This window comes from Ixodes scapularis, unplaced genomic scaffold (assembly GCF_016920785.2).
Source record: "Ixodes scapularis isolate PalLabHiFi unplaced genomic scaffold, ASM1692078v2 PGA_scaffold0__279_contigs__length_252992795, whole genome shotgun sequence".
NCBI lineage: Eukaryota > Metazoa > Arthropoda > Arachnida > Ixodida > Ixodidae > Ixodes > Ixodes scapularis.
The window spans coordinates 223,119,664-223,191,520 of NW_024609835.1; the positions used below are offsets into that span (position 1 = coordinate 223,119,664).

The 71,857-nt window shown below is 45.8% G+C and overlaps 2 protein-coding genes across 2 annotated transcripts; both read left to right on the forward strand.

Moving 5' to 3' along the window:
• Positions 1 to 725: 725 nt before the first annotated feature.
• LOC8027331 (alpha-tocopherol transfer protein-like) lies at positions 726 to 46,189 on the forward strand. The gene is made up of 6 exons (XM_042290889.1): positions 726 to 852; positions 35,929 to 36,096; positions 36,925 to 37,176; positions 42,786 to 42,979; positions 43,510 to 43,620; positions 44,742 to 46,189. Exons 2-6 carry the CDS (start codon positions 35,946 to 35,948, stop codon positions 44,922 to 44,924), a joined length of 891 nt encoding a protein of 296 aa, XP_042146823.1. The 5' UTR covers positions 726 to 852; positions 35,929 to 35,945; the 3' UTR covers positions 44,925 to 46,189.
• On the forward strand, positions 19,045 to 24,879 carry LOC120836200 (alpha-tocopherol transfer protein-like). The gene is made up of 6 exons (XM_042294170.1): positions 19,045 to 19,050; positions 19,350 to 19,485; positions 20,206 to 20,457; positions 21,008 to 21,201; positions 24,498 to 24,608; positions 24,673 to 24,879. The coding sequence occupies exons 1-6, from the start codon at positions 19,045 to 19,047 to the stop codon at positions 24,877 to 24,879; spliced, it is 906 nt and encodes a 301-aa protein (XP_042150104.1).
• Positions 46,190 to 71,857: the final 25,668 nt, after the last annotated feature.

Here is a 71,857-nt window from a genome sequence, read left to right on the forward strand (position 1 = left end):
TAAACATTTGCCGAGCATAGCCCCCCTGAGCACTGTACATAACGAAACTGTTAGCTTCGGCTGGCAGTAAGGCTGTCGGTGTTTCCCGGCGAGCATTAATTTGGGTTAAACACGACCATTCGTTGCTAAAAAAGCTCTAAATTAGACATCCGAGCTCCCGCAAAAAAAATTCCAACATTTCACTCCAGAACAGGTACATTATTTTCTCACTAACTCGTGGAAGGGACATGGGAAAGGTGTTGATGAGCAAAAAAAAAGGGCTAATAAAAGCAAAATTCATGCCCTTCATGACGTATCATTGGACAGTCAGGTAATCACTATAAGTAAGCGAATAAATTAGAAATACCCGGTATTAAATAACATGCACGGGCAAGCAAGTCAAGGATAATAATGTAAAAGACAAAGAATTCATGTGTGCTACATTGTCAGTATTTCGTTTCGTCCTCAACACGTTCCGGTATCCAGAGCTTGGAGACACGCGACATGCTATCAAAAGTAATCCACTTATCGGCTTTGCCGCCGATAGATGGAGCGCGTTTTTAACCAGCGCCGTATGTCCTTTGGTGTGTGGAGCCATGGCGCTTCTGTTATCCTCAATCACAATGCGAGCAATGCGGTACGTCTAGTTGCCTCTGACGTACCGTCCTTATCAAAACGGAACAAAAAAAAAAAACGAAAAAAAAAACGAGGGCGATGCATCGAGTAAATTGTTTTGCTTCTGAATGCCTCGTCGGTCGGCGGTTGGCTCGCTGCCCTCTCACGTTAATCCGTCGCCAAGTTGCGACGCAAAAGCAGTCGGAAGGGACTCTCTGCGTCGCTCAGATATTTGCGCTTGGGAACTTTGGATAACTGGTAAGTTTTCGTCGAATTTTTGTTTTGTTTTGAAAAACGTATGCTGCCTGCATTTTGGAATGGATATCACGTTCGGGGTGATGAATTCTGAGTGAACAACAGAAAGCCAGGAATAAAAAAAAAAAAAAATATATATATATATATATATATATAGAACTACGTTTAATGCTACAAGGTAAACATCATAAGTAATGTCAGTGCCTATTTCGACGTTCACCATCAAAATATCTTAAACGTATTTCAACGTCCGTGACGTCATATCCGTGAAATGCCAAGAAAGCGGCTTTATTATTTCGACGTCCTCCGTCAACGCTGCCGTCGCAGTGGTAGCCATTCCGTGGTTTCATGTTTCGTTGGTTTCGTGTATCGCGGTATGTTTAGTGTTGATGGTGTTGTCGGTATTGTGTCAACGTGTTGATGGAGTCATGTGTTGCGTGCCTAAAAAGTTTCGGTTGTTTCGGTGCTAGTTGTGAGCCGAAATTCACGCAGCGTGTGTGTGGGAATAGCTCAACCGTTGATCCTGCCGGATGTGACACCCGGCGGTGACGTTCTGAGCTCTCGCGTCATTTCGGCACTAGTCTGACTAATATTTTAAACCTACAACAAAGGCGACTTTGATGTATTTCTTTGTCTTTCCTGCGCGTAAAAAATGGAAGTGCGTACACCACGTAACACTGAGAAATTTGGCACGTGTTTTGTGCCTCGATGTCGTGAGAGCGAGTTTTCGTATGGTTGCAGTCTCGCTTTGCATCTGGCTCCCTCCCTGTTTTTTATTAAAGGCCAATGTACACTTCGAATTTTCCACTTTCACCCGCCTTTTCACTTTTCATCTTGCCCCAACATGCAACCCTTCGCAGCTTAGGAGAGGAAAGCGCAAAATGATTATTTTCCCTGCAGAAAACCGAGGTTGGTACGTCGGCCTTTAAGCGTGTCTTCTGGATTACCATTGACTAAAATATATTAGTACTTCTTTCGGTGATGATTGTTGGGCGAGTTCATGTTGAATTTGAGGATGCGCACTAGCACTCGAAGACAAGGCCAAAAGGCGGACAGTACCCTGCTCACAGTCCTGCCCACTTCAGCTCCTTTTGTCCTTGTCTTCAAGCGTTACCACGTATTCTAAACTTCTTTCAGTACGTAGTTGTCTTGCGAAATAAAACATACTTGAAGGGTTGTGTTGATATGCCTGAAATATGTGTAAGGTAAGCGTAGTAAATATCAAGAACAATTCAACTGACAGTTGGTTAATCAAATAAGGCAAGCGGATTGACTCGGACGCGGCACGAGTTATGCTTGGGTGGGCGAATCCTTGACATATCCCTGTCAATTGAACAAAATACAGGTGATTATTTATCTTTACCCGACATCCCGATTGCAGCGTTTGGAACAATGTGACATTCAGGCTGGCATACCATCAAAAGCCTCAAACCCGACAGCTGCCGTAGATTCAATGACATCGCCTCATGCCCTTTGGCTCGTGTGGGAATGGAAGTCCCGTTATCCTCAGTATTCTGACCTTCGTTGCTATTGTTGTTACCTTGGGATTTGTCATATCAACACGACAAGAAACGGGGCAACGCTCTCGATATACTTGTCGGTCGCTAAGCGCTTCTAAATATCGGTCGTCGCGCTGATATCTCACGTAACGTTCATCGCGAGATCACGCTGCAAGAAACGACACAAAGCAGCGCTGCGCACATTGTGAATGCTAGAGTGCTGCAGTAAACATCATTGGTAAAAGTCCCGTAAGTCACTTTCTTTATTTCTTGAGAACCAACATATAATACATCTCTTTCAAAATTAACTGTTTACGAAATGGCGAAACCTCGCGTTAAAACCATCACGGAGCCATGGTTTTCAGAACGAGAACTTAATACTGTAGTAACAAGAAATTAAAGATACACTGCAAGAAATAATTTTGCAATAAAAGAAAAAAAGGCTTGAAAAAAGAGTAGGTAAACTGGTGAGTTTGTTGATGTATACTTATTTGAAAAAAAAAGCGGAGACGACGGGCGAAGAAGGGGACAAACATGTCTCGAACTGTGTCGCTGGTATTTATCTCGCCATTTTCTTGGCAGCTCTCCTGCCACAAGTTATCTGTTTTCTTGTCTTTCTGTTGGTGTAATTTCCCGTTAAAAAATCATCTTTTCGGTTCCCGGTAAAAAATCACCGAATTTCTGTTACCCCGCCTATTACAAGAACAGTTTCAGGTCTTCTATTAGAGTTTTTGTTAGAAAAGAGCGGGATTATTGTTCTTCAAGTTAGTGCAAAGACAGTTTCTGTTTTCAGAAATAACAAAGATTTGTAAGAATAACGAGTTTTGATTTTAAAAATTTGTGAACAAAACATTTTTCGCTTTTTTTTTTTCAGGTTGCGAGAAAAGTTTTACAGCGAACTGTTTCGCTTGAATTTATTTACCTAGCTATTCATGCTCTAAACACACGGAAACGCCGGAACACACGATACAGACTCCCACATACACACAAATAACAGTAAAGCGACGGGCAAACCAATACCGCCCTTCATGTACTCATACTACGTTCATCCGATTGCTATATATGGCAGATTTATTTTCGATTTCCACTTCGCCGGTGACTGCTACATTTGGCACATAAACACGTGTAGGCTGACCAAATATTACTCCTAATTAAACTTTCTTTGAAATTTTAACAGTGAACAGTTTATATATCTTAATCCAGCGCCCAGCGCATTAATAAAAGCCATAGGATATCAATTCACTGAAACCGATATTTGAATTTTATTATTAATCTCATGGATTATGTTAAACACGTAGAATTCACGCTGATCTCTTTCAAGGCTGTAAAAATTCAAGACTGAAAAAAATTTTAGTTAATTATGCAATTAACGTGACGATTATTCTCCATTCTAACGTCCACCAAGCTCAAAAAAAAAAAAAAAAAACAGGGCAGAGATGGCATTCATGTAATCGATAGAACCTCTTTTATAAACACATGTTCGATTTAATCAAAATGTCCCAGTATTGCCGTAAATAACACGGACTTCGGGAGAATTCCAATGGACTACGAATAAGCCACAAGGTGAGAAATTATTTTGAAAACTTTTTGTATCTGTAGAACATTGCAAACCGCGAACGCTAAAATGTTTGTCATCTGAACTTCCTTTTTTTATTCGGAGAATGTTAGGTCTGGGCATTTCCGTCGCTTATGAAACTCCTCTCTAATCCCTTGGGAAACTTAAAAATATCACGAAACGTGGTCGTTTCAAACATTGGGCAGTTCATACGGTTCTATCGCTGCTGCCGCCGCGAACACGGAGGAGATCTCGTCTATTTTTCACACGCCACCAGACGGCGTTGCACGTAAATTGGTGAAATGGAGGAACGGGAGCAAGTTCCTTGCCTTCCGTTGGCGACAGGGAGCAAAATAGGTTTGTCTTTCATGTTACCTCCCCCGTTTTTTAGAGTGTAGTTGTAGTTGTTGCCGATGTTGTAGTTGGCGTAGTGGGGTGCAGGGTGTCCGTTGTGGATGTTGACAAATACTTGAAAAAGATCACCCGCCGCCCAAGGGATACGAACCTGGGTTCGCTGCGTGCGGAGTGCCGTTACCACAGAGCTATGCCACAGCGTCAACAACCCGTTTTATACTTAGGTTTTTTTTTATATACTGCGTTCATCCATAAGCTGAGCCTGCAGTCAAAGCTACAAGCGCGAGCTAACCCGTGCTCGTAGCTTTGAGACGTGCATTTCTAGCGCGAGTACTCGATTGTGGAATAACTTCTTTCAAAGCGGCGATCTCGTGCTCTCGTGCTTGTGCCATTGGCTGCAGTCTCAGCTTAAGGGTGAACGAAGTATAGTAGCCAATGCGCACTGCACGCGCTCTCTGAAAAAAGAAAACGGAAACAAGTTGTTATAGTATAGCTACGTATAGCAATGTGAATGCCAAGAGCTCGTGCTGGGAGACACGTTTTCACGCGCTCCGGAACAAGATAGAAATAAATCGTTAGGAACAAAATGGTCAGATATCCATTTTGTTCCGTACGGTGTTCGGGCACCCTACGTTCCATGAACGTGACGCGGATGACCAACGACTTCGCCGTGACGTGTCGCAGCTATCGCAGTTAAGGCCGGTTCTCACACGCAGCGAAGCGCTGATGTAGCGCTCCTCACGTGCCATCAGCTACTTATCGTATGCCATGAGCAACAGTTTTGACGGTGCGATACAAAGCTGGTGAACGCTGCCGTCAGCACGCGCTTAGCGCGAGGTTAGCGCTATGCTTGTAGCGCTCCGCTGCATGTGTGAACGGGCCCTTACTGTACTATAGAGGCTTTGCAGCAGCTGTGCATGGACGCCGCCATAACTGACCTTCAGTTTTTGTTTCCTCTTATTTCGTTTATTTCACTTCATCATTACCATAGCAGGCCAGCTTATTGCCATATTAGATTCAACTGTGTCCTTTTCTAAAGCATCCGCCTTTGTAGAGGATCGTCAAGTATACCGTTTCAGTTGCTCGGCATCTCGGTAAGACAAGAGAAGGTCAGCAATGGCGGCTGTAATTTGGCGCGTGTGTAAAGCGTCTATAGATCGACACAGGGCTGCCCAATTTTTGTGTACCATCGGTTCGAATGAAATGCGAACGGCGGAGCGCGTGGCCGTCGACAGATGCTGCGCCTCTTGGAGGCCTCTGGAAACTGATAAAACTGCGGGGTGGAGAAGTAGAGTACTGCGAGGGTGTGCGTCCTAGTTTGATATGTTTGGCCCTCGAACAGCACAACCCAAGCTCCGGCGCTGTGCCGGTGGTGCGCTGGAAGTTCCATCACAGCAGAGCCGTATATTGAGAGAGTTTGGTTAATAGCAGGGGCCGGCGTGAGCCGGGATGGAGCGGCGAAAGCGTCGCCGCCGCCAGCGCCGCATATTCCCCTCGTAATGAACTTGCGCAATAAGAATGAGCTGGGATGACCTTAAAAGCGCGGCGCAGGTTTTTTAATATATTTGGATGAGGTTAAAAGAACATGAATGTACATTTGCAAAAGGTTGGGGAAAAATGAGAGGTCCAAGTTGCTGAGAGCGTTTACTGAGCCTGGAAAGGTGACATTGACGAGAAAAATTGCCTGAAACATGAGCCCGGACTGCGATTGTGGGTTGCGCGTTCAGGGTTTGGGTCAAACCTCCTACAGAACTCATCCGCAGTTTATACCGCCCACTTCCACGCGGCAGTGGCAGCGCCGCGGCCGCGGCCGCGAGTGCCAGCAAAAGAGGTATTGGGTGCGTTCTGAATGTCGCCACGACAACAACGTCACGTACGTTGCCCTTTCGGTTACGAACAGTCGAAGATTGCAACTCTAGCGTGCTTAAATAAAATGCTTGCATTCATCCTTACCTAGAAATTGTGATTGAAGGTTATATGTTAAGCTCATTGCCTCCGCTAAGGGAATATTTGTGGCTCGTGGTTGGTCACAAGAGCTGTCAATCATCGCGCCCTAGTTCATTGAAACAATTTCGGCCAGTGACGTGCCCTTTTTTTCGCCCTGTTCTTACCAATTAATGACCAAACTCTCTTCATATACGGCTCTGCATCACAGTCACTTTCGTTAACTCGACAAGAGCCACGCAAGGAAGCTCGCCTCTCGCAGCAGGAGCAAGCTGCTTGCGCGCGCGTCTGTGTAAGTTTGAGCGTTTCTCCTATTAATGCGAAAGCATTAAAAGGAGAGTGGGAGGGGGTGCAACGATTTTATGATTAAAATAATTTGCATCTCTTCATTTTTACGTTGTTTATCGTGTCCCAGAGGATAGAGAAACCATCTCCTTCATTAAAAAAATGTCGCGATTTCGCTGCATAATTGCAAAGCAAAAGTGTAGCTTTTTCCCCCACTTGTAGCCGCAAGTGACAGCCGAAGGAACTACGGCGAGAAGATTACGTGACCTCACTCGGCTCTCAGAGGGCAACTTCCACAAATTTTTGACCAAAGTCCGGAAATCGTTGCACCCCCCCCCCCCCCTTTAACTGTCGCATGGAGTGAACCGATGTCATCAGCTTTGAAGCCGCGCCAAACGACACCTTTCCCTGTCCAGAAGCCAGGTCTGTCGTCTATAGCGGAAATCTGATGGATTGGATCCCATTGGCTGGCGCGCGTCATAGTTTCAAGGAACGAGGCTCCCATTGGCTTTCGTGCGGCGTAGTTCCAAAAACCACCACAAGAGAAGCGCTCTCTATGACGGCGCAGCGCACGCAGCTGCCCGGCGAGGTGCGGCGGTGCGGGCCTGGCCGCAGAGCCCGCTCGGGCAAACTCCGTAGAGGTTGCACGGCTGAGCTAAGCGCTGCGCGGCCACTTCACGAGAGCGCGCGCTCGACCGTCGGCCGCCACCTCGGCAGTACCTAAACATGCACGTCCATGCCACTACGCCGCAGGCGAACTAAGGGAGCGGAAGAACGACGTTCATGCTTTCGCACTCATAATTCATAAGAAGTGCTTAGGTCAAACATTTTTTTAACACGCGTTTTGATTTTTTTTGTGACCAGTATAGCAGAAACTGTGCGATATTCGAGACAGAAGAACAAGAGGACACCCAGGACGGCTGCTGTAGCGTAAGGGAAGTCAATTAGTCGGACGAATTTTATATATCAGCTTCCAGCGCCGACATTCACCAATATGCAGGTCCCCCAGCTCCATCATTAACCAAACATTTTAATTAAATTCAGTAACTTTATCATTGGCGACTTTTAGCAAACTTTTAGCACCGCTACCGTGTTCCGCGTACCACACTACAGGAGCCTTTGAAGCATGCTTTTAAGCATGCTTTTAAGCGCGCGCCCCGCGGTAACGTTATCCCCCAGGCGCAGGCTTGAAAGCATGATTCAAAGGCTCCGATAGTGCGGTACGCGAAACACGGAAACGGTTTACTAAAATTCCCTACTGAAAAGCCACATTTGGCAAGCAGCCAGGGTCTTATTCAGCACGCCCATGAAATGATCACCCCGTGTGTAAGAAACGTGGAATAGAAGGTAAAGCAGTTCGCTCGTGCATGGAAAACCTGTGGAGCTTGATTGTGGTCAGTTATCGGAACCATGTAGATGTCCTCGTGAAGGACGGACCTCCGAATTCAACAACGGGCCCTTTGCTTTCTGTGTTTCCTTACTTTACGCAAGGAAAGAAAATTACTTCACTTAAGGAAATGCGTCACTGCGTTTTAGAAACCCACTTCTTTTCTTATGTAAGGAGGAGACTAGTACCACTAAATAAGCTACGTCTCAGAGTAACGAAACTTACCATCTACTGGCTTCAAATCATGGTTGCCAGCTATCGATGCTTTATCTGAAAGCATAGGAAACGCGTTTCCGTCTTCCACGAATGTTTGAACAGTTCGCGACAGAACAAAGCTATATTGCATAAGCTTCCTAACACCGAATTTAATGCTGAGGAAGTCGCACTCTTCATTAATGGTGACCGGCAGTCGCATCTTTTCTGCACAAGCACCAGGATGACGGCGAGGCGGAGGCGAGAGAGCATGGCTCCTGAAAAGTAACTCGTTTTAAAAAAAAATGTGTATTAAAAACATTCATAAAAAAAAGCTGTGCAACTTAGGAAAGAACGTGACGCTGTAGTCATGCTCCACGGACGCGCGCGCAAGCAGCAGCCTGTCCCGGCTCAGCTCCTGCTGCAAGCGGCGAGCTTTTTCGGGTGGCTCGTGCCGAGCCAACGTAAGTGGCTGCGATCGAACTTCCAGCGCACCACCGGCCCCAAACGGCGCAGCGTGGAAGCTTGGGTTGTGCTGTTCGAGGGTGAAACACATCTGGGTAGGACGCACACCCTCGCAACGCCCTGCTCTCTTCCCCGCAGCTTCTTCAGTTTCCGGAGGCCTCCAGGGCCGGTTTTCTCGAAGCGACGGTAAACCCATTTTGGTAAACAACGGTGCCTAGGAAGGGAAAAGTACCTAGGTACTGTAATAAACGGCTGGATATAGAACAACAATAATTCTTTTTGATGATGATGATGATGATGATGATGAGGCTGTTCCCTTTAGATCGGGCGGGCTCGAACAATATTCATGCCCAAGCCTGGGGGCATTTGCGTGTTATTGCCCCCTAAAGGTAGATCTTTCTCCACCAGTCTTCTAATCGTCTCTTTGTTGCCTCGACAGACGGCCTATGTGGGCCACTGGAGGCCGTAGTCTCATTCGAGGCAGGCCTGTCCGCTGGTGCGGCTGGCCTAACCTCACTGGTTTGGTGTCCTTCTCTAGTAGCCGTGAAGCCCAATACTTCGGCAAGCTCCAGAGGGCTTTGAAGGTCACGGTCGTTGTCTCGTGACTGGGATGGCCGGAGTCCTGCGCATTCCAGTACAATGTGTGCTACTGTTTCGTCGTGGGCCCCGCACACCCGGCACACGCTCGTGGTCACAGTAGAATCGAAGTGACGTCTGTAAGACAGAGTCCTTAGTGCCCCGGCTCGTGCCTCAAATAGCAAACGACTACCCAGGCTATTATCGTATAGCCTAGCCTCCGAGCCGATGGTCCTCTTGTTTGCAACATACACATCGAGCGTAGTCTTCAATTGGGCATCTTTGAGCCACTGCTGTGTTTCCTGGTCGCGAACCTTTTTCCGGACCTCTCTCTCCCATTCCCTGGCCGACGACGCTTGGACAGGGTCCGCAAAAAAACCGTACTTGCTTTCGAGCTGGTATAGGCGTTTCTGCCAGCGGGTCTGCAGCCCAGTCAGTTGAGTGTACCTGAACAGCCTTTTGGCCCACCGGCAGGTGTCCATATGTCGGAGACGTCCGTCGTAGGCGATTTTGCTGGTAGCTTCACGGGCTTCAAAAGAGGACCATCCCAAATCACCCTGGACAGCCTCATTTGCTACTGTACCATGACAGCCTAGCGCTTGACGCCCGACCTCCCTCTGCCTACGTTCTATGTTAGCTCGGATATCTCCAGGGACACACACCACAGCGTTAGCAAAAGTCAATCCTGGTACCACCACCGCCTTCCACAGCTCCCGGGTCACAACGAATCTATTGCAACTCCAGAGATTCCGTCTGCGCAGACTGCTGGTTCCTCTGATGGCTGCTTGGCGGAGATGGGCGTGATGCTCTTGCAAGTAGTCCTCTGTATTTGTGAGTGTAATGCCCAAGTACCTGTACGAGTTCATTACAGGTACACAGTCCACCCCGAGTCGAAGACTGCCAAATGTTGGATCTTGTGGACCTGCAAACAGCACCGCTGCTGACTTGTTAGTGTTGAATTTCAATCCAAGTTCCGTTGCAACCTCGGTACAGATATCTAGGAGTTTCTGTATGTCGCAGACTGATGCCGCGGTCAGTACTACATCGTCTGCGTAGGTAAGTCCGGGTAGAACCCATTCGACGGTCAGACCATCTTCTAAGTGAGCCAACGAGAAGCCCAGTCCAGATCGGATCAGTTGCGTTTCGAGTCCGGTTACGTAAAGCATGTACAATAGTGGAGAGAGTGGGCACCCCTGGCGTAAGCCTCTTGTCACCAGCACTTCCTCAGAGTTAGCCTCACCTAACTTTGTCCTAACCGTGTTGCCACTGTATAGGCGGTGGATGAGGGTGACCCACTCTGGTCGCATGTCAAGATGTTGTAGTCGACATATCAACTGGGCATGTGGCACACTATCATAGGCCTTGGCGACGTCCAGAAAACAACATATTAGGGTCCTCTGCTCCTTGCGGGCAACCTCAATACATTGTGTTAGCGTAAACAGATGATCTTCCAACCGGCGACCTCGTCGAAAACCTCCTTGAAGTTCCGTAAGCAAGCCTCCTTCCTCTGCCCATGCAGTCATGTGCTCCTTCAGAATATGTACGAAAGTTCTATATATCGTGCTGGTCACAGTCAGTGGTCTGTAGTTGCAGAGGTAACGCTGGTCACAACCTTTTTTTGGAACAAGAACGACTTTGCCTCTCCTCCAGTCTCCAGGAACTTCTTCTATTCCAGAGGCAATGTTGTTAAAAATTCCTGCCAGCTGATCCCTTGAACCTTTCCCTAGTGCTTTGAGGACGCTTGCCGGAATCTCGTCCAGTCCTTGGGCGGCGTTACTTTTTAGGTGAGCCAAAGCGCGTATGATTGACACCCTGCCGATTTCTCCACCGTCGACATCAACCGAAGTACCATCCGGATTTTGATGTGGTAAGATGTCCTGAGGTGTTGGTGCTCCCGGGGACGAAAATATCTTCACTAGGTGGTCTGTAAGGCTATGCCCAAGTTTGTCTGCTGTCATCCTTTTGTTCTCGTCGAGTATAGCCAGCCTCTGATCTCTCCCGTCCAGGGTTCCAAGGTATCTCCAGAACTTTCTAGGCGCATCTCTCCCGCTTGAGCTAATGTCTCTCATTGTTTGCAAGTCAGCCTGAGACATTTTCTCCTGGACAAGTTGCTTTGCGGCTTGCTTTTGCGCCTGGTACATCTGCCATTTTGCTTCGACTTCGTCTCTGGTCCCCATGTGAAGGGCCATACGGTGTTCTCTGTTCAGTTCTTTCCGTACTCGGATGGCAGCTTGAACCTCCGCGTCCCACCAGCGCTTTCTCCGCCTTCGCCCATTTCGGGCCTTCGTGGAGTGTTGCTGGATGATTTGCTTCAGTTCTTCTACGTACCCCATGTAGTCAGCAGCACTTTTCCTCGTGGAGCTGTTTTCAAATTCCTCCACAACTCTTTCAACTGCACTTGAAGATAGCGTGAGACATTTTGTTGGATGGAGCTTTCGTCTTGTTGTTATCCACGTTGCTTTCGAGAATATTAGCTTAATTCGGTTATGGTCGCTTCCGATGCTGTGTTCACCAGCCTCGTCTATGTGAACTTGAACAATATAACGAGCAAGTTTATGTGACACTACTGCGTAATCAATGCATGTTTTGCTTGCGCGAGCATTCCAAGTAAATTGACCCTCACATGAACTTCTTAGATTAACTACTTCCAAGGCGAGATCTTCACTCATCTGCAGCAGTAGCCGTCCATTTTCATCTTCCCAGCCATCCAGTTCGTGCAGATGTCCATTGAAGTCCCCCATGATCAGTAGTTCTTTCGTATCAGCCAGGGCCCTAGCATAATTCATCACGCATGTTATTAACATTTGGTTCTCCTCTCGGCGGGCAGCTCCCACCGACAGGTACAGTACGCAAACGGCGACCGGAATACCGAGTATCGCTCCTGTTACCCAGATGTGATCCCAGCACTCTCCTGGCTCCTTGTGCCATACGGATGAGCTACGCCACACCACTCCCACTCCTCCACCTCGACGCGTCCCCTCCAGTCGGTTGCGTCCAGCCCAGTACCAGCTTTCCGAAGTCGGTGGTTCTTCGAGATCCCGAAGGTGCGTCTCAGCTACTCCGAAGAGGGTCATGTCTTCTCCCTCCAACTCGCGGTAGAGCTCTTCCCATTTCTGCTACCGTCGCGCTCCGTGGAGGTTGAGAAATCCCACCGCTTCTGTGGTTTTCTTACTGCATCTACGTCGCCTTCGTCTTTTTCTATCCCGTTCGCCGCTTGTCTTCACCACCTTGCCTGTGAGCCTTCTCACTGACGGTGCCATTGGTCCAGGTAGCTCAGTTGTTGCCTTACAATATCTGCCACCATACTGCGCAGGTCTTGTGGATGAGGCAGAAGAGGCTGGCATAGTGGAGCAACACGCGCAGGTGTCGGGAATGACGGAGATTGCAAGCAATGGGTCGGGGGCCCTCCATTTGGTAGCATCTTGTGCTGGTGGAGTGACCTCGTTTCGGGAGGCCACTCCGGTGATACATGGTCGTATGGTGGCGCACGTGTGGTTATCCACTGTTGCAACCCTGGAGCTTCTCTCGCCGAACGCAGTTGCATCTCCGGGTCTACAGTGTGCGATTGCTGTGGGAGCCCACACACCGGGGGTCGGTTCACTGGAACAGAGTAGCGCGGCGGTTGTCCCAGCTGCGCCGGTTCCAGATATGACACCGAAGTATTCGGTTCCTTTGTCCTGGAGGGCAGCATGACTGTGAGAGACGCTGGATGGTTCTTTGCGGGCACCTGTTCTTCGGAGCCTCTGTGATATAAATGGCGTGACGGCTTGATCAGGCGGGAAGCAGTCATCCGGTGTCCCCCTGGGAGATGATCCCTGAAGCCTGGAGGAGGTTTCTTCCACTTCTGACTGGTTCTCCAATGATAGTCGCGCATGTCCGAAAGCTTTCTTTTCTGTCTTTCTTTTCCGCCAGCGCTTTTTCCGGCTCCTCTGTCTAAAAAACGACTTGCGACTGAGGCTAGTTGCTGGGCCACTAGTTGGGCTCCTATCCTCCCGTAGTGTACGCCATCTGTGTCCATGGTATTTTGATCATCTGTATTTCGTCCTAAATCCACGTATCGTGCGTGTATCTTCTTACATAGACTTTTGAGTTTGGCGTTGAGCAGCATCGTCACCGCATGCACTTCCTTTCCTTTAGTCACGACTTCTGGGACCGAACAAATAGTGAGTGCCGATTTACGTGAACTCCATCTTTTTTGGAGACATTCCACCACATCCTCTGGTTTGTCTCCCCTGAGCAGATTGTTAATCCCCACATGTAAGATGTACATGCGAGGTATCCTACGGGCATGTTCCTCGTATTCGTCGATCATTGCATGGACTCGTTCAACTGTTGCCTTTCTGTGGAGCAGTATCTCCACACAGCTCCTGTTGTTTACCTCAGACTGGAAGAGGTCAGCAAACCGCGCCACATTACTGTCTCCAGCGACCAGGACTTCCCGTGTCACACCTTGGGGAGGTCTCTGGGGAGGACTCATCAGTCGTGGCGTTCCCTTAGTAGTCTCGTAACATCCTGCTGGTCGAGACCGCTTGGATACGCCTCCACTTGCGTCCATATTTCTGATAGCATCTGGGTCTTTTGCGTCGTGAAGTTCATCCGCGTCTTTGTCAGTCCCTATGTCGCTGCTGCCAACTATTCTTTCGGCGTCTGGTTTTAAAGAAGTATCCAACGCTTGCGGTTTGTTGACACCTTCATGGCTATCAAGATATTCCTGGGATGCCCTATTAAATGTAATCCTGTTGTCCAGCTGGCCATGGACATCTACATCCAGACACGCACGTGATTCGCACGACTGCTCCTTCGACATCGATGGCAGTGTCTCGTTGCTAGTAGAAGGCATTACTTCTTGTGATTCAGCCGCCATGCCTCGAAAGGTGCCATTTCGTGTCGTAAGTTCCTTCAGCTGTGTCTCTATTGTTGTTATCCTTCGGTGCAGCTGTTTTAGAGCGCTGCCATCCGTTTCTGTTCGTAGGAGACGCTCAGCGAAGCCGTTTAGCCGCACCCCCAGTTCCTCCAGCGTTTTCTGCTGCGTCTGGCACAGCTGTTCTAGCATTGCGCAGCCCTTGCAGGAGATATTAGTCAGAGGTTCTTGCGGCTTAGTACTTGGACTGTTGATCAGTTCTATAACATGCTGTAGAGCCTGCACATTGATCTCTTCATCTGGCCGGCACAGGGTCCTCGTGGCTGTCCGCCGTTCTGAAGACAAAAGCGATCCGTCCTGGATCTCACCAGGGGTAGGCAGTGACTCCGGGGGTGTCAGAAAGATTCCCTCGATGTCACTGACCCTTGCGGCACCCTCCTTATCTTCGGTAAGAGAACGTAGGTGCCCCTCCGGCATCAGCACATCGGCGCTCAGCTCCCCGTCGCTTTCCAGTGGTGGTTCTTCACACTGTGCATTTCTCAGCAGATTGCCAGGTACTTCCGCAGCGGCTTGTAGTCGATCTAGTAGTTCGCTCTTAGATCCAACGGTTGAAAGTCCCCTAGCTTTTAGCTCCCGTTTAAGATCCATGACCTTCATCTTCTTCTATTGATTGGGCAATAAGATGCGCCATCTATCGGTGAAACAAGCCAATCATTTTGTTTATCCTCTTTTTCCGCTGGTTGTTATCGATCTAGTATGGTATTTTAAGTCAAAATATAGTAATGTTATTCGTGAAGACCAATTTATTTGCTTCCGATGGTACGAAGAAATTTTAGCTACTATGCTAGAGTTTTTCGACGAATATGCGAAAATGTAAAAACATTTCCTTCAATATGTTTCGCCATAAACAACGCATATAACTTTCCCGTGTTCCTTCCAGACTGGCAACGCCGGTGCTGTAGTCTCGTTTTTGTTCCTTGCGACGCGCGTCTCTGCGACTCCTGCTGATCTCAACTGTTTGCCCTGTCTTCCGTTTGCCCAACCGATCCACCGGTGACGAGAAGCTAAGCTTCTCGTTACCGTTGAATTGCTGGCCACCGGGAATATGTAGAAACCTCAATGCTGTCGGCATACTGTCGGCACACTGTGAGCAAAAAAAAAAAAACAGTACAATGTCTCAGCTGTTCACCCGGAACGAAGACTTTATTGAGGATAAACCCCTTTCTCCGTAAAGTAATCACTGCTCACGAGTTGGCGGGCATAGTGTAACAAATTAAACGTCTCATTATAAATATATACCAACACTCGTTCGCAAAACATTTTTTTTTTTACTCACCATAAAAACACTTGCAAGGCTTATGTACCGTCATATGTCTTGGATCCCGGACTGCTGAAGAGTGATGCGTTCGCGGAATGCTGCCGTCGGTTAGTTTAGTAGTCCCTCTGAACTATCGCTTTGCTTGACGTGCTAGTAGGTTGATGGTGAGTCATTAATATAACAGCCGGATCGAAATGAATGCTCAGCATCATTCAAGCAGCACCATTAGCCCTCATTAAGCGACGCCGCGGCCATTTTGCTTCTAGGTACTGCTCCTCCCTCGGCGCCCCTGCTCTTCCAGTCACGCGACCTAGAATTCCCCCTTCTAGGGACAATAGCTAACTTCAAACCACGGTTCGCGTTCGCTCGAAGCTGGTTAACTAACCGCGGTTAACCGGATTTCCCTACGAGGGGGAATTTCGGGTCACGTGACCGGCAGAGTGACGACGGCGGGGAAACATGGCGGTGCCCCGGTGAGTGAGCGCCGCTCGCTTTGGAACTAATACGTCGTAGTAGCTGCAGTAGCGGGCGAGTTAGTCAGCAATGAATGCTGCAGGAGGTTTTCGCGTTGCCTTACCTCACTTAAAACGCAAAACATGAGCAATGACCTCGCCGCATTTTTTAGATAGACTTTCGACTCTGGCCATTCCTAAGCCTAAATGAACGCGATAGTTTTCGGCATGGCAACGTCTTTGGAAAGTGGATTGCCTTGACTCAATCGGCCGGGTATTGATAGCACACAAAAGCAGAGAGCGTTCCCATGGACCTTTTGCTAAATTTAAAAGGTTACACGCGCTGCACCTGCTAGCGTCTGCAGTAATAACTGTTCTGAAGCAAAACGCCTAAAACAAATTTTGCCGTGCACGCGCGTTCGTCAAAGATTTATTATGATTATTTACTTCAAATCTTTTATAAGTGGAAGGCCAGCGCGCGGATCGTAGAATTACTCTTCCAGCGTTCTTCTCGATGTTCGGGTAATCATTACCCGAACATCGAGAAGAACGCTGGAAGTGTTCTTCTCGATGTTCGGACCTGTTAGTAAGTTACTAATAGGTCAATTTTCAGTGGAGCCGAGTTACAGGTTTTTCAATTTATGACGGTGTTATATTCATTTCCTACATGCTGGTCAACCACGCTGTCGGTGTACCGCCTTTGTACCGTCCGCCTTTCACTGCTCACTTCTTCCTCATCGTTTCTAGGACTCAACTTCGTCGTCCTCTCTCGAACTCGGAAGGAAATTTCAACGAGGCTTTTCTTCACTTCATACAGTCAAATATTTAGAAAATTTCCAAACGAGGGTTATTACGTTTTACCTTGCCGATTATTTGTACCACGAGCAATAAAAATTGTTTCAGAAGCTCAAATGTATGCCGCGCTGCGTCGCGAAAACCAGGCAGCGCGCATTTTTTGGGTCCTCCCCTTTAGGGAACCTTTCCACGGAAGCCACGTATATTCGCTACAGCCAGTAGGTGACACCAGCTACCACCCCATAATAAAACATGGAGCCATCGCTCATCCAGCCCTCGTCAAACTTGGCTAGGTACTTGTAGGTACCTAGTAGGGAAGGGCTTAACCGCGGTTAAAGTTAACCAGCTTCGAGCAAACGGGCCCAGGTGGTGAAGCATGCGTGGACGGCAACGCGCTCCGCTGTTCGCATTTCATTCGAACCACATAGTACCATGGCTTGCGAAAAAAAAAGAGAATCATTCATAATATCATTTCTTTTAGCTGTGACTTCGTTTACTGATTTAATGATCATCAGTTTTCTGGAATGATAAAAGTTGTGTATTTTTGAAGTAATCTGACTTCGTTCTCCTCGATTATTCACAAAAGTGATTAATATGCGGAGAAAACAGAAGCTCTATTTTCTTACAGAGAACAGGACGTTTTGTAGAGTGTTTATTTCCGGGAAAAACAAAAGACGTTTTTTAGTGTCATCAAACTTTGTTCTTTTACTGGTAATTCAAGTATCTTTAAACTGTTCATTTACCAAAAACTTGTGTTCTTGAAGTATAACATAAGCTGTTTTTTAACCGATAAGCTTGTCCGTATTTTTATCTAACAGAAGCACTTCCTTATTTTGACCGAAATTTTCCGGATATTTTCGGTTATATTACAATCACCTTTTACAGTGTACGCAGCACATGTGAGTTACAGTTAGTGGTGTCGTTCGTTCTGGAGCATATCCTTGTTGTTCAAAGTGATGACACTTTTAAAGACCTGCAATGGTTCCTTCGTACGTTGCTTTCATTCCACGTGCGTGTTGCCAAGTGATGCCTCTCGGTGCCCTGTTTATTGCGTGTAACCTTGCTGCTGAATGTACGGTGGAGCAGAAGGGTTCCCCCAAAAGTGAAGGTGAATAGTAATTAATCGGAGCACACTGGATGGCACATGTACGAGGTTGAAACACTCGTGTCTCTTATTCATACTACTCTTCGTATACGTATACTTAGTGTATGACGCTGTCCATGGCTCTGTCCCGAGCGCAATGGTTTATCTATACCCGCTGATACGGTGAAAACGGCAGTGCGTCCCTTTCGAATTACCGCCCTCCAGCACGCGCTCGTTTCCTTTCCTACAGTCGGTGACGCGTTTAGTTATGTGAATATCCTTACGTGTTCTAATGTTCTAAAGATGTCCTGTGGTCCTTAATACGACATTCGTGCCGCTTGGGTTCAACTCTGCTTTGTATGCGCATGCACGCTCGAGGATCTCCAGACGCCGAACCATTATCATGGGTAGGATGCTCGCGCTGGAAGTGGGACAGACAAAGATCCTCCCTGCGATTCTCATCCTAGGAGTCACTATACTGGTAGAAACCAAGAGAGATGAGGATCCGAGAGAGCGCGGTGGACGTGAGAACGTCAATCAGTGGTTGGAATGATTACTAGGTTGCAAATCTATAACTGGGGGGCCTGTGTCTTTATTCCCACTTCGAACGTGTTCGGACGGTGCCTCCGTTCGGCATTCGGTGTGCGCGTTCAAATGCATTCGAAGAGGGAGCAGGGACAATGACAGCTATAGCTTTGCGGCTACCCACTAGTCATTTCAACCAGAGCTCGGTACTCTGTCACTCCTGCGCGCTCTCATGTCCTCATCATTTTCGAATTCTATCCGTAGAGCATTTCGTTTAGAAAAGAGCGCGTGCCAACCAAACTTGCGATCAAAACAGGATCGCGCAAGCATCTTTGTCAGCGTCGCAACTTAGCAATGGAAGGTAGCCTTCCAAATTGGCGCGCGCGGCGCACCTTGTGTTGAACTTGTGTGCCAGTCCTTGCTGAATAAACCCTTCCGAAGAATCTCACAAGGCCGCTCCTCATCAGCCCCACATTGCACCGCGCGGTGGGGGTAATTGTGGGGTCGTTCGGACGCACGCGCGGGCCGTCTCGTACACTCCGTACCGTAGCCTCCTCTGTACTCACAAAGCTTGGCAGTACGACGACGGAGCCATAGAGTGCCAGGTCGCAAATTTGGAGCGCGAGGATATGGTAGCACAGAGCACCAAAGAGCCATTTCTCGGAGAACCTGGACGTCAGCGCACAGCTTTTCGAGCGGCGAGAACCCGAAACACACTTTCGGGTTCTCGCGTCTCGCCGCAGCATCTCGCGGCAGTGGCGAGACGCTGCCTTTCGGCGTCTCGCCGCAGCGGGGTGCCATTCACATGACTCTCCTCTCATCAGTTGTCCGCCGCTCCATCTTTTCCTTTTCGGCGGCCGCTTCTCGTGGGGATCTGCCAGGCTTTGTCAGTATATAGGGGCTATGTCCGTACATCTTAGAATTGACGTCATTCCTTCTTTCTCCCCCTTGCGACTTCAGAGCCCACATAAGACAGTCAACAAATCACAAATTTGATATGTACCCTGTTGTGCTATCGTCCTCCTTTTTTGAGTTCTGAAATCACAGAAACATAAACAAACTCGTGCCACTGCAATTATTCATGGCTACTCCAGGTGCCGTGGATCGCATTGCCGTAGTGCGTGTTAAGACTGTTGGTGGCATCACGTATTTCCGGAGAGGCGTAATGTAGCTGAGGCGTAGACACTTGCGTTTGACTTCACTTTCAGAAGCGACCAAGCAGCCTGCCCAATTTCATTATGGACAGAATGTCCTCCGACTTGAAGCTCGCAGCTCAGCGAGAGCTTGGTGAAACACTGCAAGTCAGGAGGAACGCCGTGGAACAACTGCGAAAACGTCTCGCCGGTAAATAAATAAAAAGATGACAACTGAGTACATTTTTTTTTAAAGAGATGTAAATAACTTGCACGGTCGATTCAGCAGGATTGCAGATTTGGTTTAAACTTTGACCAGTTTTACACAATAAACATTTTGATCAGTATCAGGAACATGTGGGATGAAAAAATGGGCTGAAGTACGAGAAAAGCAAGCAACTAAAGACCGAAACGTTCGTGGTATAAAGCAATTCTTGAAAATATACAAGAACTATAATGTGGACGACTTAATTCTCGAAAGAACCTAGCTTTAGCGACTTGATTAATGTCGATAGCATAGATTATTCGGATATATGCCTGATGGTAACGAATCTGTAGCACACCACAAATGCATAGAATAACTCGAGGCAGGGCAGCGGCCTTCCGAAAGCGTGCTTTGAGAACGGCTGATGCTGTGTGCCGATTTAGCCCTTGCCACAGAATTGGCGTTCGCCAGCGAATTTTTATAACTTTGCGTTTGCGTGACTGCAGTGCCGCTGGTCGCTCTTGCGCCGGCCGGGCAATCATTCGTCTTTACTAAACTTTTTCAGTGCCGACTGTACACTCTAGCACCAAAATGACCGCGATCAAAGGCCGAACATGCAAACGTCTATAGATCGCTAATGTTGCTGTTCTTTGCTTAGTGACCCATGAATTTACCAGTAGACTACGATTCTCCCAAACGACACTGCATTAGTTACGTTCGTTACAGAGGAACCGGAACTGCAGTGCCCCCTGGACGAAGAGTTTCTGGTGAAGTTCCTGCGTGGCCGCAAGTACCACGTGAAAGAAGCGTTCGAGAACATCCGGAAGTACTTCCGCGTCCGGATGGACCACGCGGACATCTTCGATAACCTACTGCCATCACGCATCATGTTTGATACGATATTCCACCAGAAAAAGCTGGTGACTATTCTCAAGAAACCTGATTCTCTGGGAAGGCGGATTCTCTTAGTAAAGTTTGGTAAGTCTTGTGCTCTAAGGAACAAGTTTTCTGTGTTGAATTAGTATCAGAGGGGAAGGGCGTCTACCTAATTAAAGAGATAAGGACACAACAGTTAAACAAATCCATCACTCTTGATATGAATGTTCATAGGTTACTTAGCGTATTTACTCGAGTAATAGCCGCACTGTTTATGAAGAAAACCTGAGGGTTCGCTTTTCCGCGGAGCACGCGGATTGCTAATCACCGCGATCGACAGCATGATTCCAGCTGTTTACAGGTCAGAGATAACGTCTTCACGCAAAGATACCATCTGTAAAAATTGAATTTGTATGAAGACTCGTGTTTTTGATCTAGTTATTCGCTATGTTATTTATGCGGAACGCGATGATTGGCTGTATATGTGCTTTGCGGGAACGTAGACGCAAGGGCCTTGTTTATAGGTACTGCGGATATTACTCGAGTAAATACGGTAGTACACACGCGAAGTTTTTATGTTTTCTCATTTTTAGCAATTGATCTTCTTTTAACTTTGTTATTTATCAACTATATCTCACTTCAATGTTTTTAGGTGCCTGGGACCCGGAAGTTTGTCCGCTGACCGAGTACTTCAGAGCAGGCATGGTTGTGCTAGAATGCGGCCTGCTGAATCAGATGGCCCAAATTGCAGGCGTCGTGGGCGTGGCAGATCTGGATGGGCTCAAGATTTCTCACCTCCTGTACTTCACACCATCGGAAATCAGAAAGCTAATCAAGCTAGTTCAGGTATACTTCAAGATTTAGGTTTTTGGAGGGATTCTAATGGCGAATTCCACTCGTCGTTTTGGCACGCTCCGAGATCGACGTTCTTTGAAGCGCGCGTCCGCCACAGGGCGTTCGGGATCAACCCGGATTTTTTTTCCCTCGTCGTTTTGGAGCGGCGCCAACTCCAGACCTTGATTCGGGTCGCCCAAATCTCCTCCTGCCTATACACGTTTGCAAGTTCGGTCTCATGGCGCCGCCATCTTGCTCACTGGGGTGGGCCTGGGCACGGCCATAATCCAATTACGACGACTTAGCAAGGCTTCGTAATCGGATTATAATTCGTCCAAGCGCACCCCAGCCAGGCAAGATGACAGCGCCCTGAAGCCGGAGGTGCAAACGTGTTAACACGTTTGCACACACGTTTGCACCTCCGGCTTCAGGGCGCTGCCATCTTGCCTGGCTGGGGTGCGCTTGGACGAATTATAATCCGATTACGAAGCCTTGCTAAGTCGTCGTAATTGGATTATGGCCGTGCCCAGGCCCACCCCAGTGAGCAAGATGGCGGCGCCATGAGACCGAACTTGCAAACGTAGTAATAAGCCTCGACGTCCTAGAAAAGAATACGCATCACCCCGTCCGGCGATGTCGTCTTCGTTTACATCGTTAGGACTGGTACTTTATGAGCGTTTGCGGCCTCAACCATAGCACATTTGTTTTCTCTAGCTCTCTTTGTGCTCTCGGTCAAAGTGCTACTGCTGTGTATTGATTCCATAGGAGTGTTCGAAAAGTACGGATGCTCATGTTTCCCCCCTATAGAAATGGGTTGGTTTGTGCTTGCATTCCTGATCGCTTTCTTCGCCTCTCTCCCCTTGAAATCATAAATGGCTGTTCCATCAACACTATTAAAGTATCTATATTTGTAGCGTAAGAATCTTGCCAATTTCATCCTGGTCGTACAGTCAGTCGTATAGGCATTACTGGCGTAGCATAGCCCCTCTGCCTTCAGCCCTGCGAGGCTTATTAAAAAACAAAAACAAAAAAATATAAAAAAATTGAAATAAGGTTTTTGTTTTTTAAACAAAGAATTCCGTCTGGTTGTTTTTCGGAAAATACAGCGCCCTCATGAGGCAGGAATCAGTGTTCTACAAGATACTCGACAAAGCATTTAAGATAAATTACTAAATACCTGCCTCATAGAGTATTTAGTGTACTACTCAAGTTAGTTTCACTTTAAAATATCTTGACTAGAGTACAAATACTTCGAATTGTGATTCAATTATTTTCCAAGATACTTCCACATTCTGCAATCCGTATTCACTTCAGTGGCACCGGAATGTTCTAAACAACCAAAATATTATTTTTGTTTGATTTTACCTGTAGTTACCTGTGTTGTCACCTATTATCCCAGTGCTGAAAATCACATCTTACAGTGATTTTATAGTGCGCACTTGTGACGCGTCGTTTTATTAATCGCGGTACAGTCGGTATATTTCCCGAATCCTTGTTAAAGAAATTTAGGATGAATTACGCAAAAGAATTAGTACATAACTACGAGGTCTCATGGAGGATACAGGCTGAACCTTCCTAAAGTCGCTTACCTAAACACTGCATTTAGAGACGACTAAACTTCAAAACCTAAGGGACAAAGGGTCACGGAGAATCACTGTTGTCTTTCTCGCGGTTGTCGATATGTCGATTCCCCTATTTCTTCTCCATACTTAGCTTACTAACCTTTTGAAGCCTGTTTTAAAAGGCGTGCAACTTTAGGAGGACTCTGCGTTTTGAGCACTCATCCTCCTCGTAGCTTGTTTTCTGCCTTGATACAATCCCTGTCTTCATGAAAGGCATGCTGAACCAAAGTTTTAAGCTCGCATATCAAGTGGCTACTGATTTTTCCACGAGCCACCAGACGCCGGTCACACGCAATGAAATTCACGTCAGTATCCGCCCAAATTGACGTCAGTGTCCTCCGAAATTGACGTCAGCATCCTGGGAAATTCACGTCAATATCCTACGATATAGACGTCAGTGAAACGTGTGGCCCAGTGCATCACATAATTACGAAACCTTGCTTCCTAAGTGGAGCGAGTGCCCGCGCACGCTTGAGCATGCACATGTTCACGGATCATCACCAAAACCTATTCAACGGGCGATTTTTTTAAGATTGTCTATTTTCGAAAAATGTTCTCAAAGATAGAAAAAATTGCATTTATGATAATAAGTACAAGCTACCGAGAACTGTAATTACCAAAAGTATTTGTAATACGATATCTTAAATAGTGCATTTAATATAGGCAAAAATCTTGCAGGAATAGTTGACAGCAACGCTCAAGTGGCTGTCCGGCTACAGGTCGCACTGTACTTACCGGTTGTTCCGTCATCATCCGGGGCCCGGCCATCACGAACCGCTCCCGGAGGAGAGGTCGCCTTTCACGGGCAGATTCGGAGGCGCAGCGGCACCGCGCGGATCGCTTGCTGCGTCGTGATTCAGGCCATTGTTCCAAAACGACACGTGAAATTCGCAATAAAATAATACACTGTACGAAATCCGGAGCATCTTCTCTCCCGCATAGCGCTTGAAAGCTCCTATTTTTGCAATCTACGGAGAGAGGTGTGCACGGTGAGCCACTGACCATGGTGAAACGTGGCGCCGAGTGCCACAGCGCAGGCGTTTCCGTTTCACTTCGCATCTGAAGGCAGACGACGCCACAAACCGAGAGAGCCAATCAAGCAACGCCAAAAGTGCATCATCATGGCGCTCATCGTCTTGAGCGCTTGCTATCATGACGACTTAGCACAATCATGCCATGATTCTGCAATTTTTTTTTTCTGCGTGATTGATCTGGCCGGTTAGTAAACTCAAAAAGACAACCCCTTGATTCTATTGAACCGTGGCGTCGACTGCGGTCACATTTAATGTGAAACGGAGTATAAATGTGGTACATATTAAAACATTGTTTATAACTATGTTTTTCTTGGCAGTTTTAAGACATGCATAATTAAAGCCATAACTTTATTTTTTACTTTTTTTATATTATTTTACAACAGGCATGTGAAGGCCTAGCGTTTATCATCGCTTCGGGGATAAAAACGTGAGAAATATTTTTAAACAAATAAATTAAAATCTGACTGAGAAAACGATTGCGGGTTCCACTCATTTCTCTCTTCAAGGCGAGGGTTCATAATCGTTTGAGCAAACCAAAGTTCCGTGCATGCAATAAAAGGAAGAAAGTTTACTAGAGAGTCTCAACCGACACTTGCAGCTTAACCGGAACTTGTAAAACAATTTAAAAATACCGTTACCATCTGGATTGCAGGAATGCTACCCATTGCGGTTGAAGGGTGTCTACGTTGTAAACAACCCTGCACTCTTTGAGCTCTTGTTCGCTGTGGCGAAGTTGTTTCTCAAACCCAAGCTTCTGAAAAGGGTAAGGAATGTCGCAGCCCAGCACTTCCACCGTCACTAAATCTTGGGTCGTCATTTTCTTTCAGTTTCGGTTCATTGGACGCGACTACGAGAAGCTCCATGAACTTATCCCTCGTGACCGACTACCCGAGGAGTACGGTGGTACCCTGGACCCCTTCGACTACGAAGATTACGAGAGAAGCTTGCGAAGTCAGGAGAACTATTTTGTGGAGCTTGGTAGATACGGCTACAAGCACAGGCATTCGCAAAATGAATCGAGAGATTCTGCGTGAAGTCATCGTCAGATTATTGTAGTATGAGAACGCCTGAACGGTTATTGTTCATAGAAGAAGAAACAAATCTATTTTCAGCAAATAAATATGTCCTGATGTCTTTCCGTCCCGCCAATCAAAGTGCGTATCAAAATGAAGGTGACAGATATCCATGATGAGAAGACTCCTTGATTCGAGCGCCACGCGTCTATCGCGTACTTTGCTCGCTTTCCAGCCCGAATAATTTCTGCTTGCTGGTTGGTGCCTAGAACTTGCACGGTGAGCTGTGGATCTGTAGACACTGCAAATGCCGATAGCGCACTATATTTGCAGAACGGGGTAAAATATTTTCTAAACATTTAGCAAAAGGCACTTCCGGGCGCGGTGCATTAGCGACACCTTACCAACAAACGATTCTGCAAAAGACCACCGAGTTCTCCTGTATCACGTGATATGTGAGGTTTTATTGCCCTTTTCCCGAGTTCGCGAGAAGGGGGCCAGCTGGTGCGGTGCCAGCTTTGGCAGACGACTGGACGTCCCAGAAACATCGACGTTGCCAGAACGCTGCGCAGTTCCTTTATGAGAGAAAATGAAGCCTGGTTTCTCGGCCCGGATAAATATATTACACACTGCAGAGAGCTAAAACTCGGTTGTAATACTAGGTCATGGATGTGAATAGTATTTATGAATGTTTGAAAACATTACACGGACCAAAAAAAAAAATAAAACATAGAAACTAAATTGTCTAACGGTCCGACGTGTTCTTGGGAAAGCTTGGACTGGTGGGCAAGTTGGTAATTGACATTAATATTAAAAATAGCGCAAAAAAAGACGGGACGAAAAGACGAAGAAGCACACAGGACACGCGCTTCTTGGTCCCAATAATCGTGAAAGAAATGGCTTTGCGGACGACTTTGACATATAAACTCGTGAGTAAGGAGGAAAGCAAACCTTATCTTAAAAGGCAATTCCGGTCAAAAATGAAACCAATAGAAATGACTGGTATCGCTTTAGTGGCACAAAATGTGATCTCAGTCGAAATACCGTATTTTCCGGGCTATAGTCCGCGGACTATACATATTTAAAAGTTGAAATTTTAGGTTGTGTGGACTATCTACGTGTGCGGACTATGCAGGAATGTTGTGTTTTGAAATCGTTCATTATGATCAGACGTGACGGATTCTGTGAAGTAAAGAGTATGTTAATGATGATTTACGTATATACAAGCTTCTTTCTGAGCTAAGAAAGCAGACATTTGTCTAGGTGTGCCATGTGTATGAGAAACATTTCGAGTCAACTAAACACCAGGTGCCGACTATGCGGACTATCTAAACAAAAACTTTTATTTTTTTTTACCTCGAATTTGCTTCTGCGGACCAGGTACTGGGTGCGAACTATAGCCCGGAAAATACGGTATTACGTCAAAGTGAAGCCGCGTACCCCAGTAACACCGATTTTGAAGGTGCGACAAGCTGCCCGTTAGCGGGCGGCAGGTGAGTTAACTTTTAGTGAAGGAACACTGGCGAAGTACCCTTGTTACGTTATGTCGCGGCTGGATGGATAGATGGATGCTAACGGCTGGTAATCACTGTCGCCCGCCATCCCTCTAGCCGATAGTTTCGACTTTGCTGTGGACGACCGAATCTAAACTTTGAGCTGTAATATTTAGGACTCTACGCAAAATACCGAGAAAAAAATATGCTTTGTAATTCAGTGACGCTGCTTTAGCAAAAAAGAGTTGTAACCCCACAATCAGAAATATTGAACAGAGTTGCCCTTTAATGGTGAGAACGTGTTCTTTTTTTTTATGTTTCGTTGACAGATTTGCTTAAGCACCCCCATTGCCATTTTCTTGGTGTGATGTATACTAGATCAAGATATGGGCATTGGTTTAAAGATATATCTTTTCTAACCTTTTGGTCCAGGTAACATCATGTTCTTAAACTTTCGTGTTTTATCAAAGCCGCTAGCGTGACATTAATCGTGAGTTTAAGCTTTCCGCGTTGAGTAACATAGTTATGCGGGTCCAAATACCGGGGTAAATTCTCTGTGACGGACTTAGTCCCTCGCGAAATTATTTTTGTCAGCGACCAATACCCCTGTAAGAGTTGCAAATATAGTGTCTCTTCAAGCGAGTGAGCTACGGTGTGTCGAAGCCGAAGAACTGTAAAATAAGCCACTCTAGCTAGCATCTCTGGATGTCGATGTACCAGATGGCAATACGATCCAAAGGAATATATAGGACATGGAAGGTCATCAAGATCCACATATAATCAAAATAGGATACAACAGAACCAATCGAATTAAAACGAAGCCTTAGAAAATGATGCCCTTAGTCATCTCAACTGTTCATGATTCAATAACTTACCGCTCATTCACACTGGAAGCAGATCCGCGTTCGCAAAGGGGTTGCGAACGCGGTTGTATAAAGATCCAGTGCAATTGCAAGCGCACTCGATGATCAAGTGCGCGTGCAATTGTACTGGATTTTTATACAACCGCGTTCGCAACCGCTTTGCGAACGCGGATCCGCTTCCAGTGTGAATGAGCGGTTAGAGATGAGTGAGATGCGACGATAAGCTAATTGAGGCTTAGGGATAAAAAGGCTAGGGTAATTACCGGGTGGAAAGTGTGGGATTAGATACGATTCAGAAACATGTCTGAGCAAGCAATTTATTAATAATCGATAGAGATTTCATGCGGTCTACGTTGTTAGTTATTTTTACCCGACATTTATGTTTCAGCGATGTGAGCAATAAGACAGTCATGCTTGCGTGATATTAGATGGAATACACATGAGTGTGTTGATTGCCGCAGCCACTTCGCAGCTTCTGATACATAGACTCTGGTGCGCGGGCGGCGATGGGAGTTCGGTTATTCTCAATCATGTGGCCTTTGTTGCACCTCACTCTGGAGTTGCTTTGGTATCATGACGGCTCAGAACGAGGGCGATTAAGATTGCTCGTCGGCTAAACGGTAGTTTCCTCCTGTCTGTCAGCAGTTGGCTCGCTTCAATCTCACGATAAGTCATAGTGAAATCACTGTGGAAATACATACTCCATATCAGTTGTGAGTATGGCGGATACTCAAGTCAGTGCAAGGAACCGTTGAAGAAGGGGTAAGTCTGCACTTTTGGCTTTACTTTTTAAGAGAGAGAGAGAGAAGCGAGAGAACGCTTGCGAAAGAGGAAATACTAACGCGCATGTCATAGCCAGAGGCCAGACGGTCATGTTTAGTAGGGGGAGGGGAGGAGGTGATAAAAGCTGATACATGGAAAAATTCTGAAAGCGAAGAGGGGTAGTGGTTCGCCAAAGCCGACATCGCGGGGCGGATAGAGCTGCAACATCGAGCTACTGAAGGGAGGCGGTAGAACCGATGAAGAAGGCGGAGTGGGAGATTCTTGGTTGTAGAGTTCAGCGTCGAGAAGCAGGTAGCACAAACGGTATCCGAGTTGTCCAAGTACTGTCACCACGCACACCAGCGTCAAGTAGCATCTTATACCAAGCCAAAGTGCCATCGGTCCTCAAAATCCCTGGTGTAGATTGGAGGGGGAGGGGGGAAATATGATTTTTTGTTGCGGACATATAATAGATTCCCTTCCCTAAGTTGTGGCGGTCGAGCGTATTACATGTTTAAGGGGCCTTCCATAGAACGGTACAAAGAGGTCAGTCTTTGCTTGTTTGTTTGAAACATTCTGGCGGGCTAGTTGGTTACACATAATTAAATTACAAATAGCGCTAGGACGAGGACAGTCGAAGAAGTGAACAGGACAGGCGCTAAGTCACAACTGACGGTTTTATATACAACGCTAAAGAAGAAGGTGAAGGAAGTGTCTGGAGTTGAAAAAAGGTATAGCATTGGCTGTGGTGCCTGTTGGATGTAAAAGGGTAAATAAGCCGTACGAGGCACTGATCGGCGGCCTTTGGACGATCACTCTTTTTTTTTCTATTACTTTTTATCCAATCTTTTTATTCTCAATTTGTCTCCCACGGTCCCCGGTTATTTTCTAAGACTTCAGAATAGTATCGTATAGAGTTCAAAATCATTACCTTTGTTTAATTTTTATTAATTTCGTTTTGGTCTGCTGTGTTTTAATCTTTCTAGTCTAACTATCTTCTTAAAGCGCCCGGTTAGAAAAAGACCTATTTTTTCTTCTTTTTTCAACTCCAGACACTTCCTTCACCTTCTTCTTTAACGTTGTATATAAAACCGTCAGTTGTGAGTTAGCGCCTGTCCTGTCCACTTCTTCGTCTGTCCTCGTCCTAGCGCTGTTTGTAATTTAATTGTTTGTTTGGCTGTTCTAACCACGCAATGATCACGTGGTATACCAAACACAAATATATAAATTAGTTCTAAGGGCAGTTGCTGAATGCCCGGCCCTCAGAATGCATTGGGCTTACACGTTTCCCAGTCTATCATTCGCATACTTAGGTCTGGGCAGGGTTATCACGGCCCTTTAGATCACTCTCTTACCTTAAAAAAACACTTGCGACATACATACAACCTGCCCCCCCCCCCCCCCCCCCGCACAAGCTTTCCCACGTGTGGGCGCGATAGTGATGTGGGTTGTTTTTTCGATATTTTTCCTTTTATTACATATTCAGTTGCAATCCAGCGCTTGTCCTCTCTAGACCTTCCGTGCCTTATTTCTCCTTTTTTATTTTGTGGTGAGGTAAGGCGGGGCAAAATAAGCTAAACACATATTAATCATTGGCCTCTGAGTCGCCCATTGAAAACCAAACGCACTTCGAGGAAAAAGTAATTGACGATATTTTTCGTATTCAGTTAGGTATTGCCGTAAATTCGGTGCAGCGTATTTACCGTTTGGGTCAGAAAAAAAGGGAAACACCCACCTGTAATCATGAAATTATGTGACTCGAAAGAAATATCAGCAATTTTTAAGATCTGTTCAAAACTCAAGGGATCACCTATTTCAATAAGGGATGATTACTCACGTGATTCTATCGCAAAAACGTAAGAGTATTCGAACACCGCCAGAGAGTGAAAACAAAACGAATCCAAGGTGAAACTGGTAAAGGATAAACTGTGGATCGACCATGAACTCTTTTACTGGGACGAAAAGAGAAATATTTTGGCCCCGGTTTCAACGAAAATAGTGGTGCTTCTCTGGTCGCTCCGCTGTTCACTGGTTACTGCATTCCTGACATTGAAGTATATAATGAAGGCATTTTTTCTCGTTTTATTAACCTCGATAATCAAATTTCAGGGCGCTGATAACATGCCTAACACATTTCTGAAACGATACGCCGAATGCTGTACAAGGTTTCTTTTTGTTTTATTCACGCGATCCTTGTCGAATGCAGCTGTTCCCGTTCAGTGCAAAGCTGCAAAGGTCATCTCCCCTAACATATCGGGGGATGCGTTATTACTAAACAACTAGAGGCCTATATCTGCTACCGCCATGTGCTAGCTATGACTTTTGAAAACATTGTGTTTAAGCATATATCTAGTTTTGTGGAAACTGAGAATTACTTCTTTCATCGCCAACATCGTTTTCGGAGCGCTCTTTCAACGATTCCGCAGCTGGCTGAAACGACGCATGACATTGGAAAACGTTCTAGACCGAGAAGGACAAGTTGTTATCATATTCATCGATAACTCGAAAGCGTTTGACCGGTTTTCTTAACCTAAACTGTGGTTAAAATTTGCACATATTTTAAATAACTCAAAGATTACTTCCGGGTTTGAAGATTACTCAATGGCTTGTCGATTTTTGTTTTGTTTTTCTAGATAGAGTCAGTTCTAAGCGGGCTGACCTGTTGGGACCACTTTTATTTCTTATCTTCATTAATGACGTTGAGAGTTTCGGTGGTGGTGACATGAGATTTTATGCTGATGTCTGTATATTGTTTCAAGAAGTGAAAACCGTTAACGATCAACAGTTACTTAACCGCTGTCTTGAATGACTGTCCGAGTGAATCTCAGCCTGTCTAAGCACTCAATATTAAGCACAATGTATACAGATTACCTTTTTCTAGAAAAAGCTTCGCCACTTAGTCTTTCTTACCATGTTAAAGGAACTGTGCAACAATTTTAACGTTTAATAAATTTGCATCTTCTACTTTTGACATTGTTTATTTTGTCACAAAGGACAGAAAACACATCTCCTTCCTTCGAAATGTTGCGATTCTGCCACGTAATCGCGAGGAAAAAATTATAATATTTCCTGACCTGCAGCCGCGAGTGGCGGCGATGAGAAGCAGGCAGCATGACGTCAATCGGGGACTTGTAAAAATATAGGAAGTTGTGCAAATACCTAATCAATAAGATGTAATTTTTCTATAAATCTTGTCGTTCCAAGATAAATATAAATGCGTCGAAAACCTAGTATCATCGATAAAACTTTGCTTATACGGAGTTTTAGTGGCCTTATCTATACGGGGTCAACAAAACCGGCAGTTGCCGCGCTACCGGGCAAGCATGTGGTCACGTGGTCGCGAGCGGGTGAGTTCTCGCTGCTCACTGAGGGCTCTAGGGAGAGCTTCACCGGAACCCTGCGCGTCCCCCATTGACGTCACAGCGCACGTGACTCGGAAGATGGTGAAGGAGTTGAGAGGTGCCGAAAACCTTAATCTCTGTCAATTTTTAAAATTATAACTAGGACATGCAGGCAAAAGCGGTTCCTTGTTCCTTACTTCAGAGAGGTCGAGACACCAACTCCCAAATTATTTAAGCAAAGCACTAAAATTGTTGCACAGCTCCTTTAATAATAATTCTCTGGAAATGGGCGATGCGTCTACAAGTACATATGAGTTTTTTTTGTTTTTTTTTGGCTGATTTAAAGTGGAATGTACACGTCGACTGTGTTGTTTAGAAGGCTTACGGCAAACGTTGCTACTTGAAGCGTAATTTCGAGCACTGGTCTTTCGATATAAAGCTTACTGTATACAAAACTCTGGAGTAATCGGTCCTAGAATATGCCTCTCAAGTTTGGCATCCGCACACAGCACACATTATTAAAGAAGGTGCGGGGGTTTGCATTGCGCTTCCTATACAACCTATAAAAACAAACAAATATGTCGCTTCCCTTTACGGAATCGCTCAATTTCTTTTACCAACTAAACGTTGTAAGTTAAGATTAAAATGTTATACTTTATGTTAAACGATGATTTTATCATAAACATTACACAACATTAAACTCCTCAAAATTTTCGTGCCACGAGAAATATTTATAATATGGTTCTTTTTTATTTTCGTGTCTAAATAACCCTTTTATATTTTCATTTTTTCCACGTACCATCGAGGAATGAAATATGCTTTCTGAAGCACGTAATTTTGACATCACCTGGTTTATTTGTAAACCCTTTGTAAAGTTGTTCTTGAATATAATTTTTGTTACATTTCCGCGTATATTTCTAATGAGAATTCTTGGTGTCTTTCTGGTTTCTTTTTTATAACTTCTTGTGCGAATAGCCTTTTAATCCCTCCCGCCACAACTCCCAAAAAGAGGTTAGCAGTATGTGTAAATAAATCAATAGATAAATAAATTAATAGAAATTTGCAAATTCAGGTTTCTTTTCTTATCTTTTTTACGAATCGATAAAAAATATAATGAAAACCTTATTTGGCTTCTTGGCACTGCGGTCACTTAAAATAACTAGAGTCGAGTTCCTGGAACTACAAAATATTCATTATAATAAAAAGGTCACAAATATCTCGTCTTACACCGACCACCAGCACAAAGCGATGAAGCTAGTGGGGCAAAATGAGAAACCCCGTTAGAAATAAATGAGAGGTGAATACTTGCACTCGAAACATTTGAAATATACTCCGTGGAGTGAGCCACCTCACCGCTGGTACAGTGGCTCACTTACCCGGCGCCTTTCAATCTCCACTTGCAGCGGGCCCTAGTTGCTCACGTCCAGTCGACACTCAAGAGCCTCGAACGACGAAGACCATCGGGACCTCTACTTAGCGCCGGACGGGGCATCCCTTTGACAATAGTTTTAACACAGACACACACGCCTGCGAAGTCTTCGTGAACCCACATTTTTGCACGCCGTACACTGGATCCACAAAAAACGGAATCTGTTTGCTCCATACTAGTTTTGCTCATCAGGCATTGCCAGACACATTTGGTGCTTGTCGCGCTGTTTTCACAATGCTTCTGCTTCACCGGCTTATTAGGTAAACAAATAGTCTGCAGATGATCTCCTTCCACCCCGAACGATCTTCTTCCTCGCTTTCATTTGATTCATAGTAAGGGGTAACTATCATCTGCTCATCATTGTACGTGAGCCCAGGAGGGACTTCTCCCTGTTTGGGATTTTTGTATTTTTTGTTCTGAAGGAACTTGTTTTCAATCCCAACTCTCTTTTATAAATAAGTTTCCACATTCGTTGAATTTTCTGGCACGCTTTTGGGGTACATCCTTTGATTACCGAAGTATTTTGTTGCGGCGGGAATGCCGCTGCGGATGCGCACTTTCTCGAGCTTTCTTCGTGTTAAGTTTGTACCATTAAGCCTTGGCTGTTGCTTTTTGCGTCCCGACTATCCTAGGCGATAAGAAGAAAGCTACAACTAAACAAACAACATTTAACCCGCGAAATAGTTTTCTGACCCTGTTGAAGGCAATATTGTGGCGTCTTGCCCCATAAATTGTCTCGCATTAAAAAAATTATTGTATTAACAATAAGAACCCAGAGTAATACAATTATATTCTGAGTAAGCTAACGAAGCAGACAACTAAGATAAGGGCTTAGCCTGGTACAGTTGAATTTCCAAACTCAGGTGCATACCTCTAGTAAAATGCAAGTGCAGAATTTAACACCATTTTGACGGTTGTACAGCCACGAACGATAAGTGCACATTTCTTCTTGTCGGCACGTTTACACCAAATGTATCAGATATTCTGTGAAATGAAGCGGACAAGTCACGCTTCACTACGCAACGCAGCAGAGGCTGGTTGCACTGTTTCTTCACGGGGCGCGGTGCCATCGGGGCCGAGAAGCGCTCCGGTTGCAAACCGAAACTTAAAAACCCGTTGAATTTGTGAGGTTTCTCAGAAAGCCGTGAAATGCTGCGCGTGCCTTCTATCGTTCAGCAATTTGTTGATTTAGTGCTTTTCGATGCTTCTGAGCAATTTTCCAATGTAAACTGTGCCCTTAAACACAATATTTAAAAAGTTAATTATGCAAAAACAATTAACAACTGAATTATCCCCAACATTAATGATATTTCTAAATGGGCCCCTGGCACACGACCAAAACGACACAAGCTTTTTTTTTTTTTTTGCGATGCCTAGTTTTTGCAATATCAAATTTTTCCACTTTTCGTGAAACCACCCTGTGAATATATATATATACAGGGGTGTCTTTTTGTTACTCTTTCACATTTGTTAAAAAAAAGCCGTGAAAGCTACATTTATGTTGTTTGTACAGGTGAGTTAAACGGCCAGGGAGACATAGTACAAGAAGATAGTGAAACTATCAGTAAGCTAATTAAGTAAATTTTGTTAATTAACTTTCTAATTAGTGCAAACAGACACATAGTTCCAATTACAAACTTGCTAAGCATCATCAAAAACCACTAAATCAACTTTTTTTAAAAAGATATAACTCCGGGGCAGCATTTTACGGCGTTTTGTAAAAACGCTTTATTTGGACGCGTTTCTAGATTTCGGTTTCTTATCGGGGCGCATCTTTGCGCCCGCGGTCCTGCCCCCCGGTGGTCGCGGCGCAAAGCCACCTCCTTACCTCCTCGTAGAATGGGGGAAAGCAGGGAGCACGTGTGTTGCGAGTTTCAGCCACTGGGCAGCAGGACCACGGGATCGTAGATACGCTCCGATAAGAAACCGAAATCTAGAAACGCATCCAAATGGAGCGTTTTCACAGAACGCCGTAAAATGCCTGCCCCGGCTTTATTTTCCTCTAAAAAGAGTTCATTTACTGGTTTTCGACGATGCTCAACAAGTTTCTAATTGGAACTATATGTGTATTTGCACTAATTAGAAAGTTAATTAACAAAGTTTACTTAATTAGCCGAATGATAGTTGCGATATCTCCCTATACTCTGCCCCCCTGGGCGTGTAACTCATTTGCAAAAGCCGCATAACTGTAGCTTTCACGATTTTTTTTAATCAAATCTGAAAGAATAGAAAAAAAAAACATGTATATACATAGTGCTATATATAAATTATCTGCTGATTTCGGTACGTCATTATACAGTGTGGCGTCCAGAACCATTGGAGTCAGATGCACCAAACCGAAATTTCTCGAAGCCGCTAGTCGACTCGAGCCTTCCATATGCATTGTGCGAGGATCAAACTTAGTTCTTAGAGAGCTACATGAAATGCTTGATAGGGGGTCATCAAAATCGCTCCCATGGCATTTTCGGATGACGCAGGAATGTAAAGACAAAAATGTAGAAATTGAAAGGGAATACTCCATTTTGAACTGCAGCGTTGTCCACCCTGATGAACTGAGTCCTCAGCAGGTCCAAGCGTTTTTTATAGCGCTTGTAAATTGATTATGAGACTCCTGGCTACCACCTCGGAGAACGCTAAGCCCATTCTTCTAGAAGAAAGGGATTTGATTTTACGACATTTTTTTAGTAGGAGGATATCGTCGGCAACAGAAAAGCATTTGCGTCTGGCGATACTTACTGGTTCCACTGAAGCCATCCTGCTTGCAGAGTTACTTTCTATTGCTGGAAGCGTTTTCGCGAGACTACGGAATCTTTCTGTACCGGTTGTGTTCCGGGATCCCAGTTCGCTCTCGGCGTATCGTACCGGTAGTGCCGGTAGTGCCGGTAAGATGCCTGACAGAAGACCCTGTTATGGTAACAACAACCATTCTACAATAATCTCCCAAGAAAAAAAAAAAAATCGCCGACCGTGGCGTTGCCCAACCAGGCTGCACGTGGAAGCCTCACCCTTTTATTTTCGAGCGAGTCCTCGTGCTGACCTTTGCTTTCGGGAGTTAGCTGAATTTCTCTAGTGTTACGACATTTGTAGTGTTACTGTTATGGAGGGTGCACTGTAGTTGTTACGAAGTGCGGCAACTTCTCGAGGGATTTACTGCAATGAGAAGTCACAATTATTGTTCACAGAGCGGAGACCGAGGCTGATGCAGCGTCAGCGTCTTACGTCAGCGTCGGTGGATGCCTCTGCTGCAGGGAGAATGCCACTTGACTTTGAAGCCGTCGCCTATGAAGAGCTCGGAGAAACGCCACAGCTGAGGAGGGACACAGTTTTGGAATTGCGAAAGCTCATCCATGGTAAATTGAGGAAACGAATGCCACAAAGAATGCACCTGTGAAACATCGACATTATGTTGGATCTGCTTACGAGGATACATAAGCCACATGAAGTACTAAATTAAATTTAAGTCAGTTCAAGGTGTTCATTTATAAATGACTGACTGGTTTTAATAAGGCGGCCACCAGGTGTGAGTAACTAACTCAACAACTAAAGTAAACGTCTCTAAATACAGTGTATATATCACAGTTGTACCAAAACTTAAGATATATTTCTCACGACGAGCTTGATGTCAAACTGAAATATGATTATGCAAGTTTAAGTTGTTATAGTTAGAATGCCTTAAAGTGATGGAAGGTCTAATATTAGTGGTTGTCCTGTTAAGAAAAGGCCAAGCTGGCGTGCTCTTTTCTAGTTCAAGCTTTTTCTAATATTGTTTCCGGATGGGACTCTTATGCGTCATCACTCATGGCGATAAAACATGAAACAAAAACTGCCTAACCTAAAATGCAGAATTACTACGCTTAATTATGCAAGAGCATTCTTTGAGTTGATGAAGTCGTATGGAATAAAGACCTGAGAGACGAGGAAAATATGGGGACCGTCTGCCTTGCAGATTAAGCGTACTTTTACGTCGCCTTTTAGGGTGGTGCAAATAGCAGCTCGCTCGAGCTGGAAGTCGAAAAAGTGCGATGTTTTTCTCCTTCGAAAATCGCCACAGACAACAGCAGTCTGAGGTTGCTTCAGACAGCTTTCGATGGCATTTATAAAATTTGTCAATAGCGTTTAGAAAGTTCTCGCACCAAAGGATTGTACCAGTGAACCGCTATGTCCATTTCATTTGGCAGCTCAGTCGGACCTCAGGTGTCCGTCTGATGACGCCTTCCTGGTTAAGTTCCTGCGTGCCCGGAAACACTGCGTGGGGGAAGCATTCGGCACGATCCAGAAGTACTTCCGCGTTCGAGAACTACACCAAGACATCTTCCAGGATTTGTTGCCATCTAAGGTTATGTTCGACGCAATAGTTCGCCAAAGCAAAGTGCTTACGCTGCTCGAAGAACGAGATCATCTGGGAAGGCTAGTAGGTGTCCTCAAGTCGGGTGAGTCCCATAGATGTATATGCAATACAGTTTTGAAAGGAACGAGCACACGGACATCAAACGCATTTACATAGAACATAAGAAATGGATTGCCGCCTAGATATCATACAACCACGGATGGAACCATAGTCTCGTATAAGCACGAATTATCTAGAAATCTCTGCGGACAGTCATATATCCTATGCTCCTTTATTATTTTGCGTATTAAAGTCTGAAACTTGCTTTGGTGGAGCCTGTCGATTCCAGTTAATTTCAATTTTATGCCTTAAGGGCCCCAGTGGGGCATTAGTATTAAATAAGGGGGTAATATACGAACACATGAGACACTTTAATACAAAAGTAGAGAACAACTTATCAAACGCTGTTCGCCTTCAATTATTATTTGCAACATTCTAGTAGGAAAACACATGTAGTGTGAGCTCTGTTGAAAGTAAGGGACGATAAATTATTGTCACAACAAATTCCGGTATTGCATTTTACCTATTTATTCACGAAATGAGGGGTGCAGTTTTACAAGTGTTAGTTCTGGCAAAAGGAAATTCAAGCTTATGACAATGGTCACGTCGAAGGGAGATATATCATTTCATTTTATTTATTTACCTAACGGGCGTCTTTTGGGGACGCATTACATGAGAGGGTGGACGGTAAACACATTCGTTAAGTAGAACAATATGACCAAACTAGTTCTTTAATCATAGGCGCTATATACCCAAGAGACACAACCAGACCGACATTTATACAATTATAATTTTCAACTTTGGTCTAATCACACAATAGAGTCTATAGTGTGACGAGATATTTTCTAACAGAGACCACCTTGAATTTAAAGAAATTCGCGACAGTCTATGACATAGATGCTCGGAAATTTCGTTCAATTCAACGTGGTTTGTGTTAGAAAATATATCGTCTGGTAAGTCATTCGAATCTGTAATGGAAGATATGAAGGGAATAAACAGGAAAGATTTTATATATGACCGGAATTGCTGTACTTCCCATGGTTCGAGGAGAAATTTAATCTACGCAATGTCAAAATATGTTTTTGAAGTCTGAGGTACTATAGTTTTTTACGTCATGAAAAAAAAAAACATATCCGATTAAATGTGCGCTTGGTAGATATTGCAGAAGGGTTTGGATTTGGGCTAGTTGGTTGAACATGTTTAGGGGTTAAAAGCGCTAAAAACGACGGATGAGTAGGAGAGGCACACACCACAGAGCGCTACTTGCAACCTGAACCGTGTTGGTTGGGAAACCAAATTCTATTGATCCTAGTATAAGGGGATTTTAGAACGGATGCCATGTTTCATAAGCTCTGAGGGTAAACTGGTGAGTGAAATAAGTCTGTAGTTCGATACATTTTATTTGTGTCCTGTCAGAAGGTACGTCAGCAGAGTTCAGACTTGTTGGAAAAGAGCGCTGAATAGTTTTGATGCTAGGTGCTCTGACAGCTTTAGAAGTTTGGCCGATATACCGCCATATCCAGTGGTGCTGTTTGAAGACGAGTCATTGGATCCCTTCGGAACTAAATAAATTAGGAGGCATACATATTTTCTGATAAGACGGAAAGTAGGAGAGGAGTGGAAAGATTTCACGCGTAAAGACGCTGGAAAAGAATGAATTTAATGAATTGGCAGCCTAATCACCACAAAGCATTTCACATTGATCGTTTAAAAATATATTTATAGTCTGTTCGGATATACTATTTTCCAGAACCTCTTGGGGTTCATTGAAAAGTTTATGTAAGGTGACAGAAAAAAAAGTATAATTTCACTTTTTTTTTACTTCGCATTTGCACAGGAGCGATATGATGACCAAGCAGCCAAGTAGTCAGCTCCATTCGCGTATAAGTATACTCTTTTCTTAATTCAACATACGCTTAAAATTATTGGAAAACCAGGGAGATACACAGTCAGATGTTCCAGCAGTGTTTGGCACAAATGTGTGAGGTAAGTCTACAAACGTGTTTTTAATAAGGAGCTAGCTTTGACTTGCGGATCTCTCGCTATGGGATGACATGTAATATATTTAGAAGTTCATTATTGCCGACGTTATCCCATCGATACTGGCACGCGACAACACGAACATTTCTGCAGGAATATTTGTGGGGCGGTTAGGTTTCTTTGACGTTTGAACATGAATCAGAGTGTGGTCACTTTACTTATCATACTAGTGACAAACGTCACACATTCTGGATCAGAGGTGAGGAATAAATCCGGTATAGCAGTATGACGGGTTGCTGTGGTAATCATCTGGTAAATAACAAATACACTAATTGAAGAAAGGAACTCAATACGCCGGGGAGAATTTGCACAGTCGGGACGGGGCGTTAGTGTCGACCAGTTTATTTCGGAATAGGTAGCATCGCCAACAAAAAAGCAATGATCATTGTGAAAATTTCTGGTTACAGTTCCAATGCGTGATACAAAGAAATATTGAATTATGCGCGATGGATATGTTGCGGGAGGTAACAAACACCGACTAAGACAAAGCGAAAAAAACAACTTGATACGAATTCATAGCACTTCAATATCGGATAAGCATGCAATTGGAAACCGTGATACAGCTCTTTTGGTCGCAATGATCACACCAAAGCACCTAGCCAGGTTTCTTTCTTTTTAAATACTATTTTATGATCGATTTAAATGAGTTGGTCATTTGTTATATCAGGAGTTTGCCAGATTTCTGGCCAGTAATATCGTCAGGCTTGCTAGAGGAAGTGATGTTTTCAAGTTCATCTTGTTAAGATGAAGAACTTCGAATGTTTGCAGCAAATAAAAGAAAGATTAGCACGAACAGTGCGATTCGGGGACTTGTGGTTTACAATGTGTAAGTCATTCTGCGCACTGCAATCCCGGCGCGTGCGAAGTAAAACAACGGAATCACAATCTGGGTCATAAATATACGACTGTGTATCGACATGTGCCTGTTAAAATTAACTTTGTATTTCGTTCCGCTTTCTCTAAATTGTTCTTCAAATTTCTAGAACTTCTGCTGCGCAAGGTGGACCTTATCAGAAAAATCTTCAAAGATTCGATTTCGGGGTGTTACATTTTTTATCTTGAAATGATTCCGAAAAAATTTTGATTTTGGAAACGAAAAAATTTCACGATTATGGGTCGATTTGTTTTCGATTGTTTTCGACCCAAACCATGAGTCCTTTCAATTTCTCCCCAGACAATTCGCATTTTTTCTTGTGCAAAGCCAGTAACAATGCTTTTGGTAATCCCACTTCCCGTTTTCCAGTTCTTCCAGTCCTTTTAATATTAAATTGTTTCGCCTCATTCTGTTCGCCATGTCGTCAACAACACTGCTCATTTCAGTCAGATGATCACAAAAAGATATCGAGCAGGACTTGATTCTGTTCACTGTTGATTCTATGGTACTTCAGTTATTCTGAATTTTAGAAATTTCATGTACTTGGACTTCAAAATTACAGACCCGGGCTCCGAGGGCAGCGATGCCGCTGTTGACTTGATCTAACTTTAAAGAATTTTCTTGCTGATGTTGGTTGGATGCTGCAATCAGGGCCTTCACCGCTTGCTGCTGCTTATAAATGTTTTCTGTGGGTGTAGGGTCTGAGTTTGCCTCAATGTCTCGGCGGAAGCCAAAACCGTGAATATCGCTATAGCTGCCGTGAACAGTTTCACAAACTAGAACATAGTTTTGACAGGCAGATGTAGTATCCTTGTATGTTGAGTCGAAGCCGCTTTCTTCTTAGGTACAAAATAGCCGATGCGAGCTCTGAAAGTAGCTATGTCGACACCCAGCACAACGAAAAAGAGCTAATGCAGGGTTGCACTGTGGGGACTCACAGTCACTTCAAAAAAGAGAAGGAAATCGAGCATCGGAGCCTTTACGCTCACCTGTAACGATATTGACGATATGAGCGCTACAGTGAAGGGCGTGAATCCCGCGGTGTTCCTTGCGACGCCTTCTTCTTTAATTATTTGTGTTTGGTCGTGGTGATGAGGTTGACACGTAGCTTGGTCACGGGGTTCGTCGCCTTGATGAGTCAAGCCGGTAGAGGCGCTGTCATCTTTGGGAAGGGTCCGTGAATCCCCTGATTAGCTGGTGACAGGTCCGTGAATCCCCTGATTAGCTGGTGAGAAAGAGCCCAGGATCAGTCCAAGGTCTGTAAAACAAATCATGAAAAAAAGATTGCCTGCCTATAGCGTGCGTGTCCTTAAAAGGGCGTTATGAGATTGAGTGTTTCAATATTGAAATGCTTGAGATTGAATAGTCGTATAGAATAAAGCAAGTTCCGCGGTTTTTAATTGACTCTAACATGTCGGAGAGATAAGTCTGATGGTGGCTCCAGATGGTAGAGGCATATTTAAGTTTGTATTTAACGAGAATTCAGTACGACATCTGTTTGACGTATGTCGAAGTTTGATAAAAATGGCCTCTTATGATTACTAAGGTTTCATTTGTGCTTGGAGCGACGTATTCAATGAGATTTCCAGGTCTGAACTTAAATGAACACCACAATATTATTAATTAGAAGAAACGTTAGTTAGTGAAAGAATAGCAAGTTGACAAGCGTAAGTCGGTTGATTACGCGATTTAGAAAAAAAAAACATATTTTGATTTAAGGTGATTAATAGACATGAGCCACTTCGCACGCCACATCTCAATCAAACATAGGTGGCCTTGCAAAGCGTTAAAATTAGCCTCATTGTTAATAGCACCATAAATAAGAACATTGCCGGCAAACAAATGAACACTGCTTATAGACCGACACGCTGTTTACAAACAATCCGGCGTTTGCCCACACCAGGTGTGGGCACTGCGCGTGCGCAGAAACCGAATTCGCGTGAAGGGAAGCGTCTGCGCATGCGCAGTGCCGTCGACAGCGCCACCGCAGCTGCGTGACGTCAGGGCTGCGTGTTGGTCTATAAGTTGGCTACCAATATCATTAATCTAAATAAAGAAGGGCCACGGGCCCAGCGCGGTTCCCTGGGGTACTCCTGGAATAACTTATAAAGAATAAGAAGTATAGCCTTACCAAATCTCACAGTCTGGATTCTTGTTGTAAGAAAGTTGTTTATCCAAATATTTAGTTCATTAATTAGCACATAATTAGTGTTCATTGCTTTTGTTGATATAAATTGCTTGAACGAGTTTGACGAAGAAATGAAGGAATTGACCGAAGTCTTCCAAGCTGTCTTGAAGCAATATGAACTCCATCACCACGCTCAAAAAAGGGTTTTCCTCCAGTATTTGCTGCCCACAGTTCCCATATTTCAAGCTAATTCATTTCAGCTGCTCTACTTTCATGCATCACTAACATGTGTTGAACGAAAAAGTTTAAATCTCTTTCGGCCATTCTGTGCTGAAGCACAATAAAAATCACTGTACAATGCCGCTCGTTAAACATATTCAGCTAGTGGAACTTTTTAGCTTTATGAACCCATTGAAACCTTACAATCCCTAAGAAAAAGTTTGTTACCAATAATCAACTATTGGTATCAACTTTTATGTTGCTCAAATGCTAGCACCGAAATCATTTAAATGCCAACAGCGCACGGACCACAGCCAGATTATTTTTTATTCGTAAAGAGGAGTTCACTTAATTCCCAGACCGAGGACAGGTTTTGCAATTGATCTTCCAGGCGCCTGGAATCCCGAGGTGTGCAGTTTGAACGAGGTCTTCAGGACCGGTGTTGTGGTCGGCGAATATTGCCTACTGGACGAAAGAACTCAGATCGCAGGCGTTGTAGGCATTGTGGACCTTAAGGGGCTCGGTTTCGAGCACGTTCGCCCCTACACACCCTCCGTGATCAAGACGTCAATTCAGCTTTGTCAGGTACAGTGTTTCGTTTCCTTTACAGATGTCTTCAAACTCAGTATCTGTACCCAAAAGAGTCGTACATGAAAGCATCAACATAAAAATCCAGCACAATTAAACTAGCCCGGGAAATGTAATAGAAGTCATGATTGCAGAAAATATATTTCTTCGAACGTGTGATTACTTTCATTAGCCACTCAACGGTTCGTTCGCACTATTGAAGAGTGGATACAACCGTCGCGCCCCTAGCAGCTCAGTTGAGGACTAAACCCAAAAAGACAACAACAAAACATTTTTTTTGTGTGTGTGTTCCTGACGCAGTTGCTCGAGTGACTTAACTGAATGCCGCCTCGGTGTTTAGATGGGGCTCGTGTATAGTCATGGAGGAGAACAAGCAGAATGCTGACGCAGCACTCCTTCCCAAACTGCGCCCAGTAATCGAGGCCGGTATAAACATAGAGGATCCAGTTCACAGGCATTGTGTTCGGTGAACACCGAGCGGCTCCTTTAATTTTATGTCCTCGCCGATAACTTGCTTTGTTTTACAGGACTGCTACCCAATGCGCTTGAAAGCAATATACATCGTAAACAATCCTCCCATATTCGAGGTCATCTACTCCATTGCAAAGCTGTTCTTGAAACAGAAGCTCGTGGACAGGGTAAGAAGAAATGTGTGATTCCGGGGCCTTGAAAAAGAGCAGGCTCTGCTCGAAACACCGAATAAAGCCTCTGCTGCTACTCACAATTTTTTTTCTATATATGGACATTGGCAGGATTAGCTAACAAGACCCTTCAACGAAAAGCAGTTCTTTCCATGCTCGAGTAAACCGTTCTGGCATTTAAAATTAGCGCAGCGTTCGACAAAACGCCACATATCGCCCACATAACAGATCTCAAACGCGGTTCGCAGCTCCAACCACCTGATTTGGGAACCACTTTTTTTTTCTTTGTGTTTGTACTTTTGCGAAAACTCGGCGGCAGTACCTGCAGAAGCGCACGGTATGCACACGATTCGTTTTTTATTGAAGTTTTTCTTTTCTTTTTGATGGTGCTACCACCCTTGGAGTCTATAATAGGTACCCAAATGAAGACTGTGCAAATATTTGTAGCCATGGCTGCCAATCTCTCCACTGTTTTAATTTAGTTTATTTGCTCTGTCTATATCCCATTTGAACAGTCCTTGGAGATTTGCTTACTTTTATTGTCTAAAATAAATCATGGACCACTTAGTTATGCAAGCCATCTATTATCTTACCGCGCGCCAGCTGTTGAGAAGAAGATAATATATTCTTTCGACGACGCTAATCTCCTCAAATCATTGCCTAATATTGCAGTCAAAAAAGGACAGTCGTAAGTCTTGAGTTGGGGAGGACTGTCGAAGGATCGGTCCTCGTGTATGTTATTGCAGGTTTTTCGAATAGGCCTCGATGGCTTCTCTGGACGTCCACTTACGTACATCTTAAACGCAAGGTGTGGCGAATATTGAGGTACTGAGCACCTTATCATCCATCCGCAGATAAGAAATAAAAAGATAAGAACGCCGGAAAATTAATCATGAAGCAAGACGCGTGAATGTAATAGGCCAAGGCCTGCGTAGCGACAGCGGCGACTTCGGCGTACTTTTTAATTATGTATACATGAGCAGTGTGACAACGGCTTTACGGTCCAATGTATGTATACTAATAGGTGGAACGTAGTGTTTCAGTTTTTCCAATAGACCTCGACGGCGTTTCTGGGCGCGAGTGTGAGATATGTGTCTTGATCATGCGTTTTTTTACAGATTCACTTTATCGGACGTGACTACGAGAAGCTTCATGAGCTCATTCCCCGTGAACGACTGCCCGAAGAGTATGGTGGCACCCTGAACAGTTACGACTTCGACGCATTCGAAAGGGGCTTACGGAGCATGGAGGAGTTTTTTGTGGAGCTCAGCGATTACGGCTACCGGGAGCAGGAAGCATAAATACGTCGGCTGGATCCGGACGAAGCAGGATTATACCAGACGGGCACCTAAAAGGACCTTTACGCGAAAAGTCTTTAGGATTTTAAAATTACCTTTACATTCTGTCGTACCAGACTGTGCAAGTAAATGTCATTTAGACGATGTTGACAGCGATTGAAGCCTCGTAGCTCGGTTCAAACGCACAAATCGTGTTCACTCTCAAAAAATAATATTTTGGCGATATAAATCTTTTTTGTTTTTGTATTTCTTAAGCAAACAATATATTAAGAGAGACAAAATGACAAGTTCAGTCCAGTGATTACAACAAAGTCCATTTTAAACCCAAGTAAAGTGTTTTCCTTTTTTTTTTTGGCAATTAGCGGTGACCCTGAGCGTCCCGCGCTCACTCAGTTCTAGTCCTCGTTGCTCGGAGCTCCTGTTCCTTTCCGTGCTTCTGCTACGCTTTTGCCCTGCCCTGTTCGGTTGGGCGTCGTGCTCGTGCTAGAGTTTCATCGCAAGCGTCGGAGCTCATTCAGCCAATCCTTCCAAAGTCGTATCAGCGCCCAGGTCGCCTCAATGCTCCAATGAAAGCGCGGCGACCCCTTCCTAATCGTGGACGCTGCTCGGTAGTTCGACATATCGCACCATGCGAGAGTGAGATACAGAAATATATATGCATAAAAAAACAATAAATATATACAGCACGGCTAGTAATATAAGTAGAGAAATTAAAGCTAGATAAGAATGGTTGTAAGGAAAATCGAGAAGAGGAAAACCGAAGTGCCGAAGCGGACGACGCGAGCAGGCCGAGCAGGCGACGACGAGGCCATAGCTGGAGCCGTGAGTACAGAAAAGTATTAGTCGATCGAGGTTTGTGCACAATATACGTGAAACACGCTCTTTTTTAATAATAAAAGCGCAAACGCATTGATTTTAGATATCGGTTCGATCTTTTATTTCAATTCGCTTCTCTAGTGTAGACCGCAGCCTTTAGCAGCCCTAAAGGAGTTGCGGGAACTCAGGTTCACGAAAAGGACCTTTACGCTAAATGCCATTTGAGTTTCCGTGTGGTACTGCCTAAATGAGATTTACACTAAAGGTCCTTTGGCGTAAAGGTCCTTTTAGGTGCCCGTCTGACAGGGGTATTAGTTAGTTTGTTTTAGGAGAATGCATGGACAATTGACGTTTGCTGAATTCGGATGAGTGTGTGGTTGTTGATGAATTCGAAATTGATGTAATTACTTCAATCCCACCATGCGAAGTGAATAAAATGAAGCTACGTTAAACGTGGAGTAACTGTCATGCTGATATGCGCCAAGGAAACAATCACTATCAACTCCTGGAATAACGAAACTGGGATTCATTTATGGTTTCTTGCGGATATTATTTCCGGCTCTCAAACCCTTAGGCGTGAGAACGACGCAAGACCTTCGCTTTTTCGGTTCTTACCTTCTGTAGGATATGAAATACGGGTTTTGAAGCATTTCCCTGTTTAGTGACTGAATTTGACTTTGCGGCGGTAGGATCACCTCGCATATGAATGTGTAGTTTTGAGGCTGACAGGGGTCAGGTGGGAATTATGAGACAGCATGAAAAGTAGCTTCGGCAATTTGGACCTGCATGGGCAATCCCTCCTGGCAGTGGCGCACAGACCGACGAGGGGGGGGGGGGGATGCCTAAATCAACCCCCCCCCCCCCCCCAAGAGCTTTCCCTTTTCTTGTCACCGCTGACGGTTGGTAGGGCCGATAAAAGAAAAAAAAAAACATTTCTGCCTGACGAGTCGGAACCTTTCCGATATTCAGTCTGCCCACTTTCCTTGCTATCATCATAGGAGTACTGGACATTTCTGTGAACATACTATACTTCATTATGGCTAGTAAGCATGAATTCGTAGCCCTTTGTTCTGCAGCACTGAAAGCGAGCGTAGAAGAAACTGATCATAGGTGCAAAGTAGAAACATATGATCCCATATGTCAATCGTGGTGAACATAAAGCACAGGGTCAATTCATTGTAGGCAAATTTAAGCTCCCTCAAGTCAGAAAAATAACGGAAATCCTTTTTTTCTACGCTAAAATTTTTCTTCTTTATTTTTGCGACATCATCACATGGCGAAATGAGACATCAAGGCGTTTATCACGACTGAAAAACAGTTGGAACAAAAAGTGAGCAAAATTTGCTCACATATTATCCGCCCCATGTTGTCGAAATAAAAACCGCAGTAGCCCAACAATCATTTGTCGTGTACTACAGGCGAAGTTTAAAAATGTAGTTTGTTTTTATGTTTTTCACTAAGTAAACTTATCCTTCCATAATATTACAAAAAAAAAAAAATACGGACGACTTTTGTACTTCTGCTTCTTGTATATTTTAAGTGCTTCATTTTTATTCGATTAATGTTTATCTAATGCAGTGAATGCAGGGTCTCTAACTTCTTTGGCTAATTGGTCCTACTGGGGATCGATCGCTGTCTCGGGGGCCGGAAAATAAATAAGGAAATGCAAAATAGCAAAAAAAAAAAGAGACGTTTACATTTATCTGTAATGCCGAATTAGAGCGCAGCTCTTGAGGAGGAGGAGAGGAGGGTACGGAGGGGAGGGTCACGTGTGACGTCACGACTGCAAAAGTTTCTCGCTAAATCTGGCGGGAACTTTTCCGCTAAATTTAGCGGGAAAATCTTACATTCGTGACGTCACACGTGATGTCACGTATAAAGTCACTAGGGTTAAGCTTTCCCGCTAAATGTAGCGGAGAAACTTTCCCGCAAAATTTAGCGGGAAAAGTTCCCGCTAAATTTAGCGAAAAAATTTGCCGCCAAATTTAGCATTAAAATGCTGCCCTTGTGACGTCACACGTGATGTCACGTGTGACGCCATTATAGAAAACGTCCCATAATGTAACGGGCTGTTACGCCGACGGCGACGGCGACGCCGCTCAAGCCGCAAACGGGTGCCTAAGAGCTGCGCTCTTAAACTAAATCTATACACGAACTTAGCTCTTAGCGAGTTCGTTTCACAGCACTCGTGCCCACGCGTGCCCACTCGCAGCGTGGAACGGGTTCGTTTCGGCCGGCACACCACGAGTGGTTGCACTCTCCGAGTTCGTTTCAGCGCTGGCACCCCACGCGTGCTTGCACTCGCTGCACCGAGAAAATCGGGAGTGCGCCCAAATGCAATCCCGTCATGCCTCGCACCGGCGGGGCCGGTGAGGAGCGGGAGCAGACGACGAGGGTTCGTCTGCTACGATGTGTCGCAGAACCAAAAGGAAAAAAAAAAAAGATTTTCTGACAGAAATCGCGTCCCGCGGGCAACGAAATCAAACGCGAGCTTGAATTGTGAGCGTCTGCTATTTCACGAAGGAAGCAATTGACAACCCGTGATTTATTTGCAGGTTTTAAATCGCTCTGTTGCCGTACAAACACTGAAATGTACCAGGGTGTAAAGAAATGCTCAGAACAAACGCAACAGCGGCCCCCGAGATGTCTATCACCATCCGTGTGTGGGTGAAAAATTTAACATTTGTCGACAAAACTCTCCCAGCAGAAACCTCCGACTGCCCAATAAGCATCAGAGAAAGCTAAAGATGGTGACTTTACCCTAGGATTGGGCAACATTATCATGTTTAACATTTACCTACGTCAGCTAACTTGCCCCGTCGTATTTTGTTCGAGAAAGCTATCGTTCTCGACGCCCTCACCAAGGCTAATATCTAATCCACCTTTAGTGACGATCCAAATCGAAAGTCCCAATTTTGCTGGATATTCCAACAGGCTAGTTTTGAGCCGTACCCTTTCAGTGGTTCCCGCATAAGACCATGCTCAAACGGATCAAGCTTCTGCTCTGACAGCATCATCAGTTTTCTTCAGTGTAAACGGTTATAATAATTGAAAGATCGCAACCAACTGCTTTGTAGGCAGCTGGTTGCGGAAATTTACACCGTCTGTAACTATCACTCCGGCAGCCGAGCTGCTTGAAGTCATCGCAACTATAAACTACAGGTTGCAGCGACCAATGTTTGTAGATAAACGTTGGTAGCGACTGAATTCTCGCAGTCCCACGCATCACTCCGAACAGAAAGGCGCTTGTTTCGGTTTGAAGTCGGTACCTTTTCTACAACATAGATGGCGGCAGCATCAGTCTTCTGCACTCGGTGCATTTGGCGAGTTCGTTTGAGTCCAGTTTTCCGTGCAACACTCTGTGAGTGCAATGCATTCTGGGAGGGAACTCGAACGGTGCCAGTGCGTGTGAAACGAACTCGCTATCTGTTAACGCCGTGGTGGTGGCGCGTCGGGTGCACTTCCAGTCTGGGGTTGTGGGCGGGAAAAGTGTCTAGTTAAGGTTTTCCGCTAAAAGGCACTCGACGTTTTAAAATATTTCCTAAAACGTGCCCCCCCCTTTCCCTCTTTTAATATACAGGGTTGTTTTCACCAAAACAAAATAAACAATGCACCAAACCGCTTATTCTCTGGCCAAATGTAACGCTAGAGGTCGGAACCAGACGCCAAAGTTTCAGAACTAACCGTCAATTGGTTCGAAAGTAATAACTGATATTCTAAAAAAATTAATGGGACAATGGGGCAAGTTCTTAGTAACGCGTTATTGCGTCCTATGTATTCGAGGACTGTTCATTCTTTAAACTTCAATATTCAACCGTCATTTTCATACAGGAAAATTTAAGAAACTCGCTCTAACTTTTCAATAACATAACGGTTAGTCCTGAAACATTAGTGGAAAGCTCGTGCAACATTAGTGGTGGGGCACTAGTGCTACAAACCACTAGTGCTAAGTTAGGGAGGAAAATTAGCGTTTTGGCTGTGTGCAGTTAAGCATAGAGGTAAAACAACCATGTAAAGTTTTGGTGGACCTTGAAATGCTGTTGAGATTAAGATACCGAAGGTGCGGATATGTTGAGGTTGGTCTTCTAGGTGCCCATGGGAGTACCGACGTGTGTAACTTGAATGAAGTCTTCAAGGTCGCTGTTGTGAGAGGTGAATGCTGCCTGCTGGACGAGACAGCTGAGATCACAGGCGCTGTGGGTATTGTGGACCTGTAAGTGCTCAGTGTTACTTCTCTCCATGACAGCGCCTTCTTGATCTGGATGGTCGTTCAGCTTCTTCAGGAATTTGCGCCGAGAACCATGCTAGGTGGCGCCATTGAGTAGCACATGAATGTCACGTGATACCCGGAATGTGAGAATGTCCGTTTTGTGCAACGCGCGCGCCGTAGCGGTGCTGCGTGATTCCTTGCTTTCGGACGCGGCGCGGTGGGAAGCCCGCTGACAATAGTCGAGCCAATTGGTTGCTAAAGCTTGCCTGTATCCTGTGAGCACACGACTTTCTGAGGGCGGACTTTATCCTGAGAGCACACGACACAGGATACAGGCAAGCTTTAGCAACCAATTGGCTCGACTATTGTCAGCGCGCTTCCCTGATTCGGTCTTGAGGAGTGTGGCGGAAACCATCCTGCAAAGAGTGAAGGGACACGCTGCTGGAAAAACGATGCAGTCAACACTGAGGAATGTGAGGCCTGAAACGGTACCATACGTGCACAAACTCTCGCATAACCTCAAGAAGGTTGCGAACAGACATGGGGTGCCGATTGTGTTTACAGCTCCGACAATACTCGGCCAACTCTGCCCCTGCATTGCTGGAGAAAGCAGACAGAAGCGAGGATGCAGCACAAACCATGCCAGGCCGTTTGTTGGCTGCAAAACAGAGGTCGTCTATTAAATCCCGCTCACGTGTGGGAAGACATACGTGGGGCAAACGGGAAGGTGTGCCAACGACCGTCTCAGGTAGCATGCTCAAACTTTAAAAACTAATGACGGGGCGCATTTGCCTGCACACTGCAAAAACTCTAAGTGTGAGCCACGTGTTTCTGATACTAATTTTGGGCGGAAGTAAGGGACAAAAAGCACGTGAGCTGTTGGAAGCCTTTATCAAAAAGAAAGGCGACCTATGTCTGAGCGATACCTCGATAAGTTTGTATAATGCTGAGAAACGCTTCCTTGATAAGTTTGTGTGACGAGCGTGAGATAGTGACACGACGCATGCGTAGACGCATTGAAGTTGACGATATACCTGTATGTTTTCTAAAGGTTTCCTCAATACAGTTGTAAGTTGCGCTCGTGTTTGTTTCTCTCTCTTGTGTACGTCTTTTTTGCGCAAAACCATGTATCCAAACGTTCATGAACTCGCCCAACAACAAACTATTTTAAAGTATTGCCTTTCTTATGGTGCAGTGGCTGCGGTGTCATGTTGTGATCGAAAAAAAAAAAACTAACCTATGCCTACCGATAGATTAACCTATGCCTACCGATAAAAAATAACCTACGCCTACCGATAGACGCCATCGTGATTTTTGTTTTCGTGCCATAAAAGGTGCATTACTTAACGTTTATGCTCAATACTACGAGTGTTCACTATCCTTGACGGTTTATGGCCAGCAAGACAAAACGTCATATACCGTCCCATAATACCAGCTGTGATCTTGTGGTTTGTTGTGTTTTATTGACAGTAGTTCTAACTGGACCACAAAAGTACTTTCTTCCCTCGCAGGTCAGACATAAAGAAATCCCAAATCTCCTCTCTTTTTAATTATATTGTCATTACGGTAATCTCATAATATCTACATCTCGTACACTGTCTCAGATGTCTCAAATGGCGCAGTGCCCACACCAACTGTGGACCCCGCGCTTAGGCAGAAACCAGATTCCCTTGCGGCGAAGCATATGCCCAAGCAGCACATATTTTGGCCAAGCAATGGCCGATGGCTGGGGATGATCTTGTGGCCAGTGGCCAAAGAGCGGCCCCATTGATTCGCCGATGCTTGGCCGATGCCTGATGGCCAGTGGCCATTGGCCAATAGCCAGAGGAAAGCCAGTCATCGGCCAACCTCTGGCCACTGTGTGGTTACTGGCCAAAGGACCATTGCCAGACAGTGGTCAATGCTTGGCCAACTCTGGGCTGCTATGGATCTGCGCATGCGCAGTGCCGACAGCAGCGCCACCGCAATGGCATGACCTCAGGGAGTTGCCCTGGTGGAATGAATCAGACAGCGTCAAAACCGCGCCACCATTGAGTTCTTCGTGTTTCTGTACGTGTTGTACATCGCTGCACCAATCATAAATAGGAATGCCCCAGTGACATGCGCTTGTGACACTGCTTGATTCGTCCCATTACCTCGTAGGGTCGGTTGCGTCTGGACTTAAGCTGACACAAAGTATAGAGACCTTGAAGAACGATAGGCGCAGGGCACGGTTCCAGACTATAACGTCGCACAAGAGCGCATGTACTAAGCAAAGTGATCATGTCTAGCCTCCCCCGTGGATGATGCATCACTGAATTGCAATAACTGTCCCGGACAAGCTACGAGATGCGACAAATGGTCGATCCATTTAATGTTTCTCTTTTTATTAAAAAAAAACAAAAAACTTTAGCGTCACGAGGGCATTGGTGAGACGAGACATGAAAAATACAACTAAGAAACAACAATGGGACATTCAAATGAGGCAAATAGTTAGCCGTTAATAAAATAATAAAATGCTGGCCTTTTTAAGGCAGTTTGAAAGCGGCGCCATCAGATAAAGTTGTAACAGACGCTGGAAGGTGCGTTCAAGAACGCTTACTTCGGGGTATAGACCCGTACCTCTCAAGTTTTGAGCAGCGCCCCTTGCGAGCAAAATATAATAGTTCAGGTCCGGTTTCCGTTTTTTCGTCGAGTTTCAGATGCGAGGAGCGTTGAGAGACGCTACTATGCGGCCATGGACAACATTAGATAGTCGCGTCTTAAAGACGCTAGTGGAAGCTGCTATTTTGTGGTCGCGTCACACGGATGCTACAGCGCTCCCTAAGCAAGAGAAACAGGCCTATGAACGAACTGTGAAAAGTTGCAGTTTTACGCGATGGTATGCCCATCTGGTTTTGATAATCGAAACGCGAAGATATAAAGAAGTTTAAGGGCGGTATTAGTAGCTTTTTTTTTTTTTTTCCACCTAAGCGAGAATTATGAGAGGTTTTGTAAAATAGCCGCAAACGAGAACTTTTCGTACCTAATGCAAGGTAAAGTAAATTGAAACTAATTTTTTTGAGCGTGAAGTTCGCAGTGCGAAAGTAGTAACTACGAAGCGAATATATATATCTTTTTTTGGATATCCCCAACTGCAGATGTTAATATGCCAGTACGGGGGCCACAAATCAAAGAGGCATATTACAACTGTAAATAACCTTTTTAGCGGGCAGGAAGGGGGGGGGGGGGAGAGAAAGAAACATTGCAGGACCGCACACCACTATCATTTCCGAACTTCCCGCGATCCACTACGTCGTCGTAGTGTCTGAAGCGGTTTCAAGATGGCAGAAGGGCAGATTTCACGTCCGCCCTTGCAGCGAGCCTTCCCTCGTTCAATCTCCCTCTCCCCACGCCACCGTCTTAGATGACTACAGTCACGGTGACGGAAGTTTTCCCCTTTCTTTAACGCCATCTTTCTCTCTTTCTCGCTCCCTCTCAAGCCAGACGGCGGCTCATTTCATTGCCAAGTAAATAAAGCGTTTCAACAACAACCTGCGCCTCGCTAAACTCGAACAAACCGCCGAAGGACAACAAGTCGCAATCATGGTTTCTCTCACCTCTCTCTCTCTCTCAGTCGGCCCTGATTAACGCGAATGCAACTACACGGCCACTCGATCCTCGAAGAGAGGATCCAGTGGCTGTGCCCGATAGATGTGGAGATAGCTGCACGCACTCTGAATCCTAGACTGCTGCGCGCGCAGCGGCGAAGAGCTCTCCTCTGTTCACGCGTCAGAGAGGTGAGTGCTGCCGGCTGCGGGCCGAAAGCTTTGAAATTCACCATTTTCCGCTCCATCGCCCGCACCAACTCTGTAGTCCGCAGGGGCGAATATCGGTTGAAAAAAAAACAAAAACAATAGGGAGTTTTAGAATAACGTGCGCAATTTTAGCGCACGCTAGCGCTAAATTTAGCGCTTGTATTAGCGAACGTGACGTAAGAGAGTTTTACAATAGCGTTTCTCTGTCGCGACGCAAAAGCCCAAGCATCTCGCGCTCGCGACGCTACCAAGATACAGTAAGAATTTTTATTTCACACACAAAATGCTGTAGATTTAGAAAAAAAAAACAAAAACAAGTATTTTGGTCCAGAGTAGCGCTAAAGATTAGTTTAAACATGAGAATGCGAAGCGAGCGGTTGACCAGTCGTGTCCGCTTGCGTCGCCTCGGCAAGAGAGATCTCGTGTACTGACCTTCGCACATCGTACCTTTGCCGAGAAATGTTCGCGCGTCGCTAGTATCAAGTTGCCGGTGATCGTTGCCAGACCGAGTACAATGTCGTCCCGTATTGAAAATCGCAGTCGCGAGGATGGCGCCGACGTCGCACTCACGACGCCGCCAAAGCAGCTGCCGACTTAATCCTGCAAGCCGCCATTTTTTTTAACTCTGCTCGTCTTGGCTTTAGCCAACTTGTCATCACGAATCCTCCTTGGAGAAGCGCGAAGACTCTTTACGTACGCACGCTGTTCCCGACAAATAGCGCACGCTAAAATTGAGCTCGCAAAGCGCAAAACCTGATTTTGCGTTCGGAGCATGCGCAGTGGCGACGACGCTATTCTTTCCGTATGCAAAGCTTTAGCGTGCGCTATTCTAAAACTCCCTAATGTTTTACAGCAATAGCTGCTATGGGCTCCTCCGTCCACTAAAAATGGGTGCGGTAAGTAGCGACTCGGAGTCATGACTCGAGTCACTGTTTCCTCTAAACGGCTCCGTTCTTCGACTCGGTGCTCGTGGAGTCAAATAGTCCTACTTCCGGAAGGGTGAGGCAGATCCCCCTGGTCCCGCCGAGAGCAGACGCCAATCGCGGCGGCATGGTTTTGGGTAGCCGTTTCACTACTGTTGCCTCGTACGGCGAAGGTATCTGACAAACCGATGGACTTCACGATGGATGCACCAGCGCACAAGCAAGGGAATGTGATTCATATCATCGTACGGCCTTGTGATAAAGTGGGAATATGTTTGCATAGTCTCGTGTGACGCGTTCAATTATTCGTCTGCGTCGTTATGCCGATCTTTTCGTTTGATTTGCTACGCGAAGCACGTATCGCTTTGGAAGCACTGTTTGTTACTTCCCCTGGCTGGTGTCCAACAGATTTTGTTTCTGTGTGTGTGTCTTTTTTTTCAATTTTATTTATGTGATGTGCGTTTATTGCAAACAAAACCTTGAGAACGGGGCGGTTCTTGTTCGCACTCTACATTTCTTTCGTTTCCCTGTTGCACAAGCAGTTTCAGTAAATGATTCCATAGCCGCTTAGCTAAAGAAAGCAGCGCAGCTTCTGCATTCCGGTACGGTGCGCGCCACATACGCAAAATTTCGCAATCCGACTTTGTTTACGCTCTTTTTTGAAGCGGAACTCTTAGGCGCCCGTGAGCAGAGCACTGTGCACAACAGCAACTGGTAGCTTCAGCTGGAACTAAAGCTGTCGGAGTTCCCCGGCGAGTATTAATTCGGGCTAAGCAGATTACACGACAAAACGTAGCTCAAGAAGTGCTCAGTCAGCGTGTAATCTCGGGTAAAAATCCAAACATTGCGTCCCGGGACAGGTACACTCTGCTGTGATTAAAGTAGTGGAAGAGACATGGGGAAGGGTTTTTGATGAGCAAAGAAGTGACCACTGGAAGAAAAAAATTATGCCCTTGAGAACTTACCACCCGGCAGTCAGGTAATCGAGATACGCAAGCAAATAAATTCGCAAAAACTCGGTAAATACGTAACATGCGCGTGCAAGGGAATGCCGTACAAGAATGTAGAAGACAGGAAATCTATGTGTAGTACATTGTCGGTGTTTGTTTTCGTCCCCCTTCACATTCCGGTGTCCAGCGTTTGAAAACTTGCTACATGCTATAAAAAGTAAATAAAAAAATCGACTTGCCGGTTTTTCAGCCGATAGCCGCAGCAAGTTTTTAACCAGCGCCGTTACACCCTTCGGTGTGTGAAGCCACGGAGGTTCCGTTGTCCTCAGTCAAGAGATCTATGCGGTACGTCTAGTGGCCTCTGGAGTGGCCTTCACATCAAAACGGAACAAAAAAAAAAAAAAAAAAACGAGGGAGTTGCACCGATTAGATTGTTTTGCTTCTGAACGCTTATTCACGTCGGTTAACGGTTGGCTCGCTGCCATCCCACGTTAGTACGTCGCCAAGTAGCGCTGCAAAACCAGTCTAAAGGGGCTGTGTACATCGTGGGCATACTTGGACAGTTGCACTAGGGAACGTTTGACAACTCGTAAGTGTGCTTCAAATTTTTGCTTTTCCAGACGTATCTTGCGTGTATTTAGAAATTCAATAATACATACGCGATGGTAATTTCTGTGAGAACAACAGGGTGGTAGGATTTTAAAAATACGAAAGTACGTCTGGTGCTGCATGGTCGAGACGATAAGTAATATAAAGTGTGATTTTCTCTTTTCTTTTAATCGTATTTAAAGTTTTCTTTAAAAAAAGAAAAAAAAGCTTTGAAAGCTAGGCACATGCGGTCTATGGAAGTGAGCTATACGGCCGGGAGGATATTTTGTATAGGAGAAAATGGAAATCGAAGATGACTAATTAACAAAAGTCGCTAATGGCTCTGTTAATTAAACAATTTAGGGCGCATGTTTGTATTGTGAAAATTGAGGCAATCCATATTGAAGGCCAGTCCAGTCTGTTAGGAATTCTGGATCGAGCATGCAGTTCCACTTATTCATAGCTAAATTTTGTTATGGGAATGTGACGATACCGAAACCAAACGCACGATGCCCGCCAGAAAGATAACCCTCGTTTGACGCCAGAGGGTCACGTCTTATGTTACGATTTGCGTCACTGTTTTGGGTCACAGCACACCGGAGCTGTTTCCAGTCGGTGCTTCGTGGCAGGTGAACTAAAGCGATAAGCGACCTTATCGGCCACTAAAAGTTGCTTTACTTTGCTGCACGATATAAATGGACCTTTGTCTAGTGAGCTTCTGCGCATGTGCACACTTCCGTCGTTGCCATTTTCGCACGTCACCGTCCCGGTGCCTTGCGAAAATGGCGACAGCAACATTCTATCTTCGCGCCTATTTAGTCGAAGGGTGTGTACTTGGGCTAGTTGGTTATTCATGAATAGGAGGTAAAAGCGCTCTGTGGTGTTCGTCATTCTTCAACTTGTCCGTCGTTTTTTAGCGCTTTTACCTCCTATTTAGTCTATTTTGGCGCTTCGTTTTTTTTTTTTTGTTTTTTTTTAGTATCGGTTGTATGGGGTACAACAAGCACTGAAAACCGATACAACGGCACGATGCCAATGTGTTTTGACGGGCGGAGGCATGTTGGGCTGCTCTTCATTTGTAGTTCGCAGACAAGTCCCCAGACGGCACTCGTTACTGGAAAAAGGTTTATTAAACCCACGTGACCCTCCGGAGTCAAACGAGGGTTGTCTTTCCGGAATGACAACTCTCCGTTGACGCCGGTATATACCGAGTGCGAAACGGTGTAGATGCCTACTTCGACATGAACGTAACCGTAGAGCATGGAATTAAGAGTGGGGTCATGATTGGCTAAAAAGGAAAGGGGCAGTGCTGTGCTCGTGTGATTGGTCTTCTTTCGATTTTATGAGCTGCGGTAACATTCATGTTAACGCAGGCGAAGTTGCTAACGCGAGCGCGGTACTACATCAAACGGCGTACAATAGATCTTTTCCGGAATTGAAACGCCCTTGGTGGTATAACGGTGGGAGATTAGCACAAAGAGGAGACAGGCATGATTGCTGACACGTCTCGACGCCCGAGCCCTAGGGCGACGTTCCATTTATTGGCCCGTGCTGCCTGGTGACTGCGCACCTGCAGACGATGATGTTGCTAGCCAATTGCCGATACATCCACCTTTCCTTGTCTTGAGAAAAAAGAAACAAAAAAAAGAAAACAAAGCACACACACTACAAAAACAACACACACGCTCAATATATCATAGATTTGCGCAGTCCTTCGTCTGCTGCGAGTCAGTCACACTACTTTCTGAAAGTTCTCGTCATATGTCAAGCGCTGTGGTGGGCAGACTTGTCGGGACGACCGCCTGAGCGAAGGTGACGATGGTGGCGAATTCTGACTGGTGCTGCTACTCGTACTGTTTCCTTGAGCCGCCTGCTCCGCTGGTGTGGATAAACTATCAGTGCCCCTGTGTCCCGGCAGTGAGGGCGTGGAAGGTGGCACACCTTCGTCGGCCGTGTCATACCCATCGGAGTCGAACCCATCGAGAAAGCTTGGCGCCTCTTCTGTCTTCAAAAGGTGTTGGCGGTTCCTGCGCATTTCTCGTCCCTGATCTGTGAGAATTCGATATGACCGCGGGCCTTCGCCTCCCACAACTTGCGCTTTTCTGTCCCAGGCTTTGTCCCCTCTGACTCTAACACTGTCGCCTTCTTTTAACGGGGCAAGTTGATGTCCGCGATTTAGGTTCTGGGTGTGCTTGCGTACGGAACGTGCTGGGGGAGTCGCAAAGTCTGGTAGAAGAGTGCGGGGCCTGCGGCCCATCAGTAGCTCTGCTGGAGCTGTTCCACACTCGAGCGGCGTCGCACGGTAGTTCAAGAGACCCAGCCAAAAGTCATCGCCGGAGTGTTCGCATTTTTTTAGGAGCCTCTTGACAACCTGAACGCCTTTCTCGGCGAGGCCGTTGGATCTGGGGAAGTATGGACTGGAGGTCACATGAACGAAATCGAATCGTGCAGCGAAATCTGAAAAGTCCCGCGCCGCGAACTGTGGTCCACCATCCGTGCATACTTCAATGGGTATTCCATGTCTAGAGAAAATGCTTTCCATGGTGCTGATGACCGTTCTTAGCGTCGTGTCCTGCAGTTCCGCAACTTCCGGAAAATTTGAATAAGAGTCATAGATGACCAGATAGTTTTTTCCCGCAAAATGACAAAGGTCTGCTCCAACTCTTGCCCAGGGCTGCCTGGGCGTCTCTCGGAGCAACAGCGGTTCATCGGGATGACGATATGTAAAGTGTTTGCAGGTGGAACACTTGCTGATCCACGCAGTTATGTCTGCGGTCATTCCTGGCCAGAACATTAATTGTCTTGCGCGAGATTGACATTTTCCCAGTCCTAGGTGCCCGCAATGCACGCGCTGTAACATCTCTAGTCTTAAGCTTCGTGGTATATGACTACTTTGGAGCACTTGAGTAGTACACCATCAATGAAGGAGAGCTCCGACCGGAACGGTTTAAACTTGCCTTGCAGTGGCGCCTTTCTCATCAGGCCATGGATGACGTCTTGGAGTTCACTGTCTTGTGCTGTTTCTTTGACAAGACGTGCTTTGGTCTTGTCACTCACTAGGGTGGACAGAACACCTGTTGCGTGGACGTCGACATCGTCAGTAGTTGAAGCGCTGCTCCCGGTCCTTATGCGAGACAGTGCATCCGCCAGTATCAGTTGCTTGCCTGGGACGAACTGTAACGTAAATTCGTACCGCATTAGACGCAAAAATAGTCTCTGGAGCCGTGGTGGCATATCACCAATAGCTTTTTGTGCAATAGCTAGTAACGGGCGGTGGTCTGTTTCGATCATGATGGATTGGCCATACACGAAGTCGTGGAATTTTTCGCATCCGAATACTATGCCTAGATTTTCCTTTTCAATCTGTGAGTACCTGCCCTCAATGTCTGTCAGCACCCGTGACGTGTAGCCTACTGGACGCCATTCTTTTCCGTGCTGTTGAAACAGAGCCGCTCCTAGAGCACCTTTTGATGCATCCGTTGACAGTTTAATTGGCTTTGAGGGATCAAAAATGGCTAGAACTGGACCTTCTGTTAACATTTGCTGAAGTGAACACCACTCACGCGTGTGGACATCACTCCATTCGAATAGTGAGTCTTCCTTAATCAAGTCTCTAAGCATGGCTGTCTTTGAAGACAAATTAGGAAGGAACTTGCCGAAGTAGTTTACGGCTCCTAACAGGCGTTGAACCTCCTTTTTGGACGTCGGCAGTGGCATCTCGCGAAGACATTGTACTAGCTCGGGGTCCGGCTTGATTCCGCTCCGGCTGATCTTGTTCCCTAAGTACCGTATCTCGTCTACTCCAAACGTGCATTTCTCAGCGTTTAGAGCGATGCCACTTAACTGGGCTGCCCTCAATGCTGCTCTTAGCCGCAAATCATGTTCTTCGCGTGAAGTTCCCCAAACCAGAACGTCGTCAATGTAAACTCTGACGCCTGGAAGATCATCAAATATTTGGCTCATGGTTTTCTGAAAAACTTCAGGCGCAGAAGCGATGCCGAAAGGAAGCCTTAAATAACGATAGCGGCCAAAGGGGGTGGCGAACGTGCATATCTGGGATGTGTAATTGTCAAGCGGGATTTGATGAAACCCGTTGTTGGCATCTAGCTTGCTGAACTATTTTGCGTCAGCTAGCTCTGCTTCAATGTCTTCCCTTCGCGGCAACTGAAAATGTTCCCTTTTCAAGGCGGCATTTACGTGCTTAGGATCCATACAAACACGAATCTTCCCCGTTTTCTTTCTAACCACAACCAAAGGGCTCACCCAATCGGTCGGCTCCTGAACTTTCGCGATGATGCCGCCTGCAACCATCCTGTCAAGCTCTGCTTTCAAGGGGCCCCGGAGAGCATGAGGGACACGTCGGGCCGGTATTACTACCGGTTGTGCATCGTCTTTGAGCACCATCCTGTATTCAGTCTTGGTTTTTCCCAGACCCTTGAACAAACCTGGGAATTCGGATGTCAATTGCTGCACCAGGACACTCTTGTTTTCTATGGAATCAACTCTGTTGACCAAGCCAAATTTCTCGCAGGCCTCAAGGCCAAGAAGGGCTTGCCTTCCTTTCTTCATAATAAAGAAGTTCAACCGACCCCTTTGTCCGTGTATCTGAACGTCGAGACACACTTTTCCCATGTGTTCAAGCGTCGCTCCGCCGTAGGACCGCAGGGTTGTGGAACTCGGCTCGAGCGGCGTTGACAGACGAAGTCTTTTGTACATAGACAGCGGCAGCAAATTTGCTTGTGCTCCAGTGTCGACTTTCAGACGGGCTTCGTGACTGCCTATCTTCGCGGTGACCATCCAGTCGCGCTTTTCTTTTCCTCTTTCTCCGTTGACTGACAGAATGTCAAAATCGTCAGTGTCCGTGCGAAAACCCGTTGTTTGGTTGATCACGTCGTCCACGGACTTTTTTGCGCTATTGCAGACTTTAGCAAAGTGGTTCTTTTTGCCGCATTTCTTGCATGCCTTACCAAATGCTGGGCACAAGCGGGGCTCGTGAAAATAGCTGCAATACTTGCATTTCATTCTGCTAGCTACGGGGTCAATGGTTTCTTCCACGTGCTCGAATGTCTTGTTTTGGCGCTCCGAGATTTCTGCGGATTTTCTGAAATCTACAGCCTTACTCAGGGTGAGGTCTTTTTCACGCAGGAGTCTTTCCCGCAGTTTCTTGCTGGCGGTACCGTAAGCAATCTGGTCGCGCAGCATCGAGTCCGACAAGTCCCCGAAGTTGCAAGTCCTCGCCATGAGCTGCAGGTCACGGAAGAAGAGCTCGAAGGCTTCCCCAGGCTCCTGCACTCTGGTCCTGAATACGTATCGCTCGTAGGTCTCGTTGGCCCTCGGGAGACACTAGTCCTCGAACTGCTGCACTAGCACATCGTAGTCTTCTTTTTCGTCGGCTGTCAACTGGAACGTATTGAACACGTCTATCGCTTCCTGCCCGGCTACATGGAGGAAAATCGCAGCCTTCTGCTGCTTCGTTCTCGGTTCTTTAGTCGCTGTGGCTATGAAGTACAGTTCCATTCGTTGCTTGAAGCGTTTCCAGTTCTCGGCCGTGTCTTCCGATAGCCGGAGTCCTCCTGGCGGCTTCAGTTCAGCCATGCCAAATCTCGCGTTTCGCTCACCTCAAAGTGGAAGATTGTCAAGCCACTTCTGAAACCATGTAACGGTGGGAGATTAACACAAAGAGGAGACAGGCATGATTGCTGACACGTCTCGATGCCCGAGCCCTAGGCCGACGTTCCATTTATTGGCCCGTGCTGCTGGTGCCTGCGCACCTGCAGACGATGATGTTACTAGCCAATTGCCGATACAGGTGGCACGGTAGAACGAATTAAATTCTGGGTACCAGTTGGCCACCTAGTTTTGGTTTCAGTTTCAGGTTTTGTCATGATCGTCGTGTTGTGACAGAACACGCTGGTTGCGTTTTCGTTGCTGCGACTTCCTACAAGTGTATAATAGTGTATAATAATTTTGATCGGTTCCGAAAAGAATACACCCAAGATGTTGCGTGAAGAGCTGGCTCACATGTCCTGCGTCCGAAACAGAAGTGGCATTGTGCGACGGAGTTTCCGAAAGATCAACGGGATCGGGACCAATGGCTGGCTGCAATTCCTGTAGACCATTTTCGGGCACCTCGGAAAGTGGACGCTACCTGATTTATATGCTCCTTGCATCTTGTGGAAAGTGATTACATTGAGTTCGCAGGTGTCAAAAAGGAAATCCCATACCATTTAATTCAGCGACGTGTCGTCCACAACATTTGTTTCTTTTTTTTTTTTTTTTGTTTCTTCAGTAATAATTGTAAAAAAAGAAATGTAGACATCAAAAAATATTTGAAAAAAAAAAAAAAGTTTCACGGGGGTCGAACCTGGTCCTACCGCGTGTGAAGCGGACGTCTTTCCCACTGAGCTACTGGGGCATATCGAAACTGGGGGGATCTCTTTCCTTAGTAATAATTCAGCCGATAAACTGTAAATGGGGAAAGTTTTCTGCCGATTTTCCTCTAGCAAACGCACTCACGGGTCGAAGTCGGGATGCACCACGCATTGGCGGCATTCTCACCTAGTGAAGAAATCGTACGCGTGCATATTCAACTCGAAGTAGACACGTCGCGCTTGACGTTTGCGCGAGCGATGTCTTCAGCCACAAGAAGGGAGCGACGGCTCGGCGACGTCTTCGTGCAAATCGGCTTGGTGGTCGGGCGTGTCGTATGGGATGAATACCAATTCTTTTGATCAGTCCCAAATTTCTATTTTAAAGGCAAACAAAATTCGCCGGTACCGCGAACGACAGTTCTGAAATAGAGGTCCCACGCCCGTCGTCCGCTGCCATCGCCGTCCCTGCGAGTCCCACGATACGCGAAACGACGAACGCACAGAATGCTTCCGGTTGTCTGTGGAACTTTTTTTTTGCAATCAACGTATTTGCAGCTTTTTAGAAGCCACAAAAAATGGGTTTCATATTTTTTTCTATTTTTAATATTGAGTGTGTGCCTTCAGTGACCCACGACTTTGATTAAATTTGGTGGTCGCATCGATGACCCACGACTTCGATTAAATTTGGCGGTCGCATCGATACCTTAGAAAACGGCCCGTGACCGCGAAAAAGAGAGTGAGCGAGACTCGAGCCGGCCAGTTCTTGATCGGCGGTTTTCGGACGGAAAGAAACCGAATTTCGAGCCGCAAATTCTGTTCTGGGTAGTTGAGCTCTCATATGTCACGTACAACTCAAAACCTCGGCGAGCATAAATACCCTGTCAGTGTCCCTTTAAAGGGGTACGGAAACGAAATTTTAGCGCCGATCTTTTTGCATAAATATGGGCTAGGGACAGGCACCACCTCGGAAATATCAATACCGTGCTGTAAAACACGGGAGAACTAATTTTAAACCTAATTAAACGATTTCAAATTCACATCTGGTGGATGGTGGGAAGTTCTTGTGACATCACTTGTGGCATAGGAGCAGCGCCGTTCTGCGGCAATACGGCGTGCCGGCAGAATTAGCCTAGGCCTGAACGCGTTTGCAAAGCCTTGGCGGAGAAAGCCAAAGCGTAGTTGGCCACAGTGAGCTGTTCTTGTTGCGGCTCTTTGCCCGACACGACCCGAGCATGCTTCTGGCACGGCCAGTATTAGGTGCTGCGAGTCGCGAGCTGCGAGCCGACGTTAAAGAAGATATGTTGGAACTACGAGAGTGTCAGCAAGAGCCACGCAAATACCTGTTCACACTCGGAGCGGACACGCGCGTTTGATCGAAGTGCTGGATTCGCTCTGTTAGACCGCGTTTCGGTAAGCGTTTCTGGACCGATATTTTACGATTGCAACTCGATACTGACATGACACTCGGCAAAGAAAGTTTGGACCGACATCGCGTAGCTCCCACGAACTGCTATAGCTCGACAGTGACGTAGCGTCGTGTCAGAATAAAAATGGCATACTAATAACAAAGTGTACATACCGTGTTGCGAAGGTAATCCGTATGGCGTTTATTTGAGCTCTATATCACACAAAACAAGGAGATAAAATCAATGAGAGTCCCTTTTCGACGACAGCGTTCGTCACCGCTGTCTCGGAAAACAAGGAGATCAAGATGACAAGGGGAAAATATTGACCTCTGAAATTTAGTTCAGGGATCAAACTATTCATCCGGGAAGGGTCCACAAGGGTCACGCGGGCATATTCCATTCAGCAGGCCAGCCGGTCATCGGCAGACGGTCTTGGCCAAGGACCGCCGGAGCAACGGTGCGCCGAGTCGGTGTTGCTGCTAGGCCTACTATATTCTGCCGAGCTCGCTTGGTCGGTAGAATCGTGGCCGTTGTAGCCCTTCACGGGTGTTTGTGGATCCTGCGTTCTTGATCGTCGTGGTCTGTTTCAAGTACGCCTTCCTTTTTTCTTGCTGGTTGAAGTCGGGACGCACGAGAAGAGCACGTAGACAAATAAATGTCCGTTGGTCGTCGCCACCAAGTAACTGAGCGACGCTGTCGGCCATGTTGATTTGATCGTAAAAAGTGCGTAAGACAGCTGCGGAGCTGTCGTAGGATTCTGTCGTAACCTGCGCAAAAGTTACGGCAATTTCGTTTCGAGAATACGGATTTTTTTTTTTTTCAAATTTGTCGTACCCACTTTTTCGTCGTAAGTTCGCTTTGAGAATTCGAACTCAGAGCTGGTTTTGTCAGTGGTGCCGTGGTTGCCGACTTGCCGTGGTGCAGCGTGCGTGCAGCCCTTGCACATCTCAAACGGCCACGTTGTCACAGGTCGTAAATCGTCGACGCGCCACCAAGTGGCAACGCTTGTAACCACAACAGCCACGCCTTAGCCTTTCCCGTCTGGCACAAGTGACGTCACGAATGCGCCCAATATCCCAAGACGCATCGCGCTCTCCGATGGCTGATTTTTGAGCGCGCGCCCAATCGGGCCCCTGAGGGGGAGAAATATAGCCATCCGTTCAAAATACAAACGAGCGATTATGATTTACGCATGTCATTGATCATATTAAACCTATTTCTTACCATAAGAGGTGTATTTCAAGTTCCGCTTCAGTATCCCTTTAAGGGAACTCCGTCGAGTTTTCGAACTACCTAATCCAAAGGCACCATCTGAATAGGGATGGCTTCCTGATTCTGAAATGCTATCTCGTTCCCCAGATTCACACTAGTTAGTTAGAAAAGTTATATTTTGTTCGCGGCCGAAACTGAAACATCGCTCTCCCTAGTTTTTCCCCAGTCTCCCCCGCCATCCAAACGTGGCGTCACCAGCGGGCAGCGAGGCGCGCGGCCGGCAATCGGGCACGCTGGTACCCGTTTTTCTCGCGTCTAACAGCGAGAAAACCTGCGCTTTCGCGCTATCTGCAGTTGATAAAAAAAGTTATTTGCTCAAAGTGTGACTGACCTTCGCCTACGTGCTGAACTATGGGAAAGTAAATAAATCGGGAGCAATTGGGATTTCGAGAAAGCCGTTTTTGCAACTCGCTACGCTCAATCCGCGGCTCGCTATTTGCGTAAAATCGCTAGCAACTCCATTCTCCCTCCATCAGAAGCTGGCAGTTACGTTTGAAAATAAATGTAGACAACTCAAATAATAAATATTTTGACAAATTACTCAAGCACCACGGAGAATGCTCAAAATGTGGCAGGTGCCCCACACGCTTGACTTACCTGAAGAAAAGGGCGATTTATTTAAGAATTTTCTAAGAAAAGTTACTGCTGCAGTCGCCAGCACATACATTTCATTGAAGCATGCGTATGCTCCTTGTTGCTTAAGGAATTTAGTGAAACACTGATAGAGTATTTTCTGAAAAGTGCTCCTGGTTGGTGCCATTTTCAGCGTTCGTGCTTGTGGCGCGTACTTTGCTCGCCTTGCAAAGCGATGAACATCCGCGTTCTGGGCGCTGACCTAAGTAATCTGGGCTGTGACTCTTGTAAACGTTAAAATGTATGGAATTGAATGAACTGCATTTGTGTAAGAAAACGTCTGTCCATAAAGATTGTGCTAAAAAAAAATTAAAAGAACTCCGCAACCACCAAGCCATGCAGCAAGGTGCAATGAAAGGCGTTTAAAATACACACATTTTCTATTCATCTTTAAATTAAGAATATTTGCTTGACATATTGCGTAAAAAACAAAAACGCGTTATAACATTTTAATTCAAAATACGTTAACAAAAGTTACCTCCCAAAAAGTTGTACTCATATTTTTTTTCCTTCTTACTGTTACAGTAGAATGCAACATGCTCATCAAACACTTATCCCCGAGGGCAGAGGAAGAGTGTAATCTCATATAAGATTTTTTTTTTATAAAGTTCTGGTTCTGAACCGTCTTCATAAACTGTAAATTTGCATGCCTCTTCTCAAGGACATTAATATTCTTCAAATTTTTAAAAAACTTGTCAGCCCTATATAACATTTTTCCGTAATAGAATAAAAACACGACGTTTTCACTACCTCTTCTGAGAGAAAATATTGTATGCCAACCATTTTAAAAACCAGAAAATGGCTCTATCGTATATTAATGGAGCTCAACACCTTCTTCCTATGCCTATGTAACACCAGACACGAATACCAATGTGCCGAAAGTAACTCAGACTTGAACTTTTTTAGGAGTTTCACTTCTCGTCTTCAACAGATCGCCCTCGTGAGTGGAACTCCGAGAGTTGCCCGCCCTAGATTCGATGTAAAAAACAAATAAAGTGTTTATAAAAAAAAACAATCATTGGAGCAATTGTGAACAACAAATGTGTCTGCGACAATTGTCGACTATAGTACTAGAATGTGCATTATTATTCTCGATATTATTAGCGCACCTCTTTGGACGACTGTTGTGGTGGTTACCGCCGGCTTGAGTCAGCACTTCCGGCTCTTACAGCGGTTCCAGCTGCAGGAGGATACTCAACTCGAAGCACGATGTGCTTTTGCCTCCCCCGACAACCAGCAAACGCTGGTTGTCGGACCAAAGGGTGAAAGCTGCGGCAGAAAGCACTGTAGCCCTGGACTAAGGGCCCCACCTATACTAAAAATATATTTTGCAATCAACAAAAGTTTTCTCCACCTCCTCTATGGGTAGGGAAAAGTAGGAATTTTTATTGTTGCCAGGAGAGAGTCGCCTCCTGGAAACCCCGCGGCCGGCGTAAGTTGAAAATTCAATAACTCAAAGGAAATCTTTATTTTTGGATAATAGTTGAGGTAGGGTTATTCATGCGGTCTGCCAATTTCCAGCCGAAGCGAAGACAATAAAAAAAAAATTGACAGATTTCCCAGTCCCCTTTAAAGGGGAACTCCGCCGCTTTTTCGAGCTACCTAATCCAAATTAAGGCATCATCTGAATGTGGATGGCTTCCTGATTCCGAAATGCTATCTCGTTCTCCCAGATTCACTCTAGTTAATTAAAAAGGTGATATTTTACTTGCTGCCGAAACGGAAACATCGTTCTTCCTAGTTTTTCCACAGTTTTTTTCGCCACCCAAGCGTGACGTCACGGGTGGGAAGCGAGGCGCGCGGCCGGCAATCGGGTACGCTCGCGCCCGCCTTTCTCGCGTCTAACAGCGAGAAAACCTGGGCGTTCGTGCTGTTTGAAGTTCATATTTATCTATATTTGCACAAAGTGTGACCTTATCCTACGTGCTAAACTATGAGAAAGTAGAAAAGAAAAAAACAGGAGCTATTGGAATTTTGATAAAACAGTTTTTGCAACTCTGTACGCTGAAACCGCGACTCGCTAGTTTCATGATATCGCTAGTATTTTTCTTTCTATTAGAAAATGGCTGGCGAAGGAAGGTCGAAAAGTCACGCAATACATTCTTTGACAAATTGCCAAAGCAACACGGAAAATGCTCGGAATGTGGGTAAAGAAGCCCCCCACGCTTGCATAACCTGAAGGAACGTGCCATTTGTTTTAAGTTTTCTTTAGAAAAGTTACTGTTGCAGGCGCCAGCACTGTAACTACTCTTGTTGCATGAATGTGGTGTGCGAGAATGGTGCGACGGTGGGGGTAGAGAAGAAGAAGAAGAGGAAGAAAAAAGGAGGAGGACGGAACAAAAAGGGCCGGTTGGGCAGGCTGTGGAAGCCGACCTTCGGAAGCCTGAACAGACGCCGTCATCGACCCTGGGACTTTGCGAAGGGGTCCCGATCGACGTCGACCTCCATTCTTCTCCCGCGACGAGCAGACACAGAAGGAAGACGGCTGACTGTGAGTGATGCTGACGAACACTGACTGAGTCACCTACGTTGATCTGTGGATATCTACGGACTATGACATTTACTCTTGCTTCGTGTAGATAGTATTTCTTCTTCATTTATTCCAGTTTACTTTCTTATTTTTCCTACGTTTTCTTCCCGATTTCTTAATTTTATTCTAATTCTCAAAGTAAAACTTGTTCATATTCACAAGGTTTCCTAATTTGAAACGACCCTCTATAACATACACACACTCAGGTGTTGTGACGGATAGCAACGTCACAAATGGTGGCAGCGGTGGGATACTTCAAATAATTTCGACATCCTAAAGTGGTGGGAGCAACCCTCCTACTTGCGAGCCTTGTGAAAATGAATCAAGCAACCTCAGGCCCTGGAGAAGGGAATGGACAAGCAATGACAGGATCTCTGGGGGCAACTGTACTGGCATTGGGAGGAATGGTGCCCATATTTTCCGGGGATGGTAACGGAACCTCCGTAAACGATTTTATTTTAGTGCTCGAACAGGTCGCACAGATGGGTGGCTGGAACGACACGCAGAAAATAGGAATTGCCAAGTGCAAAATGTCAGGGAGGGCATACGAGTTCGCGTGGCATGAAGAGAGGATGAAATCCGTCGCATCATTTACAGACTTCAAACAGTTGCTCCTTGGACGATTCGATAGCGAATCACGAAGCGCTCGACTTGAGAAGTTTATGGGGGCTCGTCAACAAGCAGATGAGGATGTCAGAGCCTTCGCGAACCGTGTGCAAAGACTGGGGCAGCGAACTTTGGTCCTTTACGAAGGTGAACGGGCCAAACAGAAGGAAGACGCTGCTAGAGAATTGTTGGAAGATCAAATGCTCACGCAATATGTGCATGGCCTAAGAGATCCAGTGAGGCGGTTTGTTCTCTCTAGAGATCCTAAGTCCTTTGAGGAGGCTGTCAGCGTAGCACATAAGGAGGAGAGGAATGACCAACAGGTTACATCAAACCAAGCGGTACGGACAGTAGCTACAAATGACTCTGAACTTAAAGAAGTGCGAAGCCGTCTTGAACGAATCGAAGCAATGCTGCAGGAAGGAACGGCAGCTCGGGAGACTAGGGACCAGAGTAGTTCGAACTATGCACAGAGATGTTACTCTCCCAGGTGTTTCAACTGTGGACAACTAGGCCACATTGCACGAAATTGTCAGGCCTTGATGTTTCGAAGTGATGGAAACACGGGAAAAGGACGGGGTCAAAGAAAAGATGGGCAAGTCACGGGGAGACGCCAGGAAAACTAGAACGGCTCCTCTCAAATGACCCCATCGAGAAGGAAGCTGATACGAAAGCGGGGTTAGTTAGATTATGTGGTGAGAGCAGTCCAATGGTTCAGTGCCAAGTAGGAACAACAGTGGCCGAATTTATTATCGATACTGGATCTAAGGTAACGCTCATGAAAGAGTCTGTGTTACGAAATCTTAAGGGAGGTGCTCCTTTCAGCCTTTCAGAAGCGCATGCCCACACCGAACTGATTGGAATTACGGGGAAGCCATTGAAAACGAGCGGTTGTTTTGACGTTCCTTTCAAGATAGGAACCACTACGTTTCAACATCCCTGTTTTGCATGCGCGGACGATGTTATGCTTCCAGTTGCTGGAATATTCGGCCAAGATGTTGTGCGAAAGTATGGCATAGATATTCTGGCATCGGAGGGCATTCTTAGGATAGGAGGGCAAAGCGTCCCTATTCTTAACTGGAGAAAAGACGACGATCACCCCGCACTATCTGATGTACCATCAACCGAAAGTGTACGTTCTCCTGTATTTCTTACGAGGAAATGTGTAATACCACCAATGTCGGAGACGATGGCGCTTGCCAGAGTGAAGCATTTGATGCCGATTTCAGGAGATGGTGTTGTAGAGATGCGCGAAATAGGTACACACGGACTATTAGGAGCAGATGTGGCCGTTCGAATCAATAGCGATGGCGAGGTACCGGTGAGAATGGCCAACCTGACATTACAGGAACTTCGTGTAGCCAAGAATCAGCTAGTTGGAGATTTCATAAGTATTGTGAACGAAGGGTCGACTGGAGAGCCCGTTTTGCGTTGCAGCGCACAGGCAAGAGAAGGGTGGCGTCCTACTGAGCAATTCGATCTTGACCATCTGCAAGAGGAAGAAAAAACGTCAGTCCTAGATCTTCTTACAAAGTACAAGAGCGCATTCTCTCTTCATAAACTAGACCTTGGACGTTGCGACGTGATAAAGCACCGCGTGCCAACCTTAGTAGACGCACCTGTATACAGAAGAGCCTATAGAATCCCTTATGCAAAGAGAGAAGATATGGAACAGCAGGTCAAGGAAATGCTGGAGAAGGACATAATTGAACACTCGACATCCCCGTGGGGCGCTCCTGCTTTGTTGGTACAGAAGGCAGATGGGTCATTCAGGTTTGTGATCGACTACAGAGATTTGAACAAAGTGACTCGAGTTGATCCTTACCCACTGCCCAATATTGAGGAAACGCTTGCTCTCTTGGGGTCTGCTCACTACTTCTCTGTCGTAAATATGGCCGCCGGTTACTGGCAAATAGAGATGGAACCGAGCGATAAAGAGAAGACCGCTTTCAATACACCAAGTGGGCACTATCAGTGGAAAAGGATGCCAATGGGATTGGTTAATAGCTCCGCCATTTTTCAGCGTACGGCGGATGCAATTTTGGCTGGCATTCTTGGGAAGACATGCTACGTCTATCTAGATGACATCATCATTTTCAGCCAGAGCTTCGACCAACATCTTAAAGATATCGAGACTGTCCTGAGGAGACTACAAGCGGCAGGACTGAAATTAAAACCCTCAAAATGTCAATTTCTTAAACAAGAAGTGAAGTACCTCGGACACATTTTGTCGAAAAACGGGGTTCGACCAGATCCAGAAAAGACGCGCTGTGTTAATGAATTTCCAAGACCAACAACAGTCAAAGAAGTTCGCCAATTTCTTGGTCTCATTGGATATTACAGGCGTCACATACCAGAGTTTGCCGAAAAAGCCAAACCTTTGACTGCGCTCACGTCAAAGAAGGTCACTTTCAGCTGGAGCACTGAAGCTGAAGCGGCTTTTGAGGTTCTGAAACATGAACTGACGCAAGCTCCTCTGTTGAGGTTCCCAGACTTTTCGAAACCATTTATTCTGATAACGGACGCTTCTCAAAGTGCACTGGGAGCCGTGTTGACGCAAGAGTTCGAAGGAAACGAGCACCCCATTGCATATGCAAGCAGGAAATTGAATCCGGCCGAACAAAAATATGCAGCAACGGAACAAGAATGTTTGGCGGTAGTCTGGGCAGTCAAGCAGTTCCGGTGTTACCTGTATGGAAGAAAGTTCAAGGTGTTAACCGACTGTCGTGCACTCAAATGGCTGATGAACGCCCGTGACCCCAGTTCTCGTTTATCACGCTGGAATTTACTGCTGCAAGAATATAACTTTGAAGTGGAGCATCGGGCTGGAAAAATGAATCAGAACGCGGACGCAT

What these genes read in the sequence shown, in the direction of transcription:
- LOC120836200 (XM_042294170.1), top strand. An exon ending in GATTCTCTTAGTAAAGTTTG is followed by an intron (nt 20,458 to 21,007) that starts GTAAGTCTTGTG and finishes CAATGTTTTTAG; the next exon opens with GTGCCTGGGACCCGGAAGTT. An exon ending in AACCCAAGCTTCTGAAAAGG is followed by an intron (nt 24,609 to 24,672) that starts GTAAGGAATGTC and finishes ATTTTCTTTCAG; the next exon opens with TTTCGGTTCATTGGACGCGA.
- LOC8027331 (XM_042290889.1), top strand. Translation starts at nt 35,946, where the DNA reads ATGCAGCGTCAGCGTCTTACGTCAGCGTCGGTGGATGCCTCTGCTGCA. An exon ending in AGTAGGTGTCCTCAAGTCGG is followed by an intron (nt 37,177 to 42,785) that starts GTGAGTCCCATA and finishes TTGATCTTCCAG; the next exon opens with GCGCCTGGAATCCCGAGGTG. An exon ending in CGTCAATTCAGCTTTGTCAG is followed by an intron (nt 42,980 to 43,509) that starts GTACAGTGTTTC and finishes TTTGTTTTACAG; the next exon opens with GACTGCTACCCAATGCGCTT.